The 72,089-nt window shown below is 38.4% G+C and overlaps 1 pseudogene; it reads right to left on the reverse strand.

The window, feature by feature from the left end:
- Positions 1-10,335: 10,335 nt before the first annotated feature.
- On the reverse strand, positions 10,336-40,415 carry LOC128656731 (pre-mRNA-processing factor 39-like; annotated as a pseudogene).
- Between the last annotated feature and the right edge of the window lie 31,674 nt (positions 40,416-72,089).

Consider the following 72,089-nt stretch of genomic DNA (forward strand, 5'->3'; position numbering starts at 1 on the left):
AAAATAAATCCTAACCTAAGTTACACTAACACCTAACACTACACTATAATTAAATAAACTAAATTAAATACAATTACCTACATTAAATTAAATTAGCTAAAGTACAAAAAAACAACAATACTAAATTACAGAAAATAATAAACAAATTACAGAAATTTAAACTAATTACTCCTAATCTAATAGCCCTATTAAAATAAAAAAGCCCTCCAAAAATAAGAAAAAACCCTAGCCTAAACTAAACTACCAATAGCCCTTAAAAGGGCCTTTTGATGGGCATTGCCCCAAAGTAATCAGCTCTTTTACCTGTAAAAAAAAATACAAACAACCCCCCCAACAGTCAAACCCACCACCCACACAACCAACCCCCCAAATAAAATACTACCTAAAAAAACCTAAGCTCCCCATTGCCCTGAAAAGTGCATTTGGATTGGTATTGGGCAGTTAGCAGTTAGCTCTTTTGGCGCCCAAACCCTTATCTAAAAAATAAAACCCACCCAATACACCCTTAAAAAAACCTAACACTAACCCCCTGAAGATCGACTTAGGTTTTTTTATCTAGTATTTTATTTGGGGGGTTGGTTGTGTGGGCGGTGGGTTTTACTGTTGGGGGGGGCTGTTTGTATTTTTCTTTACAGGTAAAAGAGCTGATTACTTTGGGGCAATGCCCCACAAAAGGCTCTTTTAAGGGCTATTGGTAGTTTAGTTTAGGCTAGGGTTTTTTTTTTATTTTGGGGGGGCTTTTTTATTTTAATAGGGCTATTAGATTAGGTGTAATTAGTTAAATTTTCTGTAATTTGTTTATTATTTTCTGTAATTTAGTGGGGGGGGGGTTGTACTTTAGCTAACTTAATTTAATGTAGGTAATTGTATTTAATTTAGTTAATTTATTTAACTTAGGTTAGGTTTTATTTTACAGGTAAATTTGTCTTTATTTTAACTAGGTAGTTATTAAATAGTTAATAACTATTTAATAACTATTCTACCTAGTTAAAATAAATACAAACTTGACTGTAAAATAAAAATAAATCCTAAAATAGCTACAATGTAACTATTAGTTATATTGTAGCCATCTTAGGGTTTATTTTACAGGTAAGTATTTAGTTTTAAATAGGAATAATTTAGTTAATGATAGTAATATTTATTTAGATTTATTTAAATTATATTTAAGTTAGGGGGTGTTAGGTTTAGGGTTAGACTTAGGTTTAGGGTTAATAACTTTAATATAGTGGCGGCGACGTTGGGGGCGGCAGATTAGGGGTTAATAAATGTAGGCATGTGGCGGCGAGGTTAGGGCCGGCAGATTAGGGGTTAATAATATTTACCTAATGTTTGCGAAGCGGGAATGCGGCAGTTTAGGGGTTAATATGTTTATTATAGTGGCGGCGACGTTGGGGGCGGCAGATTAGGGTTTAATAAGTGTAGGTAGGTGGCGGAGACATTGGGGACGGCAGATTATGGGTTAATAAATATAATGTAGGTGTTGGCGATGTTGGGGTCAGCAGATTAGGGGTTCATACATATAATGTAGGTGGCGGCGGTGTCCAGAGCGGCAGATTAGGGGTTAAAATTTTTATTTTAGTATTTGCGATGCGGGAGGGCCTCGGTTTAGGGGTTAATAGGTAGTTTATGGGTGTTAGTGTACTTTTTAGCACTTTAGTTATGAGTTTTATGTTACGGCGTTGTACCATAAAACTCATAACTACTGACTTTTAAATGCGTTAGGACTCTTGACAGGGTAGGGTGTACCGCTCACTTTTTGGCCGCCCAGGACAGACTCGTAATATCAGCGCTATGGAAGTCCCATAGAAAAAAGACTTTACGAAGTTTACGTAAGTCGTTTTGCGGTAAGGCCAAAGAAGTGTGCGGTGACCCTAAACCTGCAAGACTCGTAATAGCAGCGGGCGTAAAAAAGCAGCGCTAGGACCTCTTAATGCTGCTTTTTTACCCTAACGCACAACTCGTAATCTAGCCGTATGTTACTAAGTAACATTTTGTATAATGATTTACATTTGAGTTTAATGTCCATTTAACACCAAGAAGATAATTTGTAACATCCTTAATTATGAGGAGATGGAGATGTTTAGCTGTTTAGAATAAACAACATTAGCAACAATCCATTGGCAATGATAAAATTGTAGAAGGAATTTTACAGTGTCTGCAGTACTTGTAGAAAACATATTAATTTTTAATAACAAGGATCGATAAATCCCATGAGCCAGGGAGCTGTGACTCACTCAAAATAGTTTATTACTGACGCCTAACTTTTTTGGATTATTCTCTCTTGCTCTCTCTCACACAAACTGTATGGGGCCGATTTATTATCGGACGAATGCTGCCTAATGCAGCTGTTTCCGCGCAAGCCTTCAGAGTCGCCACAAGCAGGAATTAAGAAGCAGCAGTCTTAAGACCGCTGCTCCTTAACTAGTACGCCACCTCTGAGGTGGCGTACAGAAATCAGCCCAATCGAATACGATCAGGTTGATTGACACCCCCTGCTAGTGGCAGATTGGCCGCGAAACTGCAGGGGCGGCATGGCACAAGCAATTCACCAGAACTGCTTGTGCAATGTTGAATGCCGACAGAGTATGCAGTCGTCATTCAGCGATGTCAGACGGACATGATCCGCTACAGCAAAACATGTCAGTCCGACTCTTAATAAATTTATCTATCTCTTTCTCACTCTCTGGGGCTGAATTATCAAGCTCCGAATGGACACACCCTGCTAGCGGCCGATTGGCCGCGGATCTGCAGGGGGGCGGCATTGCACAAGCAGTTCACAAGAACTGCTTGTGCAATGATAAATGCCAACAGCGTATGCTGTCTGCATTTATCGATGTGCAACGTATCTGATACGCTACATTGTATCATGTCTGCTCACACTTTCATAAATCGGCCTCTCTGTCTGTCTGTCTGCCTGCCAAAATACTGCAAGTGACAATATGGCTTATGTTTGAAATACAGGAGAGGTATTGACTACGTTTTTACATTGTTTGGTGAAGGATATTGTTATCTGGAAAAGGGCTTTAAAATGGAGCCAAAACATTAATCATTTTTTAACATTTCTATTACAATAAAGAATATTTGTTTTAAAACAAAAGACCTGTTATTGCCAAAGTTTTGGGAATGAGAACTATAGTATTTTAAGACAATTGAGTACCAAGGCAGTTGTGATTGTTCAACAGAAAGTGCATTGATGACAGTAGAATTGTACACACACACATAAATGTATGTGTACCTGAAAGAAATGTTACAAAGTTAGTGGTAAGTTAGGAGTTAAAGAAACAAGGAGAACACCAGAATGCTATAAAATCAGATAACTTTTTTAATGAAAACTTATTCTTAAACAAAGAGTATACATTAAGCAAATCTTATCTTTAAGCAGTTAATGGCTTGTTCATTGTTAAAGGTGGCATAACCTGGCAGGAAAACAGATCACTGTAATCACACTCAGGAGGAACTTCATCTCTTCAGGCGATAAAACACTTTGTGGAAAAAAGTTTTTTTTAACAAAGTCTCCTCCCAAGAGCTACTTGCTCAGTTCTTTGTTCTGCTTGCAAGCAGCTCTGCTAAGAAATCTCACAGGTCTCTGGGTTCAGTTAAAGTCCCTATGCAAGTCTCATTTGTGAACAGGTTTAATCAGTCTGAACTTGCAAAGTCTAGCACACAACCCACCGGCATCTAGACTGTGTCAATGTAATTTGTAATTGGCTCTTAATTCTGAACTAATCCAACTGTGCCTAAACCAATTGCGTCTTCCTTCTGTTTTGAGTCATTGAACAATTATACTCATTCACCCAACAGTATTGCCCATCGTGAACCATCTTTGAAGGGCCACAGCCAGCAGAGCAAGCAAGTCTCCCTTTTTACTTGAAGAGGAGACCTTGAGCTGCATGTTTGACAGGTCAAAGGGCAGTAAAAAATCTGTTCCAAAATATAAGAAAATATTGGCCATGAGTAGGATTAGGGGAATTGGGGAAAGGATGGTTCCTCATTGTGTGACACCAACTGTCAAACATGGAGGAGGAAGTGTGATGGTCTTTTGCTGGTTTCAGATTCAGCAACTTGCACTGAGTAAGTGGCACCCCAAAACAAAAGTGTGTGTGTGTGTGTGTATATGTTTGTGTGTGTGTGTTTGTGTGTGTGTATATGTGTGTCTATATGTTTGTGTGTGTGTGTATGTGTGTATATGTGTGTCTATATGTTTGTGTATGTGTGTTTGTGTATGTGTATATGTGTGTCTATATGTTTGTGTGTGTGTGTGTATATGTTTTTGTGTGTGTGTATGTGTGTTTGTGTGTGTATATGTGTTTGTGTGTGTGTATGTGTGTGTGTATATGTGTTTGTGTGTGTGTATGTGTGTGTGTGTATATGTGTTTGTGTGTGTGTGTATATATGTGTTTGTGTGTGTGTGTGTGTATGTGTATATGTGTGTGTGAGTGTATATGTGTTTGTGTGTGTGTGTATATGTGTTTGTGTGTGTGTGTATATGTGTTTGTGTGTATGTGTATATGTGTGTGTGAGTGTATATGTTTGTATGTGTGTGTATTTGTGTTCATGTGTGTGAGTGTTTGTGTGTACGTGTGTGTATATGTCTGTGTGTATATGTTTGTGTGTGTATGTGTATATGTGTGTGTATTTATGTGTGTATATGTTTGTGTGTATGTGTATATGTGTGTGTGTGTATGTGTATATGTGTGTGTGAGTGTATATGTGTTTGTCTGTGTGTGTATATGTGTTTGTGTGTGTGTATATGTGTTTGTGTGTATGTGTATATGTGTGTGTGAGTGTATATGTTTGTATGTGTGTATATTTGTGTTCATGTGTGTGAGTGTTTGTGTGTGCATGTGTGTATATGTCTGTGTGTATATGTTTGTGTGTGTATGTGTATATGTGTGTGTATTTATGTGTGCGTGTGTGAGTGTTTGTGTGTATATTTGTGTGTGCGTGTGTGTGATTTTTACGTATGTACATATATAACAGCCACTTTAATCCTGTGTTAACACGTATTAAGCTTGCCAATGTTCTTACCGGCAAGTTTCCCTGGGTCTAATAGGTTTCTTAGGGCTAGATTACAAGTGGCACGCTATAGTTAGTGTGATTCGCGATAAGCAATGTCGCAACCGAGCTAACTTTTGAAAGAATTACAAGTTGAAAGTAAACACGTTCACTTGTGTGCAAACTAAATTAGCGCTCACATAGAAACAGCAGTTATGAAGCAGCGATCAGAAAGACCGCTGCTCCATAACCTGTCCGCCTGTTCTGAGCAGGCGGACAGACATCGCCGGAAATCAACCCGATCGAGTACGATCGGGTTGATTGACACCCCCTGCTGGCGGCCCATTGGGTGCGAGTCTGCAGGGGGCGGCGTTGCTCGTCGTATTCAGCGAGGTCTGGCGGACCTGATCCGCACTGTCGGATCAGGTCCGCCAGACTTTCTTAAATAGGGGCCTATGTGTATACATATATATACTTTGGAGCCTTTGCCAGTTAAATACCATTTGAGTGCTAAGCACATAACCATTTGAGTGCTATGCACTTTCCCACCTGGGTGCTAAGCTGTTTTAAGTTGTTTTTAAAAAAAATATTTTTTTTTTACTTTTTTGTCTTTTTTTCCAGATCCCCAAGACTTACACTGTTGGAAAGGTCAGACGATTACCTTTCCAACGGTGGGTCTTGTGGGTCTGTAGCTGCTCAGATGCCTGTGATACAAGCTTCTAAGCAGCATGCCCCCTGCTCCTATACTTAACATTGTGAATTTGAAATAAAGTTGCGTGGTGACGTCATTGGGCATAAAGTAAAGCCCCGGCGATGCCTGTCACTATGCAGGCTCGATCGCCGGGGTAGGAGCAGGTGGGAGCCCCCAGATCTCCCTCAAGGTGGGAGAGTGCTAGCGACGGCTCTGAGTCGTCGTTAGCACCAAAGTGGGAAACTCTGCGATGGCTCAGATCCGTTGTTAGCACTCAATGGGTTAAAACTTGACAAATCAATTTTAATATCTAATAATGTATTTACTGTAAATGTTCTTCACATAGTACATATATATATACACACACATACACACATACATATATATATATATACTTAAAAATAAAAAGAATATTGTCTTCTATGTGAAATTGTGAAATATGAATAACTACCTTCAGGTTTAGCGCTGTAGGTCTAATGTGGTATTAGTTTTTTTTTTAAAGCATGCTCCATTGATGTTTATGGGGAGAAATGCAGCTGTTAACGTTTATTGGGCTTTGTTCATGTGCAAACATTTACTTTCAACTTTTAATACGCACACTATCCCACCCTCGTTAAAAACGTGCTTTTTGTTGTGTGGCACGCATTTTGTTTGCCACTTGTTATATGGCCCTTAGTGTTTCAAATGCTCTGGCTCCAATAGTAATTTAAAATACAGCAACCTGCTTGTTGTCAGTTATCTCATTAGTTGTGAGATATTGTTCAAGTCTTTCAACCCAGGGTGACCAAGAATCAGAGTCTGGATCAAAGTCCCTTACATTGCCAATACATGCCATGAGTTCTACAGCCTCATAAAGGCCAAAATTACAAGTCACGCAGCAAATCATTTGCGAAAACACAGCGCACGTTATGGCTTTTTTGCATTTGGGGTTGGGCAGGTTTTACAACAAGTTGAATTTTTTTTAAATATTCCCCATAGAAGTTTCTGGAGAAGACAAATAAAAAAACAAACAAAAACCCTAATATGTTGCGCAAAGCCCATGATGTATTCTCCAAGAAAAGTGTACATGAAAATGCGAATATTTCATATTGTGAAAATGTATTTGCAATGAAAAATGATCTATTTATTTCAAAATAAATATTTCTCTATATATTTGATTATATATAGGGGCCGATTTATTAAGACCCGTATTCAGCTGTATGCAGCTGTTTGGCTCGCTGAAACAGAAGCTAAGACCGCTGCTCCTTAACTCGTCCTCCACCGCTCTGAGGCAGCGGACAGCAATCTGCCCCATCCGATTGCTAGCAGCCGATTGGCCTTGAATCTGCAGGGGGCGGCATTGCACAAGCATTTCACTAGAAATGCTTGGGCAATGATAAATGTCGACAGCGTATGCTGTTGGCGTTTATCGATGTGCGGTGGACATGATCTGCTACAGTGGATCATGTCCGCCCGATAATGGTAAATCGGCCCCTTGGACTGATATATCTATTTATTGTGAGATATGTATATGAATATATATATATATGTCTAGATATCTCAACATCTATATGCCAATATCCCATTGAAAATATATCTGAGATATTGTTTAATGTGCATAAGATCGTAAAGTAAAATATTTTCATTATCTCCATTGTTATACATACAGTATGTCTATACATATAAACCCATGTTTCTCTATGTTTGTGTATGTATGTCAATGTAAATTTCCTGCGTCTGCTTTTTTTTTCTAACACGAAAGATCTCGTATCTTTGAGCCCTTATAACGTTTGTGTGCAATATTTTTTTTTTTTTTTTTTTTTTAATTTTCAAAAGAGCTTTATTTTGATACTTTAAACATACACATCATAGGTTGAATGTATACATACATCAAAGCTGTTACAGTAAAATGTTTTGTCACAATAAACCTTTGAAAAAAAAGGAAAACTGTAAAAAGGTGTGAGACACGCTTATGAACATTCATTTCATCATTGGAAGGAACCATTTAAGTGCAGTGTATATTTTCATTGTTCCCCAACATCTGGTTATGTAGACCACTCTTGGGTCGTAACATATTTGTGAGTAATAGATAGAGACATGGGGAGAGATTGAAATAAAGCGAAATCAACAGTTATAGTATGGGAAACATAGAACATATATGCTTTAACTCTAAATCATGCTTATAAATTTTAAAATTGGGCCACATATATGTAAGGGATAAAGCTTATTATGGCGTAAGAATAGATTACGGGGGAATAAATGTGTGAATATTGTGTATGATCTGAGGTCAGGGGGCTAAAATGATATATCACGTTCAGGGGTTAGGTCTTAATTAAGCCGTTTTATTCTTTGTGTTATAGTAAAATTTCTTTCTCACTGGCAATACTATAGTTAGATGAGTGAATATGAAATTAGAAAGCATTAGTTATACGCTACAAAAGGAGCGTGGGGGTATACTCCAGGTTAGATCTACTTTAAATGCCTTCTGAAGTATATCTAAATAACCTTTCATGAAAGGTGGGGAGAGACGCATATAGGGCGTCTTAAAGGCCAGATTTGAGAGGAGTTTGGGTGATATATTAGTGGGTTAGATCTGTAAGAAAGGGATTGGCACATGTTGCTACTTTTTTTTTAAGGTTAGTATGTCTTTTGGTGATCAAAACGAAAGGGTTTTGTGAGACCTATGCCATAGTGCCTGGTTTTGTCTATTACTGTGCTGCTAAAGTAGTTATACATAACGTGGCTCAGACAACCAAACAGAAATTCCTTGTTAAATATTTACACAGAGCGGCACTTACATGTTACATAAGTGTATGAGTGTAATCATCCCCCAACACATTACCCTCGCAATTTGACAACGCTAAAACTGTGAACAGCAAACAGTCAACAGGACTTTTAAACTAAACTTGTACATAGTGCTACTACCTTATATAATTTAACAATCTGACATTTCCATGCAGCATGGCTCTCAGCCAGTATCTAAACTCCAATAAGCCCATACCAGCATCGCCACATAAGTGAGAAAATTATTTTCCCCAGTTGTAATCAGTGTATCTATTAGAGCCAAATGTCCCTCTAAACTGAGCAGTGTCCCTGGTGCCCTGCTGCAAAGTGTTTCGGAAGGGCGAGCTGATCTATAGTCGTGACCTGTTAAGGGTGATAGTAAGTCTCTTACTGTTGGTTTAGTGCTGTACAGCGGCCCGGTCTTGGATGCTGACTCTGACTTTTCTGCTCTGGGAAACCCTGGCCCGGTGGCTATTTGATGAAGAGACCGCGTTGCCGCGGTCTTCTTTGCCGCTGTCTGTGGGGCAGGACCAGTGATCTGACTTAGCGGTTCTGTAACCACCAGGGGCAATTCCGTTCCGTTTAACTCCTTTTCTCACTGTGCTCCAAAATTATTGCTTTGAGCGTAGATCTGCTGTTGCATGAGCTGTGCTTTACCCCTGTGTGTTCCAGTGAGTAAGCCCGCCTTCTGTGCATGCTCCGGTCCGTGCAGCTCTTGGGTTGTAGGGGAAGAATTGGCCACAATGAAGCCTGTGCGGATTTTCCCAGGTGTATGTTCGTTAATGGGTGTCTCACTCTCCTGCTCTCCCTCTAAGCGCTGCAGAAGATAGAGCCCTTTCTATCAGTTTCTGCAAGCGTGTGATGAAGTTCGCCATTAATGCCTCATAGTTACTCTGGATGCGCTCCTCCGCCATGTTTAACCTTCTCCGCTTGATGTGAGTATTTTATAAGCAAATTGAAGCGTTTTCCCCGCTGCTGTAGGTACGCAGGGTCTGCCCCCTGATCCGTTAAGGCTGTGTGCTAATGAAGAATTGGTAAGTCGGGTTAACCGACAGCACCAATAACCCGTTTCTTCCCGGGGGGGGATGGGTACCTAATAGTGGGCCGCCGCCCTAGGCCATATACTTCCAAACTGAGTCCCCAGAGTCATAAAAATGGCAAGAAGGGTGATTATAAGACCGCGACTGCCAGAATCACGGTATCTTAGTGTTATTTATTTGTAATCCTGCCGTTTAGACACTTTAATCAGCGGTTTAGTGCCGATTCTGCTGGAGCCTTCAGGAATTGCGTCCGTTCCAGGACACTGCATGGACACGCCCCTCTTGTGTGCAATATTTTTATTAGACAGTGTTAATATGAGTGTAAGAGGCTGCATTATCAAAGGTCTTGCGGACCTGATCCGACAGTGCGGATCAGGTCCGCTTAACCTCGCTGAATGCGGAGAGCAATATGCTCTCCGTATTCAGCATTGCACCAGCAGCTCACAAGAGCTGCTGGTGCAATGCCGCCCCCTGCAGACTCCCGGCCAATCGGCCGCCAGCAGGGGGTGTCAATCAACCCGATCGTACTCGATCGGGTTGAATTCTGGTGATTCCTGTCCGCCTGCTCAGAGCAGGTGGACAGGGTTATGGAGCAGCGGTCTTTGTGACCGCTGCTTCATAACTGCTGTTTCTGGCGAGACTGAAGACTCGCCAGAAACACGAGCCCACAAGCTCCTTAGGGAGCTTGATAAATGGGCCTCTAAGTGTACTTTTTAATGTACTTTTGAAGTGTTTCGTGAAACTTTTTTGTTGCGGAAAAGCATTAACTACAGCTCTTCGAGTGCGGAAAGGATTGTTGTGTAAAAGGCGAATGTGCAGACGCAATTGCGATTTTTCAAGACCAAATCACACACGGAAAAATCGTAACGTGCTACTTGTAATCTTGCTGAAAGATTGCAGGATGTTGGATTAATTTTTCTTAAGATCCCCATTGTATTCAATTTCCAGTAAATTAAGGTACAGTTTTGCATTCTTTTTGTCTTTCATGCTTCATGCAATACCTTTTTTGCTTTAACAATGTTTTTCTGTCCTTTGAAAAGGTGACGGGCAAGCTTAAAGGGACAGTCTAGTCAAAATTAAACTTTCAACTTTCATGATTCAGGTAGGGCATGCAGTTTTAAACAACTTTCCAATATACGTTTATCATCAAATTTGTTTTGCTCTCTTGCGGCTAGATTTGGAGTTTTGTCGGTAACGACCCGAAACACTAACGCCGGCTTTTTTCTGGCCGCACCATAAAAATAACTCTGGTATTGAGAGTCCACATAAAGACTGCGTTAGGCTCCAAAAAAGGAGCGTAGAGCATTTTTAACGCAGCTTCAACTCTCTATACCAGAGTTGCTTACGCAAGCGGCCAGCCTCAAAAACGTGCTCATGCACGATTCCCCCATAGGAAACAATGGGGCTGTTTGAGCTGAAAAAAACCTAACACCTGCAAAAAAGCCGCGTTCAGCTCCTAACGCAGCCCCATTGTTTGCTATGCGGAAACACTTCCTACGTCTGCACCTAACACCCTAAAATGTACCCCGAGTCTAAAAACCCCTAACCTTACACTTATTAACCCCTAATCTGCCGCCCCCGCTATCGCTGACCCCTGCATATTATTATTAACCCCTAATCTGCCGCTCCGTAAACCGCCGCTACTTACATTATCCCTATGTACCCCTAATCTGCTGCCCTAACATCGCCGACCCCTATATTATATTTATTAACCCCTAATCTGCCCCCCACAACGTCGCCTCCACCTGCCTACACTTATTAACCCCTAATCTGCCGACTGGACCTGAGCGCTACTATAATAAAGTTATTAACCCCTAATCCGCCTCACTAACCCTATAATAAATAGTATTAACCCCTAATCTGCCCTCCCTAACATCGCCGACACCTAACTTCTATTATTAACCCCTTATCTGCCGACTGGAGCTCACCGCTATTCTAATAAATGTATTAACCCCTAAAGCTAAGTCTAACCCTAACACTAACACCCCCCTAAGTTAAATATAATTTACATCTAACGAAATTAATTATCTCTTATTAAATAAATTATTCCTATTTAAAGCTAAATACTTACCTGTAAAATAAATCCTAATATAGCTACAATATAAATTATAATTATATTATAGCTATTTTAGGATTAATATTTATTTGACAGGCAACTTTGTAATTATTTTAACCAGGTACAATAGCTATTAAATAGTTAAGAACTATTTAATAGCTACCTAGTTAAAATAATTACAAAATTACCTGTAAAATAAATCCTAACCTAAGTTACAATTAAACCTAACACTATACTATCATTAAATTAATTAAATGCAATACCTACAATTACCTACAATTAAACCTAACACTACACTATCAATAAATAAATTAAATACTATTCCTACAAATAACTACAATGAAATAAACTAACTAAAGTACAAAAAATAAAAAAGAACTAAGTTACAAAAAATAAAAAAATATTTACAAACATAAGAAAAATATTACAACAATTTTAAACTAATTACACCTACTCTAAGCCCCCTAATAAAATAACAAAGACCCCCAAAATAAAAAATGCCCTACCCTATTCTAAATTACTACAGTTCAAAGCTCTTTTACCTTACCAGCCCTGAACAGGGCCCTTTGCGGGGCATGCCCCAAAGAATTCAGCTCTTTTGCCTGTAAAAAAAAAAACATACAATACCCCCCCCCAACATTACAACCCACCACCCACATACCCCTAATCTAACCCAAACCCCCCTTAAATAAACCTAACACTAAGCCCCTGAAGATCTTCCTACCTTATCTTCACCATACCAGGTTCACCGATCCGTCCTGAAGAGCTCCTCCGATGTCCTGATCCAAGCCCAAGCGGGGGGCTGAAGAGGTCCATGATCCGGCTGAAGTCTTCATCCAAGCGGGAGCTGAAGAGGTCCATGATCCAGATGAAGTCTTCATCCAAGCAGGAGCTGAAGAGGTCCATGATCCGGATGAAGTCTTCTATCAACGGCATCTTCAATCTTCTTTCTTCCGGATCCATCTTGCAGACCTCCGACGCGGAACATACTCTTCTCCCGACGCCTACTAGCCGAATGACGATTCCTTTAAGGGACGTCATCCAAGATGGCGTCCCTCGAATTCCGATTGGCTGATAGGATTCTATCAGCCAATCGGAATTAAGGTAGGAATATTCTGATTGGCTGATGGAATCAGCCAATCAGAATCAAGTTCAATCCGATTGGCTGATCCAATCAGCCAATCAGATTGAGCTCGCATTCTATTGGCTGTTCCGATCAGCCAATAGAATGCAAGCTCAATCTGATTGGCTGATTGGATCAGCCAATCGGATTGAACTTGATTCTGATTGGCTGATTCCATCAGCCAATCAGAATATTCCTACCTTAATTCCGATTGGCTGATAGAATCCTATCAGCCAATCGGAATTCGAGGGACGCCATCTTGGATGACGTCCCTTAAAGGAACCGTCATTCGGCTAGTAGGCGTCGGGAGAAGAGGATGTTCCGCGTCGGAGGTCTGCAAGATGGATCCGGAAGAAAGAAGATTGAAGATGCCGTTGATAGAAGACTTCATCCGGATCATGGACCTCTTCAGCTCCCGCTTGGATGAAGACTTCATCCGGATCATGGACCTCTTCAGCTCCCGCTTGGATGAAGACTTCAGCCGGATCATGGACCTCTTCAGCCCCCCGCTTGGGCTTGGATCAGGACATCGGAGGAGCTCTTCAGGACGGATCGGTGAACCTGGTATGGTGAAGATAAGGTAGGAAGATCTTCAGGGGCTTAGTGTTAGGTTTATTTAAGGGGGGTTTGGGTTAGATTAGGGGTATGTGGGTGGTGGGTTGTAATGTTGGGGGGGGTATTGTATGGTTTTTTTTTACAGGCAAAAGAGCTGAACTTCTTGGGGCATGCCCCGCAAAGGGCCCTGTTCAGGGCTGGTAAGGTAAAAGAGCTTTGAACTTTAGTAATTTAGAATAGGGTAGGGCATTTTTTATTTTGGGGGTCTTTGTTGTTTTATTAGGGGGCTTAGAGTAGGTGTAATTAGTTTAAAATTGTTGTAATATTTTTCTTATGTTTGTAAATATTTTTTTATTTTTTGTAACTTAGTTCTTTTTTATTTTTTGTACTTTAGTTAGTTTATTTCATTGTAGTTATTTGTAGGAATTGTATTTAATTTATTTATTGATAGTGTAGTGTTAGGTTTAATTGTAGGTAATTGTAGGTATTGTATTTAATTAATTTAATGATAGTATAGTGTTAGGTTTAATTGTAATTTAGGTTAGGCTTTATTTTACAGGTAATTTTGTAATTATTTTAACTAGGTAACGATTAAATAGTTCTTAACTATTTAATAGCTATTGTACCAGGTTAAAATAAATACAAAGTTACCTGTAAAATAAATATTAATCCTAAAATAGCTATAATATAATTATAATTTATATTGTAGCTATATTAGGATTTATTTTACAGGTAAGTATTTAGCTTTAAATAGGAATAATTTATTTAATAAGAGATAATTAATTTCGTTAGATGTAAATTATATTTAACTTAGGGGGGTGTTAGTGTTAGGGTTAGACTTAGCTTTAGGGGTTAATACATTTATTAGAATAGCGGTGAGCTCCAGTCGGCAGATTAGGGGTTAATAAGTGTAGGCAGGTGGAGGCGACATTGAGGGGGGCAGATTAGGGGTTAATAAATATAATATAGGGGTCGGCGGTGTTAGGGGCAGCAGATTAGGGGTACATAAGGATAACGTAGGTGGCGGCGCTTTGCGGTCGGCAGATTAGGGGTTAATAAGTGTAGGTAGGTGGAGGCGACGTTGTGGGGGGCAGGTTAGGGGTTAATAAATATAATACAGGGGTCGGCGGTGTTAGGGGCAGCAGATTAGGGGTACATAAGGATAACGTAGGTGGCGGTCGGCAGATTAGGGGTTAAAAAAAATTATTCGAGTGTCGGCGATGTGGGGGGACCTCGGTTTAGGGGTACATAGGTAGTTTATGGGTGTTAGTGTACTTTAGAGTACAGTAGTTAAGAGCTTTATAATCCGGCGTTAGCCCAGAAAGCTCTTAACTACTGACTTTTTTCCTGCGGCTGGAGTTTTGTCGTTAGATGTCTAACGCTCACTTCAGACACGACTCTAAATACCGGAGTTAGAAAGATCCCATTGAAAAGATAGGATACGCAATTTACGTAAGGGGATCTGCGGTATGGAAAAGTCGCGGCTGAAAAGTGAGAGTTAGACCCTATTTTGAGTGACTCCAAATACCGGCGGTAGCCTAAAACCAGCGTTAGGAGCCTCTAACGCTGGTTTTCACGGCTAACGCCAAACTCCAAATCTAGGCCTTGGTATTCTTTGTGGAAAGCTAAACCTAGGTAGGCTTGTATACTAATTTCTAAGCTGTTGAACTGCATCTTATCTCAATGCATTTTGACAGTTTTGACAGTTTTTCACAGTTAGACACGGTTAGTTCATGTGTGTGATATAACATTGTGCTCACACCCGTGGAGTTATTTAAGAGTCAGCACTTATTGGCTAAAATGCACGTCTTTCAAAAGCATTGAGATAAGAGGGCAATCTGCAGAGGCTTAAAAACTAACGGCTAGATTACGAGTTCTGCTTTAGCCTTAAAAAGCAGAGAGGTCCCAACGCTGCTTTTTAACGCCCGCTGGTATTACGAGTCTGACAGGTACAGGTGTACCGCTCACTTTTCTTCTGCAACTCGAGGCTACCGCAAATCCCCTTACGTCAATTGCGTATCCTATCTTTTCAATGGGATTTGCCTAACGCCGGTTTGACGAGTCTTGGAAGAAGTGAGCAGTAGACCCTCTCCTGTCAAGACTCCTACCGCATTTAAAAGTCTGTAGTTAAGAGTTTTATGGGCTAACGCCGGAACATAAAACTCTTAACTAAAGTGCTACAAAGTAAACTAACACCCATAAACTACCTATTAACCCCTAAACCAAGGCCCCCCCCACATCGCAAACACTATAATAATTTTTTTTAACCCCTAATCTGCCGACCGGACATCGCCGCCACTTTAATAAATGTATTAACCCCTAAAGCGCCGCACTCCCGCCTCGCAAACACTAGTTAAATTGTATTAACCCCTAATCTGCCGTCCCCAACATCGCCGGCACCCCTACATTTATTAACCCCTAATCTGCCACCCACAACGTCGCCGCTACTATATTAAATGTATTAACCCCTAAACCTAAGTCTAACCCTTAACCTAACCCCCCCTAATTTAAATATAATTTAAATAAATCTAAATTAAATTACTAATATTAACTAAACTATTCCTATTTAAACTAAATACTTACCTATAAAATAAATCCTAATATAGCTACAATATAACTAATAGTTACATTGTAGCTATTTTAGGATTTATTTTTATTTTACAGGCAAGTTTGTATTTATTTTAACAAGGTACAATAGTTATTAAATAGTTATTAACTATTTAATAACTACCTAGCTAAAATACATTCAAATTTACCTATAAAATAAACCCTAACCTAAATTACAATTACACCTAACACTACTCTATAATTTAATGAATTACCTAAACTACCTACAATTAAATACAATTAAATTAAATAAACTACATTACGAAAAAAACCAAACACTAAATTACTGAAAATAAAAAAGAAATTACAAATTTTTAAACTAATTACACCTAATCTAATCCCCCTAATAAAATAAAAAAAAAAAACAAAATAAAAAAAATTCCCTACCCTATACTAAATTACAAATAGCCCTTAAAAGGGCCTTTTGCGGGGCATTGCCCCAAAGGAATCAGCTCTTTTACCTGTAAAAAAAGAACTACAATACCACCCCCCAACATTACAACCCACCACCCAACCCTACTCTAAAACCCACCCAAACCCCCCTTAAAAAAACCTAACACTAACCCCCTGAAGATCACCCTACATTGAGCTGTCTTCACCCAGCCGGGCACAAGTGGTCCTCCAGAGGGGCAGAAGTCTTCATCCGATTGGGGCACAAGTGGTCCTCCAGACGGCAGAAGTCTTCATCCATGCGGCATCTTCTATCTTTATCCTTCCGCAGCGGAGTGGGTCCATCTTGAAGACATCCAACGCTGAATTAGCTGATAGGATTCTATCAGCCAATCGGAATTCAAGGGACGCCATCTTGGATGACGTCACTTAAAGGAACCTTCATTCAGTCGTCGGCCGTGGACAGAAGAGGATGCTCCACGTCGGATGTCTTCAAGATGGACCGCTCCGCTCCGGAAGAATGAAGATAGAAGATGCCGCATGGATGAAGACTTCTGCCCCTCTGGAGGACCACTTGTGCCGGCTGGGTGACGACGGCTCAAGGTAGGGTGATCTTCAGGGGGTTAGTGTTAGGTTTTTTAAGGGGGGTTTGGTGGGTTTTAGAGTAGGGTTGGGTTGTGGGTTGTAATGTTGGGGGGTGGTATTGTATTTCTTTTTTTACAGGTAAAAGAGCTGATTACTTTGGGGCAATGCCTCGCAAAAGGCCCTTTTAAGGGCAATTTGTAATTTAGTATAGGGTAGGGAATTTTTTTTATTTTGTTGTTTTTTTTTTTAATTTTATTAGGGGGATTAGATTAGGTGTAATTAGTTAAAAAATTTGTAATTTATTTTTTATTTTCAGTAATTTAGTGTTTTTTTTCTTCGTAATGTAGTTTATTTAATTTAATTGTATTTAATTGTAGGTAGTTTAGGTAATTCATTTAATTATAGAGTAGTGTTAGGTGTAATTGTAACTTAGATTAGGGTTTATTTTACAGGTATAGTTGTATTTATTTTAGCTAGGTAGTTATTAAACAGTTAATAACTATTTAATAACTATTGTACCTAGTTAAAATAAATACAAAGTTGCCTGTAAAATAAAAATAAATCCTAAAATAGCTACAATGTAATTATTAGTTATATTATAGCTATATTAGGGTTTATTTTATAGGTAAGTATTTAGTTTTAAATAGGAATAATTTAGTTAATATTAGTAATTTAATTTAGATTTATTTAAATTAAATTTAAATTGGGGGGTGGGCTAGGTTTAGAGTTAGACTTAGATTTAGGGGTTAATAACTTTATTATAGTGGTGGCGACGTTGGGGCAGCAGATTAGGGGGTTAATAAATATAATGTAGGTTGCGGCGGTGTCCGGAGCGGCAGATTAGGGGTTAATAATATAATGTAGGGTTCGGCGATGTTGGGGGCGGTAGATTAGGGGTTCATAAGTATAATGTAGGTTGCGGCGGTGTCCGGAGTGGCAGATTAGGGGTTAATAATATAATGTAGGGTTCGGCGATGTTGGGGGCAGTAGATTAGGGGTTCAGAAGTATAATGTAGGTTGCGGCGGTGTCCGGAGTGGCAGATTAGGAGTTAATAGTATAATGTAGGTGTCGGCGATGTTGGGGGCGGCAGATTAGGGGTTAATAAGTGTAAGATTAGGGGTGTTTAGACTCGGGGTTCATGTTAGGGTGTTAGGTGTAGACATAACTTTTCTTTCCCCATAGGAAACAAAGGGGCTGCGTTAGGAGCTGAACGCTGCTTTTTTGCAGGTGTTAGGTTTTTTTCAGCCGGCTCAGCCCCATTGTTTCACTTTTCTGAGGCTAACGCAGCCATTCAGAAAACTCGTAATACCAGCGTTGTTTTAAGTGAGCGCTGAAAAAGTATATTAATATAACAATGTTGGTTATGCAAAACTGGAAATGGGTAATAAAGGTATTATCTTTTTAAACAATAACAATTCTGGAGTAGACTGTCCCTTTAATGCAAAAAATGAACATTCACTTTTGGATTTAGAACTTTTTCTGGCATCATCCAATAATAACTCAGGCTCATGCTTCCATGTCTTCACTCTAAGCTAATTCTCCATTAAAGAACCATTGCCAACCCTGGCACAGTTTCTTCAAAGGTTTTTAATAAATGTCTTGGTTGCTCTTTGTTGCCTTGTTGCTCCTCAATTGCAGCCCATAATAACATGCTCTGTTATAAACATTCCTAACTCCTTTAACGCTGTGCTTCTCCATGTACTTGGCATACTTTATTGAACCACTTGAGTAGATTCTGTAATGGCGGAGGCAATCATATCTGGTTGCAAGCAGACCATCCCCTTGATCCAATATTCCTCATAGAAGGCACAAGCAATGACACATCTCTCAAAAAGAATCACAGAACGTCCATGCTCTCTTTACAGTTTTCAAGCTGTACTTTCCCCCAATGTTTTACATGAAAATAGGGATCCTTTATTGCTTGTTTAAAGGCACATCTCTTGCTCACTTCATATTCAGTCTGATTAAATATCTCTTGATGTTCTTCAAAGATCTGATGCTGAATGTTTTTTATTTTAATAGGACATTTTGCGGGATCAGTTATTGCATCCAGACTAGAAGGACCACCCTCACTGGACCCTTTGTGGTCAGACATTGGAGCTAACTGTTTATTCGCAGGCATTAAAAAAATCTCTGTAAATTATTTTGTATGTGTTCTTTAAAACTGTCAAAGCAGCATTTCATGTCTAGGGGAAATCCTCCTTAGCCCACTTGAATATGAACATTCTGCATGGTAGGACATCCTAAACTTTTAAAATGTTGACTGTAGAGCTGTGTAGGAATTCCTAGAAAGTGACTGTAGATTAATGTTACTTCACTAGGGTTTTTTGTTTAGTTTCCCAGTTAATACACATTTTCCAAAGCTTGTCTGATCGATAGTCCATCCCTGCTGATAGAATCACCTGAAAAATGTATTGAACAAAAACAGCTCCAATTATTCATGTTTAAAACTCCAATGAGTGTGTATTATACTAATTTATATTGTCTGTGGGTGTGTGAGTGAGGGTATAACCCTACTATCATCATTGCACATACTTTGTGTATATCTTTATGATTTATAACAGTATAATAATGAGGTCAAAACTGTTCTGGAATTAAGTAGCAATCTCACAATGTTAACACGGTTATTATGTGCTATTGCATTCTTACATTGTGTATTATAGTAATATTAAAACGCCCTATTGATTGTCTCTTTTGTGCTTAGATGATGCATGTTCCCGGTAACCTATGACATGTTCAACTTAATAATCTTTCCCAAGTATGGAACTGTGAAGGAGGAAGATCGGGAGCTGCAACATTAGGAATACTGCTTTGTTTAAAGCTTAGCTGTTTCTCTCTGGGCAGATATTCAATAAAGATCCATCACACAAGGTCAATAGGATTGGACAGTAATGGAATGTAATTGAAGCAAAGGAAAAAAAAAGGCAATGAGGAAAGGAATTCTACAGCTTCTACTGATATAGATATCTGTAAATCATGCTTACATGTAATACTGTGGAAATGGGCACCTTTACTTTATAGCAAGGTTGTACCTGGAAGAGTTAAAAACAGTCCGTTGTGTATTTCACTTGCTTCCACCACTGCCGTCCCACTTAGAAAACCCCTTTTTTTTAAGAGGTGATATTTTCACCGCTCATCAAATGTTGTGAGAGCGATACTGCAATAAGAAGGGGCATTAAGAAATACTTTAAATACTTTTCTTCTTCACCTAGAAGAAAATTTTATTTTTATTTTTAAATCTATCTATCTATCTATATATATATCATCTATCTGTCTTTCTTTCTTTCTTTCTTTCTTTCTTTCTTTCTTTCTTTCTTTCTTTCTTTCTTTCTTTCTTTCTATCTATCTATCTATCTATATATACAGTACACATAAATATATATATATATATATATATATATACATACATACAGGCATACCTCATTTTATTGTGCTTCACTTGCGTTTAGCAGATTTGGTCTTTATATACAAATTGAAGGTTTTTCTCAGTCCTGTGTCGCGTAAGTCTTGTAGCACCATTTTTCCAACATATATACACATATATACACATATATACACATATATACACATATATACACATGAATACACATATATACACATATATACACATGAATACACATGAATACACATGAATACACATGAATACACATATATACACATATATACACATGAATACACATATATACACATATATACACATATATACACATATATACACATATATACACATATATACACATATAAACACATATAAACACATATAAACACATAAATACACATATATACACATATAAACACATGAATACACATATATACACATATAAACACATAAATACACATGAATACACATATATACACATATAAACACATATAAACACATAAATACACATGAATACACATGAATACACATATATACACACCTATACGTACACACCACCAGCAAAAAGATTACGAAGGCTTAGATGATGGTTAGCATTTTTAAGCAATAAACAATTTTTTAATTAAGGTATGTACATTGTGCACACTTAATAGACTACAGTATAGTGTAATTATAACTTTTATATGCACTGAGAAAAAAATAGTCTGACTCACTTTATTTCTATATTCGCTTTATTGCGGTGGTCTGGAACGCAATATCTCTGAGGTACACTTGTATATATATATATATATATATATATATATATATATAATTATTTTCTTCTAAGTGAAGAACAATGGTATTTAAAATAGGTCTATATAAAAAAGCAACAAAAAGTATATTCACTTTTTTTAAAAGGGATATGGTATATGTCAAGGTGTTTGACTCGGAAGGGCTCAAACACATATATATATCTGTGCATATATTTGTATCTGTATATGTGGATACATTTGGATATACTGTATGTGGATTTATGTGTGCAATTACATACACACATTCACCATATCCCTTTTAAACACTTTTTAAATATTTATATAAATAATAAACCTACATTTTAAATCTAATATGTATATATGAGTGTAATGCTTTATTTGAATATGTTTTACATGTTTTTCTTATGCTTTTATTTTAATCCTAACACTTCAGGTCTCAAATCGTGCTTGTAATATGAGAGATATCCATTGAAATTATAGGGCGCGCTAAAGGGATGTTGGCTTTAAACATTCTCTAGTTATTCTGTTTTACCATGACTTGTAATACCAGATTGTGTGCTAATCCTAGAGCGGACCTGCAATAGTTATAGCCCATCCTGCGCTTCACTTGTAATCTAGGCTATAATTGGGTATTCTCATTCCCACTTGTAATCTAGGCTATAATTGCGCATTCTCATTCCCACTTGTAATCTATGCTATAATTGGGTATTCCCATTCCCACTTGTAATCTAGGCTATAATTGTGTATTCTCATTCCCACTTGTAATCTAGGCTATAATTGGGTATTCCCATTTCCACTTGTAATCTAGGCTATAATTGGGTATTCCCATTCCCACTTGTAATCTAGGCTATAATTGGGTATTCTCATAGGTGTCTTAAAGAGGGTAAGATGGGGCAAATGTCCCCTGGAACTTTATTCCTTATAGCAAACTTTAAGCACTCACTTGAGTCATTATTTTGGTGCCACCATTTACATAAGGATTAGTACAACAAGCAACTTCTCTTGTTGTGCATTTTACCACTGATATAATTGTTTTATATTTTTGCACCTTCTTGGAATTCCCCCCCCCCCCCCCCAATGCCCATGGGTATTCTAGAGGTTTCCAAATAAATTAAAATAGCCTTTGATGTGAAATAGGCAGTTGAAAGCAATGCAAGACACTTCATACAGCTCTCCCAGTGGATTGGAGAAGACCTGTTCTGTCTGCCGGTCTGACACATAAAATGGCTGGCCCGGCTGAGTCTAACATCACAGATGCTAAGAAGAACATAATTTGTGCACTTTTAAAATGTGTAACTACTGTTACAATTCTAAGAATAAAATCCTCTGAGCTTTGTAATGTAATTAGGTTATACCCCTGTGACATACTGAGATCAATAACCTTTTATGAAGACCAGCTGAACTCATATTATTAACAGAATCATATGACCCCAGTAATATGGTTATCAATAAAGAATTTAAAGACCTTAGCACAGTAGTTACTGGTTAAAAAGCTACATAAGAACAAGCAAATACATATATATAGTATTATTTTGTACCTTACTGCATAAATATACATTTTAGGATTTCAGTATTAACATTCTGGACATTTAAAGAATAAAATGTACAGAATGTTAATACTGAAATCCTAAAATGTATACTATAAAAAAAAAGAAAGAAAGAAAAAAATAAAAAGTTATATATGCTATATTTTTTCAGTGGATGTTCTGAAATTTGAAAAGCATAATAAACTGTTTTGATCAAGGAAATTAATTGCTGTTCTACCCACATTGATTTGAAGGGACAGTGTACACCAATTTTCATGTAACTGCATGTAATAGACACTACTATAAAGAATAAGATGCACAGATACTGATATAAAAATCCAGTATAAAACCATTTAAGTACTTACTTAGGAGCTCCCAGTTTAGCTCTGTTGAAAAGGTTAACAAAAAGAGCAAACACTCCTACCTCCCCCTTCTACTGCATATGAAAAGAGCCTTTACACAAAAAGGAGCAAGCTGGAGTAGGTAGACAACAGTCTACTTCTAAAACTTTGGGGCTTGGTTAGCGGTCTAAAAATCAGGGCAATGTTATTTAAATATAAGCAAAACAATAAATAAAAAAAACAACTATATGGGCTATATAAATAGATAATCTTTATGCAAAGAAAAATCTAGTGTATAATGTCCCTTTAAGTGATGGCTGTGTCCTACTGCAGGTGAAAGCTACAATAGGCTAAAATATTAGTAAACTACATTATACCAATTCCGTTCTCTGTCCAGGGTCCTGAATTCAAAGCTCTACCACATGCAAATATTTTCTTGACTAATTTAAAGGGACAGTCTAGGCCAAAAAAAACTTTTATGATTCAGATAGAGCATGTAATTTTAAACAATTTTCCAATTTACTTTTATCACCAATTTTGCTTTATTCTCTTGGTATTCTTAGCTGAAAGCTTAACCTAGGAGGTTCATATGCTAATTTCTTAGACCTTGAAAGCCACCTCTTTTCAGAATGCATTTTAACAGTTTTTCACCACTAGAGGGTTTTAGTTCATGTATTTCATATAGATAACACTGTGCTCGTGCACGTGAAGTTATCTGGGAGCAGGCACTGATTGGCTAAACGGCAAGTCTGTCAAAAGAACTGAAATAAAGGGGCAGTTTGCAGAGACTTAGATACAAGATAATCACAGAGGTTAAAAGTATATTAATATAACTGGGTCGGTTATGCAAAACTGGGGAATGGGTAATAAAGGGATTATCTATCTTTTAAAACAATAAAAATTCTGGTGTAGACTGTCCCTTCAAATCATAACAATGTATTAATCCTTGTAACTTTCATAGGCCCAATCACTGAAATGCTAAGAAGACATGCTCAAATTTCAAATGGAAGTCTTTTGGAGGATCACAAGTTATTTAGTTTTTCAATATGCTATTGTTTGACTGTATTTCATGCTGCCCATTATTATATCTATGGATAGATTCATGTGCAAATCTTGCAACTTTGAGGCCTATTTACTAAAGGTCTTGCGGACCTAATCCGACAGTGCGGATCAGGTCCGCAAGACCTCGCTGAATGCAGAGAGCAATATGCTCTTCATATTCAGCATTGCACCAGCAGCTCACAAGAGCTGCTGGTGCAACACCGCCCCCTGCAGACTCGCGGCCAATGGGCCACCAGCAGGGGGTGTCAATCAACCAGATTGTACTCGATCGGGTTGAATTCCGGCGATTCCTGTCCGCCTGCTCAGAGCAGGAGGACAGAGTTATGGAGCAGCTGTCTTTTTGACCGCTGCTTCATAACTGCTGTTTCTGGCTTGTGATGTCACGAATAGTTCGCCGGTGAATAGTGAATAGCATGTTCGCATTCGCCGCGGCGGGCGAACATATGCGATGTTCGATCCGCCCCCATTCGTCATCATTGAGTAAACTTTGACCCTGTATCTCACAGTCTTCAGACACATTCCAGCCAATCAGCAGCAGACCCTCCCTCCCAGACCCTCCCAGCTCCTGGACAGCAGCCATTTTAGATTCATTCGGAAGCTGCATTGTTAGTGAGAGGAGGGACAGTGTAGCTGCTGGTGATTTAATAGGGAAATTGATAGCTAGGCTAGTGTATTTAGTGTCCACTACAGTCCTGAAGGACTCAAATGATCTCTGCTGTAAGGACAGCACCCCAAAAAGCCCTTTTTGGGCTAGAACATCATTTTTTTCCCCCTGTGTAATCTAATTGCAGTTGCCTGCCTGCCAAGCCACTTGCCCAGTGCCACCACTCATATCTGGTGTAACAGTAGTGTAAATTTAAAAAAAAAAAACTTTTTTGACTGTGAAACATCAGTCTGTTAGTGTAATCTAATTGCAGTTGCCTGCCTGCCAGCGTGTGTGCCAGGCCCACTTGCCCAGTGCCACCACTCATATCTGGTGTAACAGTAGTGTAAATTTAAAAAAAAAAAACTTTTTTGACTGTGAAACATCAGTCTGCTAGTGTAATCTAATTGCAGTTGCCTGCCTGCCAGCGTGTGTGCCAGGCCCACTTGCCCAGTGCCACCACTCATATCTGGTGTAACAGTAGTGTAAATTTAAAAAAAAAAACTTTTTTGACTGTGAAACATCAGTCTGCTTGTGTAATCTAATTGCAGTTGCCTGCCTGACAGCAAGTGTGCCAGGCCCACTTGCCCAGTGCCACCACTCATATCTGCTGTAACAGTAGTGTAAGTTTAAAAAAAAAAAACTTTTTTGACTGTGAAACATCAGTCTGCTAGTGTAATCTAATTGCAGTTGCCTGCCTGCCAGCGTGTGTGCCAGGCTCACAGCGTATACTGTGCCCACTTGCCCAGTGGCCCCACTCATATCTCGGGCGCGATCTGATAAAGATCGTAGTTTGCGGCGCAAGCGAGGGAACCCCCGCTGCCCGTAGTTTCAGCTCGCAACTCGAGCTATCCTATATACGGCGCCGTCAGAGGCTAAAGTGCTGTAAGTCTGACAAACCAGCGATGTCCAGAAATCTGCATAAGTACAAATTTCTGGAGTCGCCAGTGACTTACGGCACTTTAGAAACTGCCGGCGCCTACAAAACCTGACTAAAGTTATTAAATCTCCCGTACTGTCTAACACACCTCCCAAACATAGCCCGATACGTCTAACCTTCTATCCGCTATCCCCCCTCACTATTCTAACAATAAAATTTTTTATTAACCCCTAAACCGCCGCTCCCGGACCCCGCCGCCACCTAATAAAGTTATTAACCCCTAAACCACCGCTCCCGGACCCCGCCGCCACCTAATAAAGTTATTAACCCCTAAACCACCGTTCCCGGACCCCGCCGCCAGCTATATTAAATCTATAACCCCCTAATGTGAGCCCCTATCCCGCCTCCATCTACCTTACCTACCCCCTAAAGTGAGCCCCTTACACCGTCGCCATCTACCTTACCTACCCCCTAAAGTGAGCCCCTACCCCGCCGCCATCTACCTTACCTACCCCCTAAAGTGAGCCCCTTACACCGCCGCCATCTACCTTACCTACCCCCTAAAGTGAGCCCCTTACACCGCCGCCATCTACCTTACCTACCCCCTAAAGTGAGCCCCTTACACCGCCGCCATCTACCTTACCTACCCCCTAAAGTGAGCCCCTTACACCGCCGCCATCTACCTTACCTACCCCCTAAAGTGAGCCCCTTACACCGCCGCCATCTACCTTACCTACCCCCTAAAGTGAGCCCCTTACACCACCGCCATCTACCTTACCTACCCCCTAAAGTGAGCCCCTAACCAGCCGCCATCTACCTTACCTACCCCTTAAAGTGAGCTCCTACCCCGCCGCCATCTATTTTAAAAATATTAACCCCTAATTTAATCCCCCTACACCGCCGCCACCTATATTAAACACATTAACCCCTAATCTAATCCCCCTACACCGCCACCAGCTATATTAACTATATTAACCCTTATTATATTAGGGTTAATATAGTTAATATAGTTAATATAGTTATTATATTGTATATATTAACTATATTAACCCTAATTATATTAGGGTTAATATAGTTAATATCGTTATTATATTATATATATATATTAAGTATAATAACCCTATCTAACTCTAACATCCCTAACTAAATTCTTATTAAAATAAATTTAATTAATATTATTAATTAAAATATTCCTATTTAAATCTAGATACTTACCTATAAAATAAACCCTAAGATAGCTACAATGTAATTAATAATTACATTGTAGCTATTTTAGGGTTTATATTTATTTTACAGGTTACTTGATATTTATTTTAACTAGGTACAATAGCTATTAAATAGTTAATAACTATTTAATAGCTACCTAGTTAAAATAATTACCAATTTACCTGTAAAATAAATCCTAACCTAAGTTACAAATACACCTACACTATCAATAAATTAAATAAACTACAAATATCTAAACTAAAATACAATTAAATAAACTAAACTAAATTGCAATAAAAACAAACACTAAATTACAAAAAATAAAAAAGATTACAAGATTTTTAAGCTAATTACACCTATTCTAAGCCCCCTAATAAAATAATAAAGCCCCCCAAAATAAAAAAATTTCCCTACCCTATTCTAAATTAAAAAAGTTAACAGCTCTTTTACCTTACCAGCCCTTAAAAGGGCCTTTTGCGGGGCATGCCCCAAAGAAAACAGCTCTTTTGCCTGTAAAAAAAAAACACAATACCACCCCCCAACATTACAACCCACCACCCACATACCCCTATTCTAAACCCACCCAAACCCCCCTTTAAAAAACCTAACACTACCCCCCTGAAAATCTCCCTACCTTGTATTCACCCAGCCGGGCAGAACTCTTCATCCGATCCGGGCGATGTCTTCAATCAAGCGGCAGAGAAGACTTCTTCCATCCGGCGATGTCTTCCATCAAGCAGCAAAGAAGTCTTCTTCAATCCGCGGCGATATCTTCAAGCAAGCGGTAGAGAAGTCTTCTTCCATCCGGTGATGTCTTCAATCAAGCGGCAAAGACGTCTTCTTCCATCCGGGCGATGTCTTCAAGCAAGCGGCAGAGAAGTCTTCTTCCATCCGGCGATGTCTTCAAGCAAAGCGGCATCTTCAATCTTCTTTCTTCGCTCCTCCGCCGCGGAGCATCCATCCTGCATGAAGAGTGAACGAGGAATGAGGTACCTTTAAATGACGTGATCCAAGATGGCGTCCGTCGAATTCCGATTGACTGAAGGTAGAAAAATCTGGATTGGCTGATAGAATCAGTCAATCAGATTCAAATTCATTGAACTTGAATCTGATTGGCTGATTCAATGAGCCAATCAGATTTTTCTACCTTAATTCCGATTGGCTGATAGAATCCTATCAGCCAATCGGAATATATATAATAATTATATATAATATATATAATTATGTGTTAATATGTGTATATGTTCCTAACAATACGAAAGTGAGCTTGTGTTCACATTGCAATTTACTTGTAATACACATTATTTACACAATGCACATTATTTAGTGCTCCACTTGTAATCTAGCCCTATATATGTATGATATTACATAAAACTATGCCCCAGCTACACCATCAATTAACATATAAGTGGGAGAAGTCAACAAAGGCAGCTGTTGTAATTTGTTAGCCTATTTCTTCTGTTCAGGTAATGTTATTAAAAGGACGTCACAATGGAACATCTATAAAAGTAAATCTGATATGCACAGAAATGTTTCTCATTTTGAAAAATATTATTTGTAACATCTATTGGTTTGCAAAAATGTTTCTTGTAATAGTTATCCCAGGTGATACTTTGTTATACTTTGCTAACAACCCACCAAGCATACAGCAGTTATTTATAATCATTCATGTCTCTCAAATGCTCAGACCACTAGAAGTGATGTGTGTTGTAGTGTCACATACAGAGTCACTGCTTTAGAGTTGAAAAACCCTCCAAATGGTGCATATATATATATATATATACAGTATATATATATATATATATATATACAGTTTATATATGCACAATTCAGTATTAAACAACATAAATAATCTGTTAGAGAAAAAAAATCAATAGAATACAAAAAATCTGTTATATAGCTTTTAAGGTAAGTAACTGTCTCTGCTTATCCTTTTTATGGGTCTGTTTCAGTTATGTATAAAGGGACATAAAACCAATCATTTTTCTTTCATGATTCAGACAGAGCATACAATTTTAAACAATTTATCAGTTTACGTCTTAATTTGCTTCATTCTCTTACTATCAGTTTTTGAAGAATGAACTCCTTTGAGCTAGATGCTGATTGCTGGCTGCAGCTATATGCATCTTGTCATTGGCTTACCTGATGTGCTCAGATTGCTCCTCATAGGGCTAGATTTATCAAAGCTGAGGCGTAGAGGGGCGCGTATATGGGGTGGGGCGAAATTACCCGCAGGTAATCACCATTGGTAATCAAAATTGCGCTTGCATGTAATCCCGCCCCCTGCCCGCGCACGGCCAATCACGTGCGGGCAGGAGCTGTCAATCTCCTCGGTTGGACTCGACCGCGGAGATTAAATTTTGCCACCTTAGAGGTAGCGAAGAAGTTAGGGAAGCGGCGGTCTAGTGACTGCTGCTTGTTAAATTACGGCGAGCAAGTTCTTGTGAGAACTTGCAGCTGTAGAGCTTTGATAAATTGAGCCCATAGTGTATTGCTGTTCCGTGAAGAGTGGATATCAAGAGAATGAACAAAAAAAAAAGAGTAAATTGGAACGTTATTTAAAATGTTATGCTCTTTCTGAATTATGAAAATATTGGGTTCCATGTCCTTTTAATATTTCCCAAGTTGCGTTGCAGTATTTCAAATAAAATATACATGTATGTAAACTATAGGCTCTACTTTTTAGTAGATTATATAAATACATTTGGAAATCTTCATTACAAATGAGTCTAGGTTTTAAATAGAAGATGACTTTTCAGTTCTGTATACAGCAGTGTATTTAGGATTGTGATTTAATTTTTTTTGTATATGCTTTGAAAGTTTCTGTGTAACTTTATCAAATTAGGATCATACTTTTTACAATTTACATTGTCACTTTGTATTTGCTGTATGTATAATAAAACTGTCAGTTTCAGAAAGTGGGAGGGACAAGGGAGTTCCCATGGCTGAACAGGGAGTTCCCAGGGTATGTCTGAATCTCTCATGATATTCTCGGTATTGCGCTGACCTTGTCTCTCCTTCACATACAGAAATGCAGGTAATGCCCCTTAGATAGGTATAGCAAAATTTGCCTTTCTAGAATCTTTTGAGAGATCTTTTAGTGCTGGAGGATAATTTAAGATAATCTCATCTGAGCTGAGAGCTGTGTACTACCAATGTATGAAACACCTCAATAGTAGGATGCCCATATAGTGTATATTTTTATATATATATATATATGTGTATTTTATAAATATAATTTACATATACATCTGTATATACATGTATAAATATGCAAATACATGTGTTATCTGTTTAAATTGTCATGTGATGCAAATCTTTATTTTTGATTTTTCACACCACTAGAATCAAGTGAGAGAGCACTCACACTTGTCTTGGTTAACTACTGGTTAATAGTAATATTAAACAACCATTGTCCCCATTCAACCGCAAGGAATGGCGCTCTCCAATCTAATATCAAAAGTAAATTGTGATGTTTTTGGGAGACCCATATAAATCAGAAACACAGTGCTATTTAAATCATTTCCCACCAGAAAAAACCTAGGAATCAATCTAATTATTTACCATGGAAACAAAATATAACAAAAGAATGGATCCCACAATCAACGTACAGTATATTTAAGACAAAGTTTTATATCTAAAGTTCCGTGTCTGTTCACGTGTCAACATTAATATTAAGAGAATTAGGAGTTAAAATCAAATGAGGGCTATGAACATATTATTAATAATTTGTGATAATACCAGAAGTGAATACCACGCCTCTAAACAAGAAGTAAAGCACAGGGGGCGGGACTTGGGTTGAGGTTACTATGCTATAGGCATGCACCAAAAAAGGGAGTGAATAATAAAAGAACCTCATAACAACATTATGTCAATACCAGTAATCTCAATGGTAACAAAGTAACATTATAGGACGATTGGGGTAGTGTAAGTATACAGAGAATGTGTGTGCATTCTATGCACTGGATGGAATATAGGACGGGCCTTCAATTTTTCCAGGGCAGATTTTTTTTCCAATTAAAACCCTGCATTTAAATATACATTTATTATTTATTTTGCCCCTTTTCCTGTAATTTAAGTCTGAAAATTGAGGATTTTCCAGTCCTGAAAAATAAAATAACACATGGCAGGCTTCATAAGTCTAACCTTGCCACATATATGTCCCTAGTTTGCTGTTTATTATCTTATAATTTCTGTCACCAAACAATGGAGACTTTCTTAGAACAACAACAGTGTCAAGCCCTGTTTTGGTTATTGAAAAACTATTTCAGCAAACAATCTGTTAATCAATTATAACAACATTTTAGAAGCTGATGATCTAGAGACAGCAGAAAAATGCTGAGATTACACAATGTTTACTACGTCTTTAATACATGCATTTATTTATGTAGCTAGGGTCACATGTGCGTATAATCTTACCCTCTGTATTATTTAAAAAAACAATGAAATATTAATTAAAAAAATAATTAAAAAAACATATTTAGATAGCTGTGCCCTTTTTTACCCAGATCTTCTCCAGTATTTTATAGTTTTCCGGGGGAAAAAAAAAGGTTTCACAGCTACAGGACTGGGGGTAGCTTCAGACCGAAAATTTGCAGTTCGATATCAAGGTTAAATATTAAGGTTGCAAGGGTGTATAGGTGGGGAAGCTTATTTCCTACAACAAACTTTTTTTCTGGCCACCACCCCCTCGGTTCAACAAACTCACCAACAGCACCCCCTACCATGGTAGCAGTGCATAACACATAAAGATCACAACATAATGCAGTTTAAAAGAGTAACAATTAATTCAATTATTCAAACATTAAATGAATCTATTTAGTTCAGTTAATTCAAAATATATTGGGGTATATTTATGAAGCAGCGGATGCTGCTTATTCAACGCAAGCCAGAAATGTAAGTTAAGAAGCAGCGGTCTTAAGACCTCTGAGGTGGTGGACAGCAATCATCCCGATCAGATATGATCAGGATGATTGACAATCCCCTGCTAGCGGTCGATTGGCCACGAATGTGCAGGGGGACGGCATTGCACAAGCATTTCACCAGAAATGCTTGTGCAATGTTAAATGCCGGCATTGTATGCTGTCAGAATTTAGCACTGTTGGACGGATATGATCCGCTACAGCAGATCATGTCCATCCGACATTTTTAAATCTACCCCTTGTTTTGACCTGGGGCGCGATCCGATATACGGCGTAGTTTTCGGCGCAAGCGAGGGAACCCGCGTCGCCCGCAGTTTCAGCTCGCAACTCGAGCTATCCAATATACAGCGCCGTCAGATGCTAAACTGGCGTAAGTAGGAAAAACCAGCGATCAGCTAAAATGTGCGCAAATACACATTTTAGTCGTCGCAAGTACTTACGCCAGTATTTTGTTCACGTAAAGTCTCAATAAAGTGTAGTTTTATGCAAATTAGCCTACGACTCGTAAGAAATTACGCCAGTTCTAAGAGATGCGCCACGTAATTACGAGATTCAAAATTCATACTTAAACCCCTACGCAGCCGCCATTTTCTTTAGTGTGTTTGGTCGGTTTTTGGAGCTACAGCACACTACAGTGAGTAGGAGAAAGTCGTTACAGTAGAGAGAGAGGCGCATTGCATAATATTTAGTTAGGTCGGATTTGGTGGATTTGTTAAGCTTGTACATTACTGTCACTTTTTTACATATTGCACACATTTTGCATACACACATATACAAAATACACAACACTTTTTTTTTTATAACACCTTACACATTTTATTTATCTTTTACAGTGTGAAAGGCTGAGTGTTTGGTTGTGATTGTGTGTGATTGAAGTGGGAGTGAGTGTGTGAGTGTGTGTAGTGTGAGGATGTCAGGGAGAGCTAGGGCGGGGAGGAGGAGGGAAGGGGAGTTGCAGGGAGAGAATTATGGACAGGAGGAGCAGCAGGGTCCCCGTCAGGGAGTGAGCGGAGTGGGGAGAGGGAGAGCTAGAAGGGAGGATGGGAGTGGGGTTGCCCCAAGGCCGGGCACACTCAGAAGAGGGATAGAGGGTGCACATGGGGATAGAAGGGGGGAGGAGGGAGAGGATAGGGAGGAACCCACACCAGGGACATCCCAGGGAGGGAGCCAGGCGGACCAGGACGATGAGCGTATGAGGTGCCCCAACTTCACATTCCCTGAAAACCTCGCTCTAGTCCAGGCTGTCCTGGAGAACCATACCACCCTCTTTGGCCAAGAGAAGGGCAAAGGAGTTGCCCGTAGGGGTAAAGATGCCTGGCAGAAGGTGGTGGAGGCCGTTAATGGTGTGTCCCAGCAGAGGAGGAATGTGGATGGCCTAAAGAAGAGGTGGAACGACTGTAAGAGGAGAGTTAAGGAGAAGATGGGCCAAGAAGCAATGTCCCAGAGGGCAACAGGAGGTGGGCCTCACTATGAGGCGGAATACAACGAGTGGCAGTAGCTGATTCGTAGGTCCCTGAGCGTCACAGCAGTCCGTGGACTTCCAGGGGCTCGTGACTCAGGGATTGCAACATCAGTACAGCATGCTGGTGAGTAACATCCCACACACCAGTATTATATGTATTTGAGTTATAACATCCTATATTGTCACACATTCATGTACACAATGAGGAGCATGGTATTTGGCCTACTAACAAAAACATCTACAATGAGATTTAACATTAAAGGGACATGAAACCAAATCTTTTTATTTCATTATTCAGATAGAATACAGTTTTCAACAACATCCCAATTTACTTCTATTATCTATTTTGCTTCATTATTTTCTTAATCTTTGTTTATTAAATATCAATGCACATGGGTGAGGCAATCACACAAGGCATTGATGTGCAGCCACCAATCAGCAGCTTCTGAGCCTATCTAGATATGCTTTTCAGCTAAGAATATCAAGAGAATGAAGCAAATTAGGTAATGGAAGTAAATTGCAAAGTTGTTTACAATTGCATGCTCTAGCTGAATCATGAAAGAATCAAAATGGGTTTAATGTCCATTTAATGCTACTTAACACATTGAAATTCATGATACTAGGTGGAATAGTGAAATACTAACATATCTCAGAGTAACACAGGCCACAAGCCACATGTAGAGTTTTCAGTAAATGGACACTATAGTCATCACAACCATAGTGTCACTTAAAGAACACATTTTCTCCATCACTGACATGTACACAGAACTATTGTATGAAACACATACATGTATACTTTGCATATTAAAAACCCTCATATCACAAATCTCAATGTGCACATGCATGTTATAGAGTTTGACATGAGATTGTGTATAGGCCCTAGCATGTACATTGTATGCCCACATGGATATATATCTGACTGTACTAATCCCTCTCATCATTTGACTCCTCCACAGAACCTCCAGTCACCAGGGTGCCAACGCTCCATGCATCCCCCTCCACCACCGGCACAAAGTATTTCTCCACCTCGACCACCGGTCCGGAGAGTCCAGCAGAAGTATGCCAGGCATGACCTGGGTTGGACTGCCTCAATTGACAATCCGAATGTCATGCCGCCAGCATTACATGAGGATACCTGGCAGGAGCCCTGGCCGGAGGACTATTCCTTTGGCTTGGAGGGGGAGCCAAGCTAGCCCCGAAGGGTAGATGCCTTTACCCCCCCCCAACAATATCAGGCCACTCCGGGATTCTACCAGCAGGCTGAGTGGGTGCACACCAGCAGGCAATGGGACTATCAGTCCATCCGGACATCTGCACCATCTGCTGCACTTGGAAGAGCTCCACCAGCTGAGATTCCACAGCCCGCACCACCAGCTGACATTCCACAGCCCGCACCACCAGCTGAGATTCCACAGCCCGCACCACCAGCTGAGATTCCACAGCCCACACCACCAGCTGAGATTCCACAGCCCGCACCACCAGCTGAGATTCCACAGCCCGCACCACCAGCTGAGGATATAGAAATGGAACCAGTGCCTAGAGTCCCTGCTGGGGAAGAGCCCATGGATCCGCTGACTTCCGCCATGGGCGATGAATACATTGCCCTACAGAGGAGGCAAACAGTAACCTGCGAGAGTCTCACATCAACCTGCGAGAGAATGCAGAGGGACCAACGCAGGTTTTACAGAAGTCAACAGACTTTACAACAGCGTTCCATTGAGCTGCAACGGGACATGGCAGCATCTTTAACTGCTATGGTCCAGAATCAATCTCAGATGCTGAGAGTAATGTCTGACATGCAGATTCAGAGTGACAACAGATGGAGGGAACAGAACCAACTGTTGGGTGTGTTGGTGGAGCATTTCACCCACCAGCAGGACATTGCCTCCAGCATCTCATCTGTGGCCAGCACTCCTGCAGGATCCTCGGAATCAACACAACCCAGGAGAGGCAGGAGACCCACTCCAGGCCCCTCAGCCCCCTCATCTAAGAAGTCTAAAAGAAAATAAATCTTGTTATATTTAATCCTAAATCTTGTCCTCTGTTATTTACCATATAATTGTCATCCACATCCATGTGAGGGGTGTTTTAGTACACTAATATCTTTGAAAAATATAATAAGGCCTGTGTGGAAATGGCCCAGAAAAGGTAATATCATCATGTTTATGACATATTCATGTTCTCTAAACCACATCACATAGTTGTGTATGAAGGGTACATATAGTGATATTCACTTTTAAGATGTAAATCAAGGTTTCTCACATCCAATAGAAATTGACCCATGTGCAGGGATAGGCACGAGCCAAGGCTGTTTCTGACATTTTCTAAGGTAAAGAGTTTTAGTGAAGGACACCTTGCCTATCCCTACACATGGGTATATATATCTAAATAATAATGTTTTTACAGAAGGTGTGAACATAAGGTATAAACATCCATTTTCATTCCTCAAAATGATAGTCAATAAATCATAGTGACCAAAACATGAATTGAACTAATGATATATTTTCAGTAATTAGGGTGGTTAAGGGAATGGGGGTGGGATGTAGTAGTTTCACTTACATGCAGTGGAACTCCGCAGTATGTAATTCGATGAACAGCTGCAGCAGGGGCAGCACCATCACCATGGACCTCAGCAACAACTATAGATTCAGCATGTGTAGACAGAACAACAGGGGATTGTAGGGCTTCCAGCACCCCTTGGGCCCCATGATGTCCCCCTGGGCCCCATGATGCACCCCTTTGTGATTGGTTTGACAAACTTGCAGGGGCAGTAATATTAAATGCTTTTAAGAGGTTAACTATTGTGATCAAGCTGCTGATATGTATGTTGTTAAGCATGCACTTATTAGGCCTTCCGAGAGTTACGTTGGTTTCTAAGTCAGTGCAAGGGTTCCTGCGGCAGAAATTTGTGGCGAGATGAGATTGGATTAGATTTTCTGAAATCTGCGCGCGTAAGTACTTACGCCGTATATTGGATACCAAACTGCGCGTGTTTTGTATGTCAGTCTATGGCCCAAAAAACTACGGGCGACGCCAGAAATCTACGCGCGTAACTTCTAAGTTACGTCGTATATAGGATACCAAACCAGCGCAAATATTGGCGTCGGGCCCTAGATATCCTTTTTTAAAGTCACTGTGAGTCTTATATACAGGTACGTATTTCCAAATCAAGAAGTCCAAAATCCAAACTTATTCTAAAATCCGAACCTTTTTACTAATATTTTTTTTTTAAATAAAATTTTTTAAAAATACTATTTTCCTTGCTTATAAGTCACAAAAGTATTAAAAAATTATGTAAAACTACCTTTAGTTACATGTATAAGCAGTATTATGAAATTTAAATATTACCTAAATAGCATAAGATATTGTTGTATACACTTCATCCCACCTCCTCTCCCAACTGTCCCATTTTTAAGAAACAAATATTCCAAAATTCAAACTATTCTGAAATCTAAACATTTTCCGGTCCCAAGCAGTTTAGATAAAGGGTTTTCTACCTGTACCACATTGAGTAATTACTTCACTATTTAAAAAAAGAAAAATAAATGGATGTTTGATGAAGAAATAACAGTTTATTAACATCTGGTTTCTTGTCATCTATCAGGTGTATAGAATCCCCATGTTTGGAAATCTGAAGATGATTTCTTTGCTTGGAGCATAGTTCTACAACTGCACCAATAAAATTTATGGAAAGTGTATTCTACTTATCTACTGTATGTGTTATGTTGTGCACAACACCTAGACTCTTTCCAAATTCCAATTACAGCTGACAAAAGACTGAAACCATCGTCAGACAACTGTGTGCAAAAATTCTCAGACAAGCACAATGGGTATTTGCTGTGTTTCTTGCTACTACACAGTAATTCTGAACTATGCAATTAAAGGTCTGTCAAATAAATAGAATTGCATAATCAACAAGTTCATAATATAAAGACAATGCAATAAATGAGCAGTAGATTTTTTTCTGACAAATCTCAAAATGTACTTCAATTTGCTGGCCCCCTGTATCATGTGAAAGCCATCAGCCAATCACAGCCTCTTTTATGTATACTCTGTGAACTGTTGCACATGCTTAGCAGTAGCTTGTGCCTCAGAAAATGTACATATAAAAAAACTGTGCATAATTTGATAAATTGGAAAGTCTCTTAAAACTGTATGCACTATCAGAATCATGAAAGTTTAATTTTGACTTAAAGGGACACTGAACCCAATTTTTTTCTTTTGTGATTCAGATAGAGCATGCAATTTTAAGCAACTTTCTAATTTACACCTATTATCAATTTCTCTTCGTTCTCTTGCTTTCTTTATTTGAAAAGGAAGGCATCTAAGCTATTTTTTTGGTTCAGGACCATGGAAAGCACCTTTTTATTGGTGGGTGAATTTATCCACCAATCAGCAAGAACAACCCAGTTTGTTCACCATAAATGGGCTGGCATCTAAACTTACATTCTTGCATTTCAAATAAAGATACCAAGAGAATGAAGACAATTTGATAATAGGAGTCAATTAGAAAGTTGCTTAAAATTGCATGCTCTATCTGAATCACAAAAGAAAAAAATTGGGTTCAGTGTCCCTTTAATGTTACATATGCTAATGTACATTACTGGTAAAACAGAGAATTTGAGCCTCCCATACAAGTGGCTGCAATCTATCGGAGTAATTGCAGCAGTACTATTTTTTTATTTAGTTTTTTTAAATAATTTTTATTGAGGTTAAATACAAGATACAACATATATGCAATATTTCAAGGATGTGTGACTATAGAAAAGAAAAAATCAAAACAGGCATAATGCTGCAAATATAAAGTCATATCAATATCGTCACAAAGAGATTCAAATATGCATAAAATAAACTAAACCTCACATTTTCAAATTTTTCCTTTTTGCATCTTGCTTTGACATGTACTGAAGACTATATAACTTATATAACGTACAGAGTCAAAAGATGCTTCCTTAATACCCAAAAAGGGATGTGGAGAATAATCATTAAGCTGTAGTTCCTGATATGTAAAAGCTTGTAGAAAATTAAGAGTCAAAACACAAACAGGAGCCACTCAAACCTGTTGTACAAAGGATTGTTTACTTAAATTAAGGGAGCATATATAAAACTGGTAAAAAGTTAAATATAAAATATAATATGTATATATGCAGTATTTTGCTAAGGAAACCGCACAAGACATTCTAGACATACATATGCCAGAATGTAACATATGGGGGGGTAGGAGACCAGCCATTTAACAGTATAAAGAAAGATAGGAGAAAGCTTTTATAATGCATATTAGCAAAAGGAGTACTATAAGCTTGTTGCATTATATATGTTTAATTACTGGAGATTAATGGGCGATAATCAGAGTAGACATTACCTCTAAATACATTTTGAGACTGTTTCTGAGCTGGTATAATATATTTAAATGTAGTTTATATTAGTTCAAGGTAAAAGTGAAGTTGACTATACCGAAAAAAATAAAAATAAATAAAGATAAGGCTCAGGAGTATACATCAACATCTGTGAGAGTGAAATACATTAGGTCTGTGCTATTGTTATATAGAGAATGAAATTGTAACTGTAAATATAAAAAAGAAAATTATTTTCTTCTCTCAGGAACCAACCCAGCCGACTGGGTATGGGCCCTGTACCCAGCAACAGGTGGCTACTTCAGTGATTAGGGAACTACCACAATAAGCTACCCAAACCTCAAAGAAATGACTTGGTATGTTCTCTCATTACCTAGTGAACATAAATGCTGCATAGTAAATTAACATATAGGTTACTACATGACCTAAGTTATCTCAAATACGCTCAGTTAACAGGAATATATCATGTATAGTAGTTATGTGAGGTATGCATGTAAGTGGTAAACATTCTAACATTTAGCCTCATATTGTAAAAGCCATCAAGCCGTACTAGTATAAAGAATGAGAGGTATAGACAAAACTAGCTCACCAAAATTGGCTGTGACACATGTTTCTGTGGACAATTTCAGTCAGACTTATTGCATTGCCATCAAACAGTGTAGCATGGGGAATATAAGATAGTGTTCCCTGTCTAAATAAAGTAAAGCGAAAAGCTAAATGTAGCAAAGACGTAGATCTTATTAATAGCTACCAATATGTTAGATGCCATGATAAATTGCTTTACTAGCCTGAATCACTGGTAAAGAGGATCCTATGAGTGGTGGAATAATTTAATTGTTGAGACTATGCAATATTTGGGGAATCAGCCAAGGTAAGTACAATACATGTAATAATATGTAGATAGGAACAATGAATATCATATAGTAGTCTCCTATATATATGCTCCTATATTAATGTATACTAGATCGGTAAAGAACAACACATAGAGTAAAATTGTAAACTAGATTCCAGAATTAGTAATTATTATAGGGATAAATCAATTTGTCTTTAAGTAATAAGAGGGTAGAGACTGATTCAATACATAGTAGGCTACTACAAGACCTATATAGACTATGTATTAAGGGAGGTGACTGTAAATATAAAAAAGTAAAGAAGTATATATAGTATAGGGGCCTTACTAAAGTAACATGAACATCTTAGCTTTGTCTCCACTCTCTATTGGTATACAAAAATAATTGAGAGGGATCTGGGCTGTAGCTAAATAGGTTAATTATTACCTGTATAAGAAAACACTAACCAACATAACAGCTGTACAACATGCAGTACGTGTTCTGAGAACAGTCTCAGTTGCCACTGTTCATTTTTACCAATGACAACAGTCCCACCTATATCATACAAAACTCCTTGTGAGATTCTTGTAGGTGAGGGCCTACTCCATAGCTATAGTCCGAACTCTTGGGAGGCTGCTTGGGATCTTTCAGTCCAAGCCACAGAGAAAATCCAGACCCATCGCAGATCTAACCAATGCCGCGTCTGGTGTCGGCCTGAAGAGAGGTCAGTCACACTCCATCATTGCACAACTCGTCTTCTATGGTTAGGAGAATCTTGTGTGTAACTGACCATTTCCAAGCCCGTACCAGCAGTGTTTGCTAGGTGGGACTTTCCACTCCTTGGGTATCCGATAGGCGTTAACGGGTAGGTGATCTGCAACATGAAGTGGGCCTCCTTAATGCTCATAGAAGTGACTACAGTGTCCAATCTCTGTATATTCTGTATACATAAAATCTTTTCCTCCAGCACACAACCAGCCTCCTGTACACACGATGCAAGGCCACCGTGGATGCTATTATCTGAAGGGCTCTGCGGCCTCACTTGGTGGCCCGGAACGATAATAGCTGGCAAATCCTGCCCAGTTGCCACTGCATGCGCTTGTGACAGGTTGGAAAAATCAATTTGGGCCATGATTTCTTCACCCCACGAGATCAGAGCCATCTTGGGTTTCTCATTCAGCTGAATCACCATAGAGTTTGCTTTGTCCCTATAATAAGCCAGGGTAATTAGAGCGTTAATGTTCCCGGGCATATAGCAAAAAGTGCTTATAGGTGTAAATTCTGTCTCTGAATAACTTTGAGCTGCAGGATAGAGGCAGATAAGCCCCATATATTATGTCCAGAGCCAGGAGCTCTGTAGAAATGCGACCATCTTCTTCAGTGGCTAGCTCCGCCCCCCAGCAGTAGTATTTTTTAGCAAATTTCCTTTTTCTGTATTGCAAGAAAGTAAGACAAAAAATGTTTCAGACTACATGTCCTTAATCATGTCTAAAATACTAATAATGCATCCAGCCATATATACCCTTATACCCGCCCACCTATTCATTACATCATCATCATCAATTAAACCTTCAGTGTTCACATTCTGTCTACTAAGAAGAAAGAACATCCTAATTACATATATTGAAGCATTTTTTTATTTAGGAATTTACATCAAATTACAAATAAAGATAAAAAGTCCAATCTTATTTATTTTATCCAATATATTACAGAAAAAACTGTTAGATCCCATTCCTTATTCATGCCATTCAGACTCATTATCTCTATAATTTAAATATCCAATAGGCCTCACGTTGCTTTGGCCTACATTCTCTTTTTCCACCCCGCCTATCAATTGAAACCTGTTAAACATCTGGTACCTATGGTCTGCCTTAAAAAAATGGTTTGCACCTGGAGACTTTTCATGCTTATATCCTATGTTGGATTTTTGCTCTGTAATACGGTCTCGTACCCTTCTTGTAGTCTTCCCAACATAAAGTGACCCACATGGGCTCTTTAAGAGGTATATAGCATAATCCGTGTTACTTGTATAATGTCAGTATATGGCCGGGTTATAATACAATATATTTAATAATTATTCTTTAAAATATACCCCCAATAAAAATGCATATACCAAGACAATAAAATTGAAATATATTTGTTTAAACTAATAAAAAGAATTTAGGAATTTACATTAATTTTATTGTCTTGGTATATGCATTTTTATTGGGGGTTTATTTTAAAGAATAATTATTAAATATAATATTGTATTATAACCCAGCCATATACTGACATATTATTTAGAGGCACTTTGCTTTAGATATTATTATTATTATTATTATTATTATTATTTATCATATTGATATGATATATTTGTAGTAAATAGAAATTATTATTGAAAAAATATATAATTTTTTTTTTAAATATTGATTTTCATATTTCAAGATTAATATTAATATTTTTGAAGATATATTTTTTTTTGAAAGATGGAAATATTAATTTTCATATTTCAAAATTAATATTAAAATTTTTGAAAATATAATTTTTAAAAAAAATTGAAATATTGATTTTCATATGTCAAAATTAATATTAATATTTTTGAAGATATAATTTTTTTTTGAAAAATTGAAATATTGATTTTCATATTTCAAGATTAATATTAATATTTTTTAAGATATAATTTTTTTGAAAAAAATTGAAATATTGATTTTCATATTTCAAGAATATTATTAATATTTTTGAAAATATAATTTTTTTCTCTCTTTTTATTGGTAAAAATTGTATTAGCGTTTTAATTTAACTAAATACTAAGCCAATATAATAATGTCTATAACCAGAAGTGAATCTGTACATAGTGCTGAAATGTATTCCCCAACAATACCCCTCACTAAAGGCAATGTTCTTAAGATGGACATTATAGGCCACATTAAAAAGAGGTTTAATATTGCGGGTGAATTAAATGATTATACGGATATGCTTGAAATTAAGGCTAAAAATAATGCTATTGATGATGAAAGGTGGAATAAAAAGGTGAATTATTCCAAGAATTATTAAAAATTTATCAATGCAAAAATCTCCAAAAGCGAGACGAACTAATACTAAAATTTTGGCCCCTTCTAATATGCATTATTGACAAAATGTCGCTATATCTCATAGAGAAAGAACTGCAAATACAGGGGCTAGAAAATAGTATTCGCTCCTCACGCAGATTCAAAGAGAATTTAAAAATAGCCAAAAATAAAATTGATGAGTTTGCCACCTTAGATAAGCATAACTTAGATTTACTAGCAAAGATACAAGAGTTAAATAAACAGCTTGCGCAAAGCCAGAGAGAATTAAGTGATTTAAAAAGGTCATATCGTCAAAATAAAAACCCCTCTATTAACAGCAAGAATAATGCAGATAATTCTAACTCTCTTACGGCTAGATTTGGAGTTTTGTCGGTAACGACCCGAAAAACTAACGCCAGCTTTTTTCTGGCCGCACCATAAAAATAACTCTGGTATTGAGAGTTCACATAAAGGCTTAGTTCCATCAGCCAATCAGAATATTCCTACCTTAATTCCGATTGGCTGATAGAATCCTATCAGCCAATCGGAATTCGAGGGACGCCATCTTGGATGACGTCCCTTAAAGGAACCCTCATTCGGCTAGTAGGCGTCGGGAGAAGAGGATGTTCCGCGTCGGAGGTCTGCAAGATGGATCCGGAAGAAAGAAGATTGAAGATGCCGTTGATAGAAGACTTCATCCGGATCATGGACCTCTTCAGCTCCCGCTTGGATGAAGACTTCATCCGGATCATGGACCTCTTCAGCTCCCGCTTGGATGAAGACTTCATCCGGAACATGGACCTCTTCAGCCCCCCGCTTGGGCTTGGATCAGGACATCGGTGGAGCTCTTCAGGACGGATCGGTGAACCTGGTATGGTGAAGATAAGGTAGGAAGATCTTCAGGGGCTTAGTGTTAGGTTTATTTAAGGGGGGTTTGGGTTAGATTAGGGGTATGTGGGTGGTGGGTTGTAATGTTGGGGGGGGTATTGTATGGTTTTTTTTTTACAGGCAAAAGAGCTGAACTTCTTGGGGCATGCCCCGCAAAGGGCCCTGTTCAGGGCTGGTAAGGTAAAAGAGCTTTGAACTTTAGTAATTTAGAATAGGGTAGGGCATTTTTTATTTTGGGGGTCTTTGTTGTTTTATTAGGGGGCTTAGAGTAGGTGTAATTAGTTTAAAATTGTTGTAATATTTTTCTTATGTTTGTAAATATTTTTTTATTTTTTGTAACTTAGTTCTTTTTTATTTTTTGTACTTTAGTTAGTTTATTTCATTGTAGTTATTTGTAGGAATTGTATTTAATTTATTTATTGATAGTGTAGTGTTAGGTTTAATTGTAGGTAATTGTAGGTATTTTATTTAATTAATTTAATGATAGTATAGTGTTAGGTTTAATTGTAATTTAGGTTAGGCTTTATTTTACAGGTAATTTTGTAATTATTTTAACTAGGTAACTATTAAATAGTTCTTAACTATTTAATAGCTATTGTACCAGGTTAAAATAAATACAAAGTTACCTGTAAAATAAATATTAATCCTAAAATAGCTATAATATAATTATAATTTATATTGTAGCTATATTAGGATTTATTTTACAGGTAAGTATTTAGCTTTAAATAGGAATAATTTATTTAATAAGAGATAATTAATTTCGTTAGATGTAAATTATATTTAACTTAGGGGGGTGTTAGTGTTAGGGTTAGACTTAGCTTTAGGGGTTAATACATTTATTAGAATAGCGGTGAGCTCCAGTCGGCAGATTAGGGGTTAATAAGTGTAGGCAGGTGGAGGCGACGTTGAGGGGGGCAGATTAGGGGTTAATAAATATAATATAGGGGTCGGCGGTGTTAGGGGCAGCAGATTAGGGGTACATAAGGATAACGTAGGTGGCGGCGCTTTGCGGTCGGCAGATTAGGGGTTAATAAGTGTAGGCAGGTGGAGGCGACGTTGAGGGGGGCAGATTAGGGGTTAATAAATATAATATAGGGGTCGGCGGTGTTAGGGGCAGCAGATTAGGGGTACATAAGGATAACGTAGGTGGCGGTCGGCAGATTAGGGGTTAAAAAAAATTATTTGAGTGTCGGCGATGTGGGGGGACCTCGGTTTAGGGGTACATAGGTAGTTTATGGGTGTTAGTGTACTTTAGAGTACAGTAGTTAAGAGCTTTATAAACCGGCGTTAGCCCAGAAAGCTCTTAACTACTGACATTTTTCCTGCGGCTGGAGTTTTGTCGTTAGATGTCTAACGCTCACTTCAGACACGACTCTAAATACCTGAGTTAGAAAGATCCCATTGAAAAGATAGGATACGCAATTTACGTAAGGGGATCTGCGGTATGGAAAAGTCGCGGCTGAAAAGTGAGCGTTAGACCCTATTTTGAGTGACTCCAAATACCGGCGGTAGCCTAAAACCAGCGTTAGGAGCCTCTAACGCTGGTTTTCACGGCTAACGCCAAACTCCAAATCTAGGCCTTAGAGAATGCATCAAGGATGAAATGCAGAAATTTAGGGAAGAATGTAGACAAGGGACCCCTGTTGAGTCAGAAATAGATTTCCCAAATAGACAATCACCTCATGATATAAATTCAGGGAGCTGCTATAACTCAGCTGATGAGGGGGAGGGAAGCTCTAGTAGTGAGTCAGAGGGCAGAGTTAAATACCCAAATAGCCCACATAATAATAATGTACGTAGGGGGTCTCCCCATAGTAAAAGGGAAAATAGGGAACACTCCAACCCCAAAAATAAGACTCCTAGGAAATCCCAAAATACATCTAATAAGGTATATGACACCCCTAAAATCATTACCTTCTTAAAGTATGTAGTACCTAAGTTATCCAACAAGGGAACCAACTCTATAATTGACCACTTAGAGACCTTTGAAAATGCTTTAGCTATAATGAATGTTACAAGTGAGCAGTAAAAAACTGAATTTCTGCCCTGGATATTTGAAGGTAAATATCACAAATTCTTTTCTTCACTAAAGGATATGAATATTCATTCCTGGAATAAGACAAAATGACAGTGCAGAAAATAATTTGGGCAACATCACACTAAAACTGCAGCGAAAATAGCTGTATATGGTTTAAAATGTAGTGCAAATCAAAGCCCTATAGAATTCCTTCCTGTACTGAAAAATGCATACAGTATGGCTGAAGATAATCCCATATATGAATGCTCAGAATTTGTGAATTTATTTTTTGAAGCACTGCCCGCACCCATCAAAATTAATTTAGCTAGAGATTTTGATGAGAACTGCTCATTGGAATGGCTGATCAAAGACAGTACAAAGTTATACTCTATTCAGCAGTCCGGTGAACAGGGGGATAAAAGGGAGAGAAAGCCCAATCCTAAAGTAGTGGCCGAAACTAGGGTGTCACCTAGCCCCCTCAATTTGGAATCCAAAAAGAAAACTTAGGCGGAAGTGACCCGAGGAAACAGGCCATCCCCACAAAGTTTTAACTCTGCCCCTCCCCCAACACGGGCTGAGGCGCAGAGAGACTATACCCAAAATGGGGGGCATACCCAGGTAAATAATTATTCCCAAAGAGAAGAACACCCACAAGATAATAGGTATCCTTGCAAAGGTAGATACAATAAGTGGCGAAAATACTCTCAGGGTAACCAGACACCCCAAGAAAATAATGCTCCCCAAAATACTAACGCTGAACAAGTTGAACCCCAGGGGCAACCACGCCAGGATAGAAAGAGCGGCCCTGATTCTGAGGGGACCCAGTGGTCCAGGAATCACTACTATGGGGCATCAAGAGATAGGCTCAGGGGTAGAGGTAACTTGTACGATCAAGTAGATCAGCTTAGTACCCAGCTAATTCGGTTGAGCGAACAATTCGCTAATATGAGTCAAGTGTTTACGGCTCAGCAACCTAACAATCCTTTTTTAGGGGTACAGCCAGTGGCCAGTAGTGGGCCACAGGCGCAGTCATAAATACTGCAGTATCACCTGAAAGGGAGGGGAGAGATATATAAAATGTAATGATAAATGTCAATAATGGTACTAATCATGTTCTCTCCCCACAGACCGGAAACTGACGATTTAGCTGTGATGGCGAGCAACCTCAGCCTGAAAGCATTAACCAATCTCTTCTTTTGCAGCATTCTCTTATTTCCTTATTTCCACAGATGCAGTACACAAGAACCCAATCGGCCCTATTATAGAGGACATGAGTGATAAGAATGAAGTTTCTTCTGCTTCAGGTAACGCGGCGGATTCAGGTAACACGTACTACACACAGCTAAATGAGCTAACACCCCACAAACCTAAAATAAAATAATTTGATGGTTCTCTAATAGGAGTTGGGAGTGACTCTCTAAAAGTCTACGGTACGGCATGGTTAAAATTTAAACTGGGGAACATTGTCATATAACACCCTATCATTATAGTGGATCTGCCAACTGATCGTTTAATTATTGGTAGTGATCTCTTGAAGCGATTAAGCACCATAATTGATTGCATAAATAATATAATTTGGTCACAAGTAAAACGGCCAATTAATTATGAGCGATCCGGCATATCTCACACACGACATAACTGTCACATGGTGGAAGAGAAGCCAGATGCTGTGGGGATTCATTTTAGGAATAACTCTATACCTGAAGTCACTATCCTACAAATAGATGATCAGACTCCTTTAAGTGGCTCTGATGGTAATACTTTTAAAATTTTGCCTGGAAAGATAGCGAATATTTCCTTAGACGGCAATGTATTAACCATATCTCTCCACAAGGGGGATCATAAAATCCCTAAGGGGGGAGGCCACGCTCAATACCTTGCAGGAATTGAGAGAGTTAAAGAGGATCTATTTATCCCCATACAAGTGCATGACCTTATAGCTATATAAGTGAAGGCTTATTAGCACAGATAGCTGAACCTAAAGTGATTAAATATCTTTCTCCTCAAGACCACTGTGTCCATGGCCTGGATGGCAGGTCCGAAAGCTATAATATCACAGCTAAATGTTTATTATCTATCTCTATAGGTAATAAATCAGCAAAGCACCTGTTTTTGGTTTAAATACTCCCCATAATCAAATATACCTTGGCAATGATCTCTTACACAGATATGCCATACAAATAGATTTGATTAACTCTTGCCTCTGGAGCAGGTTAAAGGGGGACCCTGAAGTATTTCAGGATGAAAACACAGCCCTGAAATCAAACCAGCAAATACCATATGCTGTGAATATGCAGGTGTCTAACGATGTTATAATTTCTGCTGGGGCTGATAGATTCCTCTTACCCTTACAGGTAAAAAGGGGTCAGAAATAAAAACTTCTGAAACCCTAATTTGCCTCTCGCATAGAATACAAAATCTGGGTATCAAAATGACCTATACTCCTTTGGTAAATATTGGAACTATTCCAGTACATGTTATTGTGCATAACATGACCCCACAGGATATAACCTTATCCAAGGGAACTACCATAGGATATGCGCTGGATTCAAGTTATTACACTTTTGGTTTCCAGAATAATGTAATCGGGCTAATACCTGAAGGATACTTAACTGAAGAACAATTAATAGAACAATCCTTTGCATCTATGCCAGAGGGTCTATTTACAATTCAGTCTATTTATCCCTTCAGCTCAGAGGAAGGCATCTGTAAAATTGAAGAAGCTTCCCTGGTATTTGATCAGCCGATCAAACAGCAAGAATACCCCAATACCCAGAATCATGGGGGCAATGTAAATTATGATAAAGGGGATCTCACCTCTAGATTGGAAGAAGCCTATGAAATAGGACAGCCTGAAATCTTTCCAGGATTTCAGCAAATAGTCGAAGAGCAAATATCTTTAGCTAATGGCTATTCCAGTGATAATGAATGCCAACAGGCTACTGGAACTCCTGATGGAGTACAAGGATATTTTTGCTAGGGATTCTTTTGACTGTGGGACTACAGACTTGCACGTTGCAAGAATACAAACAGATCCCAATGCGCCACCTGTCTTTGTTAAACAATACAGACTTCCTTTAGCCTCATATGATTCTCTTGCAGAAATCATAAGGAACTTGGAAGAAAGGGGTATTATCCGACAGGTGCACAGCTCTTATAACAATCCTATTCTAGGTGTTCTTAAGCCCAATGGACAATGGCATTTGTGTGCTGACTTAAGACAGGATATTGGACCATAAAGGTACATGAGGAGGACCAGTATAAGCTGGCATTCTCATTCCAAATGGTCCAGTATGCATTCCAAAGGCTCCCTTTTGGATACATTAATTCTGGACATGAATTAGCTGTATCCATGCATAAGGCTATGCCTGATGCACTGGAAAGGGGGACCTTATCTTATGTTGATGATGTTTTAATCAAAAGCACAGACTTTGAAAAACACATTGTAGAGCTTAAACACGTCCTCAGCCAACTTAAAAGGGCAGGTGTCAAATTATCCCTACAAAAAGCTCAATGGTGCCGCACTAGTGTAAACTTCTTGGGACATGAAGTTACTTCTGAAGGGCTAAATCCTCAGAGGAAAAAGGTGGAAGCTATAACAAATTCTAAAAACCCAACTAACTTAAAAAAATTGAGATCATTCCTGGGTATGATAAACTATTCTCACAAATTCATTGATAATTATGCAGAATTAGCTAAACCACTACTACTTCTTCTAAAGAAGGATGTGAAATGGCACTGGAGTGAGACCCAAGAGACAGCCATCAGAGAGCTGCAAAGGAAACTCACTCAAGCACCTTGCTTAGCGTACCCTGAAGGTGGTAAACCTTTCTTCTTAGAAACAGGTTACACAGATATAAGCATGAGTGCTGTTTTATACCAAAAGCATGATAATTTAGGAAAAGTCATTGCTTATGCGAGCAAATCTCTATCCCCAGTAGAAATAAAATTTAGCGATTGCGAAAAAGCCCTCTTATCTACTGTATGGGCTCTACAAAATTTCTGCAGCTACATACAGGGCGAGAAAATTATTGTAGAAACGCTATATCTGCAAAGTGAGAGAATAAGAGATGGGAATTTGTCTAGCCGCATAACAGCATGGACCCTTTCCTTACAAGGCTGGCCCTTAGAAATTCACTACAAGCAGAATAAAAAGAATCCAGTCGCACAGGGGCTTGCAGAGCTCCACGACTGTACTGCTTAAGACCCTGGGGAAAAATCATTGGAAGATGATTTCCTGGAGGAACAATTGCTTTCCCCATATAAAATGTATAATGAGAACCAGTGTCAAACATTACCTTGGGTATATGTTGATGGTTGTTCTTACCATGCTATTATTGATAATGAGCGCAGACTAGTCGCTGGCATTGGTATAACTTGGGCAAATGGATTCCCAAATATTTCTGTAGGTTTCAACATTGGACCAAGATCCAGTCAAGTTGCAGAACTCACTGCTGTTCTAAAAACCATTGAAATGGCTATTGAACATGGTATTCATGAATTTGTAATCATTACTGACTCATATTATGTGCATGACAGTTTTGTTGAATACCTGCCAACTTGGAAAATAAATGGCATGCAGAAAAGCAATAACAAACCAGTCAAGCATGGCAAGTTGTTCTGAGAGATTGATAATCTGGTGGTATCCAATGATTTAACCATACACTTGAAAAAGACCAAGGGTCACTCCAGAATTCAAGGTCCTGATAAAGAAGGCAATGACCTGGCGGATTCATTAGCCAAACAAGGAGCCATAACTGGAGAACTCCTTAATATCGACCATTTAATGGGTGCAATTCAAGTAGCCATTACCAGAAACCAGGCAAAACAACAGAGTGAGCCTAACTTGGTACAATGGAGTCAGGATTCACCTAGTGAGGACCTGATCACTAGTCAAAAAGAAGACCCCATTGTAGGCATCTTCTATAAACACATAGAAGATCCTGAAAGCAACCCCATCTCAAAAGATGATTGTATTGGTAAGGAAGATCTTAGAATCTTAATGAAGTCCAGAACACAGTTCAAGTTACAGGATGGTTTGTTAATTAGAACCTCCAAAACTGGCATCCAGCAATGGGTAGTACCCACCAAGTTCAGAGGTCTAATGCTTCAACAGGCCCATGATGCTCCCACATCTGGTAATCGTGGTGCCAAACTCACGTATGAAATATTGCGTGATTATGCCTTTTGACCACACATGTTGAAAGATGTTCAAATTTACTGTCAAGGTTGTCTAATCTGTCCACAGTTCCAACCCACTGCGCCAACGCATAGAGCGCCATTGCAGAAAAGGGGGATGGTAATGCCATGGTCAGATATACAAATTGATTTTATTGGTCCAGTAACAAGGTCATCAAGAGGCAACAAATACATGTTAACGGTGACATGCCTGTTAACTAAATGGGTAGAGTGCATCAGTGCACCTAACAATAGTGCTGAAACATGTGCAGCTTTTCTAATCAACCACGTGTTTTCCAGATTTGGTTTGCCCCAAAGAATCAAATCAGATCGGGGAACCCACTTCACTAGTGAAGTGATGACCAAAATGTGGAAAATACTAGGGGTTAAAAGAAAGCTCCATATTGCATATAGAGATGCCTCAAGTGGTGGTGTAGAGCGTTACAACCAGTCCATTGTGAAAATCCTCAACAAGTTTGTGAGTGAAATGGGTAAAGACTGGGATATAAAACTACCTCTAGTCCTAATGGCATTAAGAGCAACTCCAAGTAGTGCTACCAAGATGTCACCTTTTGAACTGATGACTGGTAGAAGAATGGTTCTACCTCAACATCTACTGTACTGTACATCAGACCAGAACTTGATAAACACTGCCAATATGCATCAATGTGTGGAGAACCTAAGAAAGCACCTGCAATATGCCTTTGCATTTGCTCAAAGGAACTTTGAAAAGGCTGCAACTGCCACTAAAACCTATTATGATCTCAAAACGTCCAAAAAGGAATATGAAATAAATGATAAAGTTTATCTTTATAACTTTGGAAGAGATCAGGTTAAGGAGAAGAAATGTCTTCCATCATGGAAAGGTCCTTTTGTCATTACTGACAAAATATCTCCAGTGGCCTATAAAATAAGGATCCCCAAAAATGATAGTTTCATTGATAAATGGGTCTATATTAATCAGTTGCGGGCGTGCCATCCTAGATCCCAACTACAAGTCATAGAGGGAGAATGAAGTGTCATATCCCCAAATGCACTAAAGACATACTGTAGTTTAAAGATGCCTAGCTGATGAACATTAAAGCTCAAAAATAACGGACTCTCTTCATAGAAGACTGTCTATGATGCATACGGTCAATACACTCACCAAGTACCGCTGACTTTAAGCCAATTCAAATACATGTGTCCTACATCTATTTAAAATTGGAACGGGGAATTATGTCAGACGATCTGTGAATATTATTAAATAATATATACATATTATTATTTAATAAATATAGATGGTTGTATACACCAAATAATTAATTTTATTTATAAAACTCCAAATGTGACTGTGTGTAATTTAGCACCCACTTCTTTTGAGTACACAAGATACAGCATAAGCCTGTGTCCCAATCATCAAAAGAAATTGTTTTCAAAGTAATCTTAGAAAAAAACATTTGGCCATCAGTCCTTTCAAAGAAAGACAGATTAGTTTAAAAACAGATATCAGACATAAGATACACTTCTCCTAATTAAGATAACATTTAAGTTATTTCAAAGAGAAAGCATTTTCATTACCAAAGTTACAGGATCTCCTGAGCTAATATAGACGCAATGTCTGGGATCTTTCTTTTAGGCTTAATGAGATCCGTAGGGAAAAACAGTTTTAGCTGAAGAAATTATTTATGTCACATAAGTGTGAATTGCCCCTGCAGAGTTTCCCATGTGCAGATCCCAGACAATTGGCATTTGAAGTCTCTGTATAACATAAAGAGAATAAAATAAAAAATCTTGCAAAAGAAATTATCTATATAATCCTATATTATAAAAGGCCAAGTGTGTTTGTCTGAAGCTGTCATGCGCAGTAGAGACTGCGCACGGACAAACACACCTGGCCTTGAATTCCCTACCTGATCTGCCGACTGCCAGACAGTGCCTCGAGAAGAAGTGAGCGTGGCCGAGCGTGTGCGGGGGCGTGGCTGAGCGTGAAGGGGGCGTGGCATAGCGTGCAGGTCCGTGAAGGGGGCGTGGCCTATCGTGCGGGTCCGTGAAGGGGGCGTGGCCAGGGGCAGGGCCGTGAAAGGCCATGGAGAGAGCTCAAACAGCTCAAAAGAGGTGAAAGGGTGGGAGAGAGAAATCAAGGGGAGAGAGAGAGAGATCAAGGGGAGAGAGAGAGAGAGATCAAGGGGAGAGAGAGAGAGAGAAAAAGATCAAGGGGAGAGAGAGAGATCAAGGGGAGAGAGAGAGAAATCAAGGAGAGAGAGAGAGAGAGAGAGAGAGAGATCAAGGAGAGAGAGAGATCAAGGGGAGAGAGAGATAGATCAAGGGGAGAGAGAGAGAGAGAGACAGGGGGAGAGAGAGAGAGATCAAGGGGAGAGAGAGAGAGATCAAGGGGAGAGAGAGAGAGATCAAGGGGAGAGAGAGAGAGACAGGGGAGAGAGAGAGACAGGGGAGAGAGAGAGAGAGAGAGACAGGGGAGAGAGAGAGAGACAGGGGAGAGAGAGAGAGACAGGGGGAGAGAGAGAGAGACAGGGGAGAGAGAGAGACAGGGGGGAGAGAGACAGGGGAGAAAGAGAGACAGGGGAGAGAGAGAGAGACAGGGGAGAGAGAGAGAGACAGGAGAGAGAGAGAGACAGGGGAGAGAGAGAGAGACAGGGGAGAGAGAGACAGGGGAGAGAGAGACAGGGGAGAGAGAGAGACAGGGGAGAGAGAGAGATCAAGGGGAGAGAGAGAGAGATCAAGGGGGGAGAGAGAGAGAGAAAAATCAAGGAGAGAGAGAGAGAGATCAAGGAGAGAGAGAGAGATCAAGGGGAGAGAGATCAAGGGGAGAGAGAGATAGATCAAGGGGAGAGAGAGAGAGAGAGAGAGACAGGGGAGAGAGAGATCAAGGGGAGAGAGAGAGAGAGATCAAGGGGAGAGAGAGAGAGACAGGGGAGAGAGAGAGAGAGACAGGGGAGAGAGAGAGAGACAGGGGAGAGAGAGAGAGACAGGAGAGAGAGAGACAGGGGGGAGAGAGAGACAGGGGAGAGAGAGAGAGACAGGGGAGAGAGAGACAGGGGAGAGAGAGAGAGACAGGGGAGAGAGAGAGAGAGACAGGGGGGAGAGAGAGAGAGACAGGAGAGAGAGAGACAGGGGAGAGAGAGAGAGAGACAGGGGGAGAGAGAGAGACAGGGGGGAGAGAGGAGAGAGACAGGGGAGAGAGAGAGAGACAGGGGAGAGAGAGAGAGAGAGAGAGAGAGAGACAGGGGAGAGAGAGAGAGACAGGGGAGAGAGAGAGACAGGGGAGAGAGAGAGAGACAGGGGAGAGAGAGAGACAGGGGAGAGAGATAGAGAGAGAGGCAGGGTGGAGGGAGAGAGACAGGGGAGAGAGAGAGAGACAGGGGAGAGAGAGAGAGACAGGGGAGAGAGAGAGGGAGACAGGGGAGAGAGAGAGACAGGGAGAGAGAGAGAGAGACAGGGGAGAGAGAGACAGGGGAGAGAGAGAGAGAGACAGGAGAGAGAGAGAGACAGGGGGAGAGAGAGAGAGGGGAGAAAGAGAGAGAGACAGGGGAGAGAGAGAGAGGGTAGAGAGAAAGAGAGAGAGAGGGGAGAGAGAAAGAGAGAGGGAGAGAGTAAGAGAGAGGGAGAGAGAAAGAGAGAGGGGGGAGAGAAAGAGAGAGGGGAGAGAGAGAGGGGAGCGAGAGAGAGGGGAGAGAGAGAGGGGAGGGGAGAGAGAGAGAGGGGAGAGAGAGAGGGGAAAGAGAGAGAGAGGGGAGAGAGAAAGAGAGAGGGAGAGAGTAAGAGAGAAAAAGAGAGAAAGAGAGAGGGGAGAGAGAAAGAGAGAGGGGAGAGAGAGGAGAGAGAGAGGGGAGCGAGAGAGAGAGAGGGGAGAGAGAGGGGAGAGAGAGAGAGAGAGAGAGAGAGAGAAGGGAGAGAGAGAGGGGAGAGAGAGGGGAGAGAGAGAGAGAGAGAGAGAGAGAGAGAGGGGAGAGAGAGAGGGGGGAGAGAGAGAGGGGAGATAGAGAGGGAGAGAGAGAGAGAGCGCAAAAGAGGGGGGAGAGAGAGCACAAAAGAGGGGGGGAGAGAGAGAGTGCAAAAGAGAGGGGGGAAGAGAGAGTGCAAAAGAGAGGGGGGAGAGAGAGAGCTCAAAAGAGAGGGGGAGAGAGAGCGCAAAAGAGAGGGGGGAGAGAGAGAAAGCAAAAGAGAGTGGGAGGGAGAGAACGCAAGGGGTGGGACCACTGTACTGCAAAAAATGGCCCGTGTGAACGGGCTTTAGGACTAGTCTTTATATAAGGGAATACTCAAACAAATATTCAGCCAAAAATTTCAAAATGTCTTAACCTCTGTATTTTTTTTTTTTTTTTTTTTTTTTAAAAACACAAGAATATTGGAGATTGTGGACCTAAGAAGCAGAGACAAATAACATTCACATTAGATAAATATTTGCAGAGATTGATAAATATTGCAAATAGATATATGAATGTTTAACATTTCTAACAATTATTTCTTTCATTTCAGGCATCTAGTAAGTACACAGATAATTGGTATTTCAAATAATATCCTATGTGTTTTATACACTTAAAACGAAACATACATATATGAAATATTAATCTGTATGGGATAATAATCCAATGTAGATATAATTGTGTGAAAACCACATATATTTTCTGATCTCAAAGCATGTATGTGATGTTGAGCGGATGGCTGAAGAAGGAAATTGAATCCCGGATAAAGATATTATAATCCTTAAATTGTTTCATAGAAAATATGGTTTAAATGCATTTTATACATTTTTAAGTGAAATACATTCACATGTGGTTTTAAAATGATCAGGAAAAATTATACTGTGTGACCCATGTGTATTTGAACATGTAACTTATTTATATAAAGAAATTATAGCATTTTAAATGAACATTTTTAAAGAAATGTTTTTACTGTATAGAAACAATTAAAATTAACTGTTTGTCTGTCTGCTGCCCCCGGTGTTGCGATGCGAGAATTGCAGCCAAAATATTTGACTGTTAAAGATGCATTTCCCTAAGCAACCATGCATTTCTAGGGGTCCAATGAGATGTTCAGCTTCAAAGGGCCTCCCAAACCAATTCACCAATGATGGTACATAACAAAAAGGGGTGGGGTTATATCACATGATTTAACCCCAAGCATAGAGAGAGAAGGGGGCTAACCTAGGCTAACTTGGGCTGGAAAACTTTTTTGCTGAAACCCTGGACGGATAACTGCTGCGGTTATTGTAAGCAAAATAGCTACCCTTTCTTTTCCACATGCAAAATACTCCTATTGTATTCTGAGGTGAATTGAACATACAGTGGAAATTCTGGAAATTGGAATATTCATTGGTTATCATCTGGTAAAGTATAAGAGGTTGATAAATATAGGTAATATTTAAAACAAAATATATGCATAGTCGCTGCAGTTAAATTACAACTGATAGATTTAAAGAGCAGATTTATATTTTAGACTCATATTCATAGTCCTGAATAGTTTTAAGCTTGCCTTTTGTATGCTAAATATTTAAACAAACACACATTGTTGCTGTAGGTAGCAGACTTAAAGGAATAAATTGTATTTTAACCTTGTATTTCATAGCCTGTGTATTTTAAAACAAATCCTTAGTGCTAAGTAATTTATCTTTGCAAATATAGATATATATCTTAGAATTGGTCTTAATTGTAAGTAACTAAGAATTGATTTCAGTTTAGTTAAATTGGCATAGGAGTTTTGTTGTTGGCACAAATAATATATACAATTTCTGATGTTTTAAATTGGGATTATATAAGATAAATTGTGGCTATATAGCTGATTGTACTGCTCGAATGTTAGTGGCTTATATCTTAGTCTCATTGTGGTATTTTAATACAATTCAATTGTGAATAAGGCTAGTTCTAAAGGTAAACTTTATGATCTTTGCATAGCATATTACAATAGTTTTAAACGTGTATTGTTTTGATTCATATCTGGTCTCCTACAAATATATTTCAATGTGTCTATCAATATTAACTAATAAAAAAGAATTTAGGAATTTACATTAATTTTATTTTTTCGTATATGCATTTTTATTTGGGGTTTATTTGAAAGAATAATTATTAAATATATTGTATTATAACCCGGCCATATACTGACAATAATAACCACAGATCTTTTATTTTTTGCCTGTACAAGGGTGTTGATGAAACATACCTTAAATCATGCTATTACAATGTATACAGCCCAAACAGGGACAGCAACAATATCTTTGAGGGGCAAAAAAGTTTGTCGTTTAGTAGTTTTCTCAGGACCTATATCAGATTGTATTAAACTATCCCTCAAATTATATTTCTTTTTATATACAATTAACGGTTTCAGCTGACATTCTGCAATTGAGGGATTAAGATTTTAATATGCACCAATGTCTATTGACAATTTTCTGAATAGAATCACTCACATCTGAAAAATGTGAAACGAATACTAATCTATTTTTGTTCTATTTGGACGTCTCTTTTTTTCTTACCTTCTTGCAATGAAGAAATGGAAAATTTGCTGAAAAATAGTGCTGCTGTAATTATTGTGATTGATTTGACTTAGCTCTAGTGCAGGGTTAACAGCGTTGCACTTATCTGTGCCGTTGCTGGATACCTTTTGGATTTTTGCAATCTATCACAGTCAGGGAGAGTAAAGGCTGTGACACACTGCAAGCGGATCGGCGTGCAGCATGTAGATGCAGATGTGCGTGCGGTTGCTGATAAACACAACTTTAAATAAAAAGCGAGAAAGTTGTTTCACTTTACGGATCTAGGCTTAAAGGGACAGTACACTGTAATATTGTTTTTATATGAATGTATTTTTAATGACTTGTTATACCAACTGCAGAGTATAGAACGTATGAGAAATTGCATTTTCAGGTTTATTTGTGTATATGAAGTAGCTGGTTTTGTGCTTTTAAACCACAGCCTATCACAATGGGTTGAGCTTCAGGTAATATCAGATCTCATTATGTTATCACTTTTATGTACACAGACTTGCTTCCTTGTCTTATATTTGTCTAGAAAACCAAAGCTCTATACTTAGAGAGAACAATGGAAAATTATAATTTTATTACTTAAAGGGACATTATACACTCATTTTTTCTTTGCATAAATGTTTTGTAGATGATCTATTTATATAGCCCATAAAGTTGTTTTTTTAAAAAAATGTATAGTTATGCTTATTTTTAAATAACATTGCTCTGATTTTCAGACTCCTAACCAAGCCCCAAAGTTTTATGTGAATACTGTCAGCTACCTTCTCCAGCTTGCTCCTGTTTGTGTAAAGGGTCTTTTCATATGCAAAAGAAGGGGGAGGGGGGGAAGTGTCTTATTTCCCACTTGCAGTGGGCTTTCCAACTACCTTTTCAACAGAGCTAAACTAAGAGGTCCTAAGTAAGTTTTTAAACATTTTTATACTGGATTTTTATAACAGTATCTGTGCATCTTATTCTTTATAGTAGTGTCTATTACATGCAGTTATATGAAAATGAGTGTATACTGTCCCTTTAACTATCATGCCCCCCACTGAGAGTGTAATCTCTTCTGCTGGCTGTGTTTACTTAGGCTATTCAATAGAATATACTCCAGTATAGAAATATTCAGTATAGGTTGGGAAACGACAGGCTAAATCAGCTATTTCAAATGCCAAAATAGGGGTAAAGGAGCTACTTGTAAACAATTTAAAACACTGCAGCAGGTAAAATGAATCATTGTGAACAATTTAAAGGGGAGAATTTTTGGGGGTGAACTGTCCCATTAAGTGTAGCAAAGTATAATAACTGCACTTTATGGGCCGACTATCATCCATTTAACTCCTTGCATACTAGTGCCTCCTTCTACCTCTCATGCCTATTAGTGCCAATCAAGTAAACCTACCTCCTCCCAGGGGGGCAGTACCGTCTGCTTTTGAAACCACTACTACAAAATATTCATACCTTTATGTATTTATATATTTACTACAAAAGACCCTTACCACTCTTCTTGATGAGCATTGAGCACTTGACATAAAATAAATCACTAGCTTGCAGTTTCAAGGCAGCAGTGAATGGGTCCATAGCACCTCTCTGCATCTCCCTTGTACAACCATTGTACCACTATTACCTAGTACCACTATATGTAAAAAAAACTATAACAGAAGTTTAAGCAAATGGAAAACTTCCAAAGGTTATTTCACCAATCCAGCCTCCCTGTTATAAGACATTTCTTTATAAAATAAACATGTACATTGAATTATCATTTCTGTGTGCCCTATAGATGAGTCACAGCTACTGTCAGGAAATAAATCTTATTATAAACCTTTTCTTCTTGACCTCTGTGACCTCTCATAAATTACTCATGGCTATAACACTCTTAAGTTCATTGTGGAAATAAATCATTTCTTTTTTTGTTCATTATTAGGAAATATAATATTCAAAGCAATCTTCAGAAGAAATGGCCTGCACATGCTATATTATGGTATAAAACACTAGCTGGGTGTGAAAAGAGAGAGAGAGAGAGAGAGAGAGAGAGAGAGATGAGAGAGAGATGCAATATAGATGAAAGAGATGAGAGTGAGAGAGAGAGAGATGAGAGAGATGAGAGAGAGAGAGATGAGAGAGACAGAGAGAGAGAGAGAGATGAGAGAGATATGCAATATAGATGAGAGAGATGAGAGTGAGAGAGAGAGAGAGAGAGAGAGAGAGATGAGAGAGATGAGAGAGAGAGATGAGAGAGACAGAGAGAGAGAGAGATGAGAGAGATGAGAGTGAGAGAGAGATGAGAGAGAGAGATGAAAGAGAGAGAGAGAGAGAGATAAAGAGAGAGAGAGAGATAAAGAGATGAGAGTGAGAGAGGGAGAGAGATAGATGAGAGAGAGCGAGCAAGAGAGAGAGAGAGAGAGAGAGATGAGAGTGAGAGAGATGATAAATGGCCTGCACATGCTATATTATGGTATAAAACACTAGCTGGGTGTGAAAACAAATCAAAGGATGAGTGGGGGAGGAGAGAGATGAATGAGAGAGAGAGAGATAGATAGAAACAGATGAGAGAGAGAGATGAGAGAGAGATGAAATTTAGATGAGAGAGAGAGATGCGAGTGAGAGAGAGAAGAGAGAGAGAGACAGAGAGAGAGAGAGAGAGAGGTGAGAGTGAGAGAGATGAGAGAGAGATAAAAGAGAGAGAGAGATAAAGAGATGAGAGAGAGAGAGAGAGAGAGAGATGAGAGTGAGAGAGATGAGGGAGAGAGAGAGATAAAAGAAAGAGAGAAAGAGAGAGAGATAAGGGTGAGAGAGCGAGAGATGAGAGTGAGAGAGAGAGAAATGAAAGAGAGAGAGATAGAAAGATATGAGAGAGAGATGAAAGAGAGATGAGAGAGAGAGATGAAAGTGAGAGAGAGATGAGAGAGATGAGAGAGAGAGGAAGAGAGAAAGAGAGAGACAAATGAGAGTGAGAGAGATATAAGAGTGAGAGAGAGCTGAAAGAGAGAAAGAGAGAGAGATGAGAGAGAAAAATATAGATGAGAGAGATCAGAGAAAGATAGACAGAGAGAGATGAGAGAGAGTGAGAGAGAGTGGAGAAAGATAGATGAGTGAGAGATAGAGAGTGATGAGAGAGAGAGAGATGAGAGAGTGATGAGTGAGAGATGAGAGAGAGAGATGAGAGAGAGATGAGAGAAAGAGAGAGATGAGAGAGAGAGAGATGAGAGAGAGGGAGAGATGAGAGAGATTAGAGAGCAAAAGAGAGAGAGAGATGAAGTAAGAGATGAGAGAGAAGAGAGAGATAGATGAGAGAGAGATGAGAGAGAGAGGGAGAGAGAGAGAGATGAGTAAGAGAGACAAGAGAGAAGACAAGAGAGAAGAGAGAGGGAAGAGAGAGAGGGAAGAGGACATGCCTACAACCAGCAGCTGATTTTATCATAGCCTCACCTTTTCCCTGATTTACCAGCCCAAAGTGCAGGCTCCAGATGTTTTTTTTATGAACTGGTGCAGCAGCAGCCAAACTGTGCTGTTTGGGATTCTTATATTGGACTGGTTACACATTTAGGGCTAGATTTATCAAAGGCTAGGTGAACTCTGTGGCCTCTAGTTATCAACGTGTCTACTTACCTGCCATCGCCAGCCCCAATACGCCCGCCTAAGCTCGCCTCACATTGCCGCCGCGGACCTAAATACGCTCGCCAAAGTTATCAATAAAGCTGTCAAAAAGCCGCGCACCAAGTACGGGGCGATGAGCAGCGGACTGTGATAGTTATCACTCATCTGATCTCGCTGCTCTTCGGCTTTTTCCCAGCTTTATTGATACCCCTGTCACTAAGCACTCACACTGTACTATACTGTTCTACCCCCTATACCGGCACCCCCGGAGCCCCCCGCAACTAAATAAAGTTATTAACCCCTAAACCGCCGCTCCTAGACCCTGCCGCAACTATAATAAATGTATTAACCCCTAAACCGCCGCTCCCGGAGCACACCGCCACTCTAATAAACTGATTAACCCCTAAACCACCGCTCCCGGACCCCGCCGCCACCTACATAATACCTATTAACCCCTATCCTGCCCCCCCATACCGCCGCCACCTATAATAAATTTATTAACCCCTATCCTGCCGATCCCGTACCCCGCCGCAACTAAATAAATTGTTTAACCCCTAAACCGCCGCTCCCGGACCCCGCCGCAACCTATATTAAACTTATTAACCCCTAATCTGCCCCCCCTACACCGTCGCCACCTATAATACATTTATTAACCCCTATCCTGTCCCCCCTATACCGCCGCCATCTATATTAAACTAATTAACCCCTAAACCTAAGTCTAACCCTAACCCTAACACCCCCCTAACTTAAATATTATTTTAATAAATCTAAATAAAATTACTATTATTAACTAAATTAATCCTATTTAAAACTAAATACTTACCTATAAAATAAACCCTAATATAGCTACAATATTACTAATAATTATATTGTAGCTATTTTAGGATTTATTTTTATTTTACAGGCAAATTTCAATTTATTTTAACTAGGCACAATAGCTATTAAATAGTTATTAACTATTTAAAAGCTACCTAGTTAAAATAAAGACAAATTTACCTGTAAAATAAAAACTAACCTAAGTTACAATTACACCTAACACTACACTATCATTAAAAAAATTATTCCTATTTAAAACTAAATACTTACCTGTAAAATAAACCCTAAGATAGCTACAATGTAATTAATAATTACATTGTAGCTATTTTAGGATTTATATTTATTTTACAGGTAACTTTGTATTTATTTTAACTAGGTAGAATAGTTATTAAATAGTTATTAACTATTTAATAACTACCTAGCTAAAAGAAATACAAAATTACCTGTAAAATAAATCCTAACCTAAGTTACAATTAAACCTAACACTACACTATCATTAAATAAATTAAATTAATTATCTACAAATACCTACAATTAAATACAATTAAATAAACTAACTAAAGTACAAAAAATAAAAAAAAATAAGTTACAAAAAATAAAAAATTATTACAAGATTTTTAAGCTAATTACACCTAATCTAAGCCCCCTAATAAAATAACAAAGCCCCCCAAAATAAAAAATGCCCTACCCTATTCTAATTTACGAAAGTTAACAGCTCTATTACCTTACCAGCCCTTAAAAGGGCCTTTTGCGGGGCATGCCCCAAAGAAATCAGCTCTTTTGCCTGTAAAAACCCCCCACAATACCACCCCCCAACATTACAACCCACCACCCACATACCCCTACTCTAACCCAAACCCCCCTTAAATAAACCTAACACTACCCCCCTGAAGATCATCCTACCTTTAGCCGTCTTCAGCCAGCCGACCACCGATGGAACAGAAGAGGACATCCGCAGCAGTCGAAGTCTTCATCTAAGGGGCGCTGAAGAGGTCTTCTATCCGATAGAAGTCTTCATCCAGGCGGCGTCTTCAATCTTCATCCATCCGGAGTGGAGCGGAGCCATCTTCAAAGCAGCCGACGCGGAGCCATCTTCATCCACTGGCGCCTACTCGCCGAATGAATATTCCTTTAAGTGACATCATCCAAGATGGCGTCCCTCGAATTCCGATTGGCTGATAGGATTCTATCAGCCAATTGGAATTAAGGTAGGAAAAATCTGATTGGCTGATCCAATCAGCCAATCAGATTCAAGTTCAATCCGATTGGCTGTTCCGATCAGCCAATAGAATGCGAGCTCAATCTGATTGGCTGATTGGATCAGCCAATCAGATTTTTCCTACCTTAATTCCGATTGGCTGATAGAATCCTATCAGCCAATCGGAATTCGAGGGACGCCATCTTGGATGAAGATGGCTCCGCGTCGGCTGCTTTGAAGATGGCTCCGCTCCTCTCCGGATGGATGAAGATTGAAGACGCCGCCTGGATGAAGACTTCTATCGGATGGAAGACCTCTTCAGCGCCCCTTGGATGAAGACTTTGACCGTTGCGGATGTCCTCTTCTGTTCCATCGGTGGTCGGCTGGCTGAAGATGGCTAAAGGTAGGATGATCTTCAGGGGGGTAGTGTTAGGTTTATTTAAGGGGGGTTTGGGTTAGAGTAGGGGTATGTGGGTGGTGGGTTGTAATGTTGGGGTGGTATTGTGTTTTTTTACAGGCAAAAAAACTGATTTCTTTGGGGCATGCCCCGCAAAAGGCCCTTTTAAGGGCTGGTAAGGTAATAGAGCTGTTAACTTTCATAATTTAGAATAGGGTAGGGCATTTTTTATTTTGGGGGGCTTTGTTATTTTATTAGGGGGCTTAGATTAGGTGTAATTAGCTTAAAAATCTTGTAATAATTTTTTATTTTTTGTAACTTAGTTTTTTTTATTTTTTGTACTTTAGTTAGTTTATTTAATTGTATTTAATTGTAGGTATTTGTAGATAATTAATTTAATTTATTTAATGATAGTGTAGTGTTAGGTTTAATTGTAACTTAGGTTAGGATTTATTTTACAGGTAATTTTGTATTTCTTTTAGCTAGGTAGTTATTAAATAGTTAATAACTATTTAATAACTATTCTACCCTGTTAAAATAAATACAAAGTTACCTGTAAAATAAATATAAATCCTAAAATAGCTACAATGTAATTATTAATTACATTGTAGCTATCTTAGGGTTTATTTTACAGGTAAGTATTTAGTTTTAATTTAAATAGGAATAATTTATTTAATGATAGTGTAGTGTTAGGTGTGATTGTAACTTAGGTTAGTTTTTATTTTACAGGTAAATTTTTCTTTATTTTAACTAGGTAGCTATTAAATAGTTAATAACTATTTAAAAGCTATTGTGCCTAGTTAAAATAAATTGAAATTTGCCTGTAAAATAAAAATAAATCCTAAAATAGCTACAATATAATTATTAGTAATATTGTAGCTATATTAGGGTTTATTTTATAGGTAAGTATTTAGTTTTAGCAAGGGAGTACAAAGAAGCGCAAAAAGAAAACCAAGCTTGAATAATTTATTAAGGCAAATAAAACAAATAAACATAAAAACTTACTCATGTAAGTGGTAATGATCGTCTGGATTTACAAATACATCCGGTGTACAGCGGCACAGGTCAGAGTCCTGCTTAACAACAAACTGATCCGTCTGCGATGGAAAAACAAGCCGGCAGAACCTGGCTCGGCGTCTGACGTCAGTGTGGAGCTGGATTGGAGCGTCCCCCTCTGATGGATCCTTTCTCTGGCCTGACAGTCATACAGCAGATGATGGCAAAATAGTCCCAAAGAGCAATATCCCTACGCGTTTCGTTCGGATCTCGGCCGAACTTTTTCAAGGGTGATACAAATGTTCAGGAGTTCAAACAGAATGCCGTCAGAACAATTAGACCGTCTTTTATATCTTAGGTATGAGCGCCCTCTATTGGCCAATGTAGCACATTTCAAAAATTACAATCTTACCCTGAATTAACATTTAAATAACTGCAAAACATATAAATATTTAATAAATTAGTAAAAAACCTAGCAACACTTTAAAAACTTTGACCACATCAGGATAATTCATTAAAGAATTAATTGTTTAAAAAGGCTAATTTCTTAGCATTCGTATAATCAAATGTCAAACTGAATCACAAATAAAATTGCACCTAGAAAAAACATCAGTAAACTTTTTCATAACCATTAATCAATAATACTAATCTAAATATGTAGAGTTGATAAGTAAATACTAAATACTAAAGACCAGGTGTACCCCTAACTCCGCTAAAAATAGTAAATTCCATAACCAATTTAGAAAATCTATTAAAAAATTCTTATAAAAATTTCCACTAATGAATTCATAATAATTACATGTAAAAGATACATATATGTATATACACACATTAATATATACATATATATATATATATATACACACATACACATATCCTCGACAAACAACATCAAAAAATTAAAAATATAAAAATATTAAAAAGTTAATTCATTCACATATGAGCAGCCAAATCTAGATCTACGTTAAGGCCCCTAGGGTGTAAACTCCCTATCTTGTAAATCCAATAGGTCTCCTGTTGCCTTAAAGCAAGGAGCCTATTGTGTATATTGGTAGGTATCCAATCAATCACTTTGACCTTGAGAGATACTGAGTTACAATTATGTTTTTCTAGGAAGTGAACCGGAATGCTATGTTTAATTGGTTTATCTTCCTTAGCCATTTTAATATTATAAATGTGTTCATTGACCCTAGTTCTTATTTTTCTTTTTGTGCGTCCTACATAAAGTAGGCCACACCCACAGCTAATCAGATAAACCACAAAAGTGGTATCGCAGGATGTCCTATGTTTAATATTAAATTTCTGTGTACCATCCCAATTTGTAAAGCTAGTTGAATTATCAACATGACTACACATGTTGCAGATGGGTTTCATACACCTAAAAGTTCCCTTCTTAATGGTTAGCCAGTTACGACTATTGTCCACTTGCGGTGTTGGATCCCTCAATCTACTGGGGGCCAACAAATTTTTGAGGTTCTTCCCTCTTTTAAAAACCACCTGAGGTTTATCCGCCAAAGTATCACCTAAAATAGGCTCAGTTTTTAGGATAACCCAATGTTTCCTTAGCACACGTTGAATGGTAGTAGCCCCTTCACTGTACCTGGTAATAAATCTAGGGGTATCAGACTCTCCCTTTCCCTTTTCCTTTGGTATTCTCGATTTGTTAAGTAGGTCCAACCTATTGGTATTCAAAGCCCTATTTTTTGCTGTCTCTAGATTGTCAGCCTTATAACCCTTTTCCCTGAATTTTTTATCAAGAATGGCCACCTCAGAATTGAAGATTGAAATATGTGTACAATTTTTTCACATTCTAAGGTATTGACCATATGGTACGTTCATGATCCAACTTTTCTTGTGGCCACTAGAGGCTTCAATGTAACTATTTTTCTCTGTTGGCTTTCTAAAATTGGTAACAGCAATTTGATTATTGGTGTCTATGTATAGCATAAGATCCAAAAATTCAATTTTGACTTTTGACATATTCACGGTAAAAACTAAATTATGATTGTTATTATTCATATACTTAATAAATTCATCAATGCCAGATTCACCTCCCTTCCACAAAATGATCACATCATCGATGTAGCGATGAAATGTAATAATGTTTTTATAAAATGGATTATTGTACCATATATGACAATTTTCAAAATCATTGACATATAGATTTGCGTAAGAGGGCGCAAAGGTAGTCACCATTGCGGTCCCTTTAGTCTGCTTATAAAATTTCTTCTCGAACAGAAAATAATTATGTTCGAGAATAAACACTATTGATTTAATAATAAAATCTATATGATCTTTTGGTATATTCCATCTGAGTAATTCTGTATATATTGCTTTGCTACCCTGATCATGGGGGATACAGGTATATAGGGACGTTACATCACATGTAATAAACCAATAATCATTTTCCCAGGGGACACCTTCAAAATTTGTAATAACCTGTGTGCTATCCCTCAGGTAGGCCCTAGTTTTCTGTACAATAAGCTGTAGAAAAAAATCCACATATTGTGATAGATGACTGCATAAAGAGTCAATGCCAGAAACTATGGGCTTACCTGGGGGATTGATAAGGTCCTTATGGACCTTAGGATGGTGGTAAAACCCTGCAATTTTAGGGGAACTTACAAAGAGAAAAGCATATTCATCGGAATTCAGGATAGTCTTATCTTTAGCTTCACATAACAAATATTTCAAATCCCTTATATATCCTACCGTGGGATCCCTATCCAGAATAGAATAAGTTGTTTTGTCATTTAATAAACGATAAGCTTCTTTTAAGTATATTTCCCGATCCTGAATGACAATCCCACCACCCTTGTCCGCACTCCTAATAACAATGTTGTGGTTGTCTGTTAAACTCTTTAGAGCTTTACGTTCAAGGGTGGTGAGATGGTCAGAGTATTTGTTTAGTGATCCTTTTGGATGAGTGAAAGCCTTTTCCAGATCATCTATAACTAATTTACAGAAAACGGGAATTTGATCCCCCTGAGTCCCTATGGGGTAAAAATTGGATTTGTTCTTAAAAAGAGAATGAATAATGGTTGGCTCTTCTTCATAAATTGATAACTCTAAAGGATTCAGAGGTGATAGAGGTTCCTCACTTGCGGATTGGGAAATATTACTTTCTTGTTCTAAATTCCGCAAGATTTTTAAAGTCTCTAGATCTTTACATTCCAAATATTCCTTGTTGTAATTACTTCTATTGCATGGGTTTTTAAGAAAATAACGCTTCAAAGTTAGTTTACGGATAAACTTTTGAACATCAATAAATACTTCAAATTTGTTTGGTGGAGCCTTCGGTGCAAAATTTAGCCCCTTACTTAATAGGTTAATATCAGTATTATCTAAGATGACACTAGACAAATTGATAATTGTGGATTTTTTCTCCTCTAATATCTCGGCCTTCTTTCTACTTGCCTGCAATCTGTGTCCTCCTCTAGTTCCCCTTCTCGTTCTAATGATCTTTTCCTTGATGTTAATATTCTCCTTCCTAGATCCTGTCCCTCTTCCTCTATTCTCTCCAAATTTAATTGGTCCTGTGTCATCTGCCTTCTGGGCCTGTTCACATCTAAAAAAACACTAGCTGATTTTTCTCTAGGTTCCTTTCTAAGTATACTTAATTCTTCCTTAGGTCTTGCCCCTTGGTTCTCCCAAGGGGGATTGGCATGTGCTCTATAAGTGTCTTGATCAAGAATTTGATATCTATTTTCATGTGTAAAACAGTTAAAATGATTTCTATCTTGTTCTATGTTCATACCTGCACGTCTTAAATCATGTTTATTAGTATTGGGTGACCTCATATATCTCTCACCTGAAGATCTTGACTCAGGTTCTTGGATATTTTGGGGTCTATAATCCCTTCTCCAGTTGTCATTATTACCATAGTTGGTTGCATAATGTGGTTTGGTATTACTATAATTATAACGATAATTATCACCATTACTATTAGAGTTGGGGGCCCTATAGGTTCTGTCAGTATTAATATTTCTATTATTGGGTCTCAATGTGTTATTATAAGGAGTTCTTTGGACAAAGTTGTCATTCTGATTGAAATCATTAGTTTGTCCCTTGTTAGATACATTAATATCAGTATTAACCTTACGTTGATTGGTGGAATTATTGTAATTATACCCATTACCAAAATGGGCCTCTTTGTTAGTTTTTACAGATTCCTTGAATGGTGGTTTAACGTTAAATTTGAGGATTTTATCTTTAAATGTATAAACCTTATCTTCCTTATAATCAATTAGGTCCCTATTCAATTTGGATAATTTTTTATATTGTAATTCTTTTTCTAGAACAGAAAGTCTTGACTGAATGTTGTCATTCCTAGTTATCCATTTTTCTTCAGATTTAAAGGGCTGTATCTTAGGAATAATCTCATCAATTTCAGTTTTTGTTTTTGCTAATTTATATTCACGGTATTTGATCAATATTTTAATGAGTTTAATAGAACACTCATGTAATGTGCTTTCCCATTCAGAAGTATATTCTACCTCTTCAAGGTCAAAGGATGGATATTTGAATAATCTTAACCCTCTAGGGACTACATCATGAAGAATATAATTATCCAATAGGATCAGGTCCTGCCAATCCTTTGAATCCTGTTGTAGTAACTTTTCCAACTTTCTAAATAAATCATTGGGGTCATCCTTGGATAAATTAATATCTACATCTAAATTAAGTAAATTAAATGACCTTTGTCTGGTTTGTCTAGTGGAGTAATCACCAAAATTACTTTCAGCATTATCAGCCATAATGTAATAAACCCACCTGACTCACTTGTATGAGAGAATATTAAACAATTAATTGATTAATAAATTAATAATTTCTAAAAAATGTGACCATAAATAAATAAATAATAAATATAAATACAATCCCTAAAATAAAAATTAATGAACTAATACTAAACTTGATAAACTAAATGAACTTGATTATGAATGAACCAATAAATATGAACCAGACATAATACCACCAATAAAGAAATGGAAAAAGTTCACTGCAAAGCTGCCGATAAAAAAGAAAAACACAATACAAATATACACCTAAAAAATATATCAGCGCTAAAACAGCCAACAATTTCCTATTTGAATATATTAATAATAATAATTGAGTATATTAACAAAAACCCCACATAAAAGAATATATACCCACGTAAGCAATACTAAGCAGATTCTTATAAAAAAAACATACAATCTATAAAATATGATAACAGTGTTAGTACATAAAATGAAATAAACCAGTTACCAAAATGTCCATGAAAAGGCACAGGAAAAAACGTTTTTCAAGTCCTTAACGATGATGTAGCACAATTACCCAGGTTGATGCAGCTTCTCTTTGGATGATCTTTCTTCTAATCACCCGGATAATGGAACAGCTATAACATTTATAATATTAAAATGGCTAAGGAAGATAAACCAATTAAACATAGCATTCCGGTTCACTTCCTAGAAAAACATAATTGTAACTCAGTATCTCTCAAGGTCAAAGTGATTGATTGGATATCTACCAATATACACAATAGGCTCCTTGCTTTAAGACAACAGGAGACCTATTGGATTTACAAGATAGGGAGTTTACACCCTAGGGGCCTTAACGTAGATCTAGATTTGGCTGCTCATATGTGAATGAATTAACTTTTTAATATTTTTATATTTTTAATTTTTTGATGTTGTTTGTCGAGGATATGTGTATGTGTATATATATATATATATGTATATATTCATGTGTGTATATACATATATGTATCTTTTACATGTAATTATTATGAATTCATTAGTGGAAATTTTTATAAGAATTTTTTAATAGATTTTCTAAATTGGTTATGGAATTTACTATTTTTAGCGTAGTTAGTGGTACACCTGGTCTTTAGTATTTAGTATTTACTTATCAACTCTACATATTTAGATTAGTATTATTGATTAATGGTTATGAAAAAGTTTACTGATGTTTTTTCTAGGTGCAATTTTATTTGTGATTCAGTTTGACATTTGATTATACGAATGCTAAGAAATTAGCCTTTTTAAACAATTAATTCTTTAATGAATTATCCTGATGTGGTCAAAGTTTTTAAAGTGTTGCTAGGTTTTTTACTAATTTATTAAATATTTATATGTTTTGCAGTTATTTAAATGTTAATTCAGGGTAAGATTGTAATTTTTGAAATGTGCTACATTGGCCAATAGAGGGCGCTCATACCTAAGATATAAAAGACGGTCTAATTGTTCTGACGGCATTCTGTTTGAACTCCTGAACATTTGTATGACCCTTGAAAAAGTTCGGCCGAGATCCGAACGAAACGCGTAGGAATATTGCTCTTTGGGACTATTTTGCGATCATCTGCTGTATGACTGTCAGGCCACAGAAAGGATCCATCAGAGGGGGACGCTCCAATCCAGCTCCACACTGACGTCAGATGCCGAGCCAGGTTCTGCCGGCTTGTTTTTCCATCGCCGACGGATCAGTTTGTTGTTGAGCAGGACTCTGACCTGTGCCGCTGTACACCGGATGTATTTGTAAATCCAGACGATCATTACCACTTACATGAGTGTAAGTTTTTATGTTTATTTGTTTTATTTGCCTTAATAAATTACTCAAGCTTGGTTTTCTTTTTGCGCTTCTTTGTACTCCCTTGCTATAGCTGTTCCATTATCCGGGTGATTAGAAGAAAGATCATCCAAAGAGAAGCTGCATCAACCTGGGTAATTGTGCTACATCATCGTTAAGGACTTGAAAAACGTTTTTTCCTGTGCCTTTTCATGGACATTTTGGTAACTGGTTTATTTAATTTTATGTACTAACACTGTTATCATATTTTATAGATTGTATGTTTTTTTTATAAGAATCTGCTTAGTATTGGTTACGTAGGTATATATTCTTTTATGTGGGGTTTTTGTTAATAAACTCAATTATTTTTATTAATATATTCAAATAGGAAATTGTTGGCTGTTTTAGCGCTGATATATTTTTTAGGTGTATATAAGTATTTAGTTTTAAATAGGATTAATTTAGTTAATAATAGTAATTTTATTTAGATTTATTAAAATAATATTTAAGTTAGGGGGTGTTAGGGTTAGGGTTAGACTTAGGTTTAGGGGTTAATTAGTTTAATATAGATGGCGGCGGTATTGGGGGGGCAGGATAGGGGTTAATACATTTATTATAGGTGGCGACGGTGTAGGGGGGGCAGATTAGGGGTTAATAAGTTTAATATAGGTTGCGGCGGGGTCCGGGAGCGGCGGTTTAGGGGTTAAACAATTTATTTAGTTGCGGCAGGGTACGGGATTGGCAGGATAGGGGTTAATAAATTTATTATAGGTGGCGGCGGTATGGGGGGCAGGATAGGGGTTAATAGGTATTATGTAGGTTGCGGCGGGGTCCAGGAGCGGCGTGGCAGTGGGCTCCGGGAGCGACGGTTTAGGGGGTAATACATTTATTTAGTTGCGGCTGTGTAGGGGGGGGCAGATTAGGGGTGTTTAGACTCGGAGTACATGTTAGGGTGTTAGGTGCAGACGTTTCCCATAGGAATCAATGGGATGTCGGGCAGCAGCGAACATGAGCTTTCGCTATGGTCAGACTCCCATTGATTCCTATGGGATCCGCCGCCTCCAGGGCGGCGGATTGAAAACCAGGTACGCTGGGCCGGAAAAGTGCAGAGCGTACCTGCTAGTTATTTGATAACTAGCAAAAGTAGTCCGATTGTGCCGAACTTGCGTTCGGAACATCTGGAGTGACGTAAGAATCAATCTGTGTCGGACTGAGTCCGGCGGATCGAAGCTTACATCACAAAATTCTACTTTTGCCGGGCAGCAGGGCTTGATAACTTAGGCGAATCAGCCTCGCCACAAATACGCTGCGGAATTCCAGCGTATTTGAGGTTGACGGCTTGATAACTAGGCCTCTGTATGTGCTTCGTCTGTAACTGCGCCCCAGCTCACCTCCGGAGAAGCGCACATGTGCGCCTGAATTTATCACAAAAATAGACGTAACTTTGCGCAGGCAAGCTGGGGCATAATAATGATAAATTTTGCCTGTCGCAAAAGCATTTACTCCCTATTTACTCCCTATTTAACACAGTACATCTCTATAAATATTTACGCCGCAATGTTTTGATTATTAAAAAAGCATTTTTTAGGTAACTATTTAGCTTATATATAATATATAATGTTTCTGTGCTGTTTTTGCCATATGTTGATAATTGAAGATCACAAAAATAAATATATCATTATATCGATATATATATATAAACAGGGATAGGCGCGGACCAAGGCTGTGGCGGACATTTTCCAAAGTACAGACGTTAGTGAAGGACACCAAGGTACATTTCAAATTAAAAAAAATCAAAAAACACTCT

The sequence above is a fragment of the Bombina bombina genome, chromosome 1 (assembly GCF_027579735.1).
Source record: "Bombina bombina isolate aBomBom1 chromosome 1, aBomBom1.pri, whole genome shotgun sequence".
NCBI lineage: Eukaryota > Metazoa > Chordata > Amphibia > Anura > Bombinatoridae > Bombina > Bombina bombina.